Source organism: Zingiber officinale, chromosome 1A (genome assembly GCF_018446385.1).
Source record: "Zingiber officinale cultivar Zhangliang chromosome 1A, Zo_v1.1, whole genome shotgun sequence".
In the NCBI taxonomy this organism is placed as follows: Eukaryota; Viridiplantae; Streptophyta; class Magnoliopsida; order Zingiberales; family Zingiberaceae; genus Zingiber; species Zingiber officinale.
In genome coordinates, this window is record NC_055987.1 from 29,599,874 (window position 1) to 29,671,962 (window position 72,089).

Consider the following 72,089-nt stretch of genomic DNA (forward strand, 5'->3'; position numbering starts at 1 on the left):
ATAATTCATAGCGATAGAGGTGGAGAATATGGTGCACCGTTTGATGAATTCTGTTCAGAATCTGGAATTATCCATCAAACAACGGCACCTTACTCACCTCAATCGAATGATGTTACTAAACATAAAAATTGGATACTAAAGGAGATGATGAATGCTTTGTTGATAAATTCAGGCTTACCCCAGAACTTGTGGGGGGAAACCATTTTATCATCAAATCACATTCTCAACAAAATCTCTCACAAGAAAAATGATAAAATACTATATGAACTATGGAAAAGCCGCGAGCCATCGTACAAATACTTGAAAGTGTGGGGGTGCTTAGCAAAGGTCGAAGTACCTAAGCCAAAGCAAGTTAAGATCGGACCTAAAATGTTCGATGCGATATTTGTCGGATATGCCCAAAATAGTAGTGCATATCGTTTCATAGTTCATAAGTCAGACATTCCTGATATTCATGTGGGTACAACCATAGAATCTCGGAATGCAATATTCTTTGAAGATGTGTTCCCAAATAAAAAGGGAAACGTTCAAAGTAATGACAACAGAAGTTCTAACAAAGATGATGTTCCAGAACTTAGTTGTCAGAAAAGGGCTATTGACAATCAAAGCGAAGAGCCACGTCGGAACAAATGGGCTATAGTTGAGAAATCTTTCAAGCTAGATTTCATGACATTTATGTCGGAAATAGACCCAAAAATATTAAGCGAAGCTCTCTCTGGTCCCGACGCCCCACTGTGGAAGGAAGCTGCCAATAATGAAATCGAGTCCATCATGAATAACCATTGATTCGGTGGTAAGGTAGGGTCCGTCTGGCAGGAGGTCAAAGTGGTCAATGTCCTAGGCAGGTGTCCGATCGGGCGAGCTACCTTCTTGGTCAGCATGAAGGGTAGCCTGTTCGACACTCTGATAGCTTGGTCAGATATCGAGCTTCCGACGCTCATAAAGCTCAAGCAGGGAGGCACGAAGGTCGAGCAGCCGTCCTGCTCGGCTAAGTAGTGGACGCGACCTCGACCCGGCAGATAGGGCTCCCTCGCCCGACAGGGAGGAGCCGAGCGGATGATCGACTCGACCATTGTATCACCCGGACGACAGATTGGCCGAGCGGATATCCCGCTCGGCTCAATAAAGGACAAAAGGAGCAGAAGGGGCAGTTGGCGATATCTTCCTAGGGGCCAGTGTCATCAACAGGCGGCATGGTCGGCGGTATGGCCAGATAGAGGATCATACGGTGGAAGCTTCCACTGTCACATCAAGGATATGCTCGGGCTATTAAGGTATGGTGTCAGGCACGCTTTTCTGATACGTCCTTTCCAAATATGCTTCGGGAAGCGTGCATACCTTGGGAAGCATGCACGTGCCTCCTGGGAGCCCTATATAAAGACCCCCAGACTTCGACGGAGGTATGTTCACTACTATAACTACAGTTACACTACTGCTCCTTTTTCTCTACTTTATTCTTCATTCGCTTGTCGCTGGTGACTGACTTGAGTATCGGGGGGTCATCGCCAGGGAACCCCTCCCTAACTCGGCACTAACGATTTGTGGTTGCAGGCTTAGCTTGTCAGAGATCCGCGTCATCTTCAGTCGACATCCAGCCAACGTGAGCGCCAACTTCCCAGTGTCTGTCGACTCACTCTCGAACAGGATCAAATTTGGCATCGTCTGTGGGAACCCACCTGAATCCGAGCTGAGGAGATGGAAGAAGCTGGACGTCTCCACACCGTGACGCTCACTCCAGAGGAGCTCAATGCGCTCATTCAAGTGCAAGCAGCAAAGATAGCCGAACAGCAGCAGCAAAAGGCACTAGTCGATCGATTAGCGCAGCAAGCGACGTCGGCCTCGGGGGGCCTGGCGGTACATGAAGACCGGCCGGAGCAACTCTCCATATGGGGACAGAACAAGATGCTGCTTGGCACTCCAGGAGAGGTTCCACCAGCGCCAATTCTGTTTCATCGGGCGTTATTTCAGACGACCTCACATATCGCTCAGGCCAACCAGGACAGGGATTCTTCTTCGGACGAGGCACCCGTGCATGACACAAGAAAGGGCAAAGCACCCCGAGCTGATTCGTCACCCGAGCGGATCAACCGACAATTCTTCGAGGCCATTCTGCAGGATCCACTGCCGAGGCACTACACTCCCTTGGCGATCAGAGAATATAATGGGTTGACCAACTCTGATGACAATCTCGGTAAATTTGATAACGCTGCTACTCTTCATTACTACACAGATGGAGTTAAGTGCTGAGTGTTCCTCATCACTCTCTCTAGCTCGGCGCAAGGGTGGTTTCGGAGGTTGCCGGACAGGTCAATCAGAAGCTTTAAAGACTTCCAAACGGCTTTCCTTCACCATTTCACAAGCAGCAGACGCTATCAGAAAACAAGCGTCAACCTGTTCTCCATGAAGCAAGGCCAGAGGGAGACTCTCCAAGCCTACATCCAGCGCTTCAACTAGGTGGCAATGGATATCCCCTCTGTCTCGTCCGAGACCATAATGAACGCGTTCACGCAAGGGCTCGTGGATGGGGACTTCTTCCGATCGCTCATTAGGAAGCATCCCCGCGACTACGACCATATGTTGAAGAAGGCCAATGAGTACATAAATGTGGAGGAATCCCAAGCGGCCAGAAGGGAGGCTCCATCCGAACCATCGGTGTCGACCGAACGACGACCGCCGCCCAGCCATCAACCTCCAAGAGGACCATGAGCCGAAGGAGTGCATCCACACTAGGAAGCAAGGCCACACGCCGTCTAGCATGTTGCCGTCGAGCGACTGAGACCCAAGGGGAAGGTATGAACCCCTTTGTTCTGCTCGTTCCATCAATCTGCAACTCACAACACCCGTGACTGTGGCGGATTCAACCCGGTCGCCCAACCGGTGCCTAGGAGTTATCGTTGCCGATCCCCCTCTCCTGATCGGCGACACAAGTATCATCGTTCCGATCGGTGAGAAGAAGCAAGGCGATCCCCAAGGTAGCCTCATCGGAGGAGCACATAGCCGGCGAGTATAAGGCTCTTATAGCCGGCTTACAAGCTGCTCGGCACGTCAGCGCTAGCAGGATTCTTATCCAATCTGATTCTCAATTAGCCGCTCAGTAGCTGGTTGGAGCATTCGAGGTCAATAATACGTGGCTCAAGTTGTACGCTGAAGCCTTCGAAAAGTTGAAGGTAAACTTTTATGAGGTAATCATCCAGAAGATCCCCCGAGCAGAGAACCAAGCGGCGGACGAGCTGGCTAAATTAGCGAGCTCACTCTCGCCGATCGTTATTACTCAGCCGATTGAGCAAGTATCCTTGGTGGCGCACGTCGATCGGATGGAGGGGCTCACTTTTCCTAGCAATTGGAGAACGACCATAGTAGAGTTTCTACGATCAGGAGTTACGCTGTCCGATCGGGAGGAAACTCGCTTATTGAGAAGAAGAGACGGTTATTTCACCCTAGTCGGGGACCAGCTCTACAAGAAGGCCTTCTCCAGACCATTGCTTAAATGCGTCAGATCAAAAGACGCCAACTATATACTGCAAGAAGTACACCAAGACTCCTGTGGAGGGCATCCGGGCGGTTGGTCGCTAGCGAGAAAGATTCTGTTGGTCGGGTACTTCTGGCCGACTCTACAAAAAGATGTCGCTCGAACAGTAGCTAACTGTATGTCCTGCCAGAAGTACCACCACCTCTCCCACCGGCGAATGAAGAGATGAAGGCTTCCACTATGTCGTACTCTTTCGACCAATGGGGCATGGATATTGTGGGACCCTTCCCCATGGCGACCGGCTAGTGAAAGTTTTTGCTCGTCGTGGTAGACTACTTCTCCAAGTGGGTTAAAGCCGAGCCGCTGGCGAAAATAACCGAGCAGATGGTCCAGAAGTTCATTTGGCAGCATATCATCTATCGGTTCGACATTCCACATCGACTCATCTCAGACAATGGTAGACAGTTCACCGGACGGAAACTCAAAGAGTGGTGCGAGGAGTATGGCATCCAGCAGGCCTTCACCTTCGTAGCGTACCCTCAGAGCAACGGACAGGCTGAAGTCGCCAATCGAGAGATCTTGCAGATTTTATGAGTTCAGCTCAACCACATCGGGGGGAGCTGGGTGGACGAGCTCTCTGGCGTGTTATGGGCAATCCGCACGACCCCTAAGGAAGGCAAGGGGGTAACCCTGTTCCACCTGGTGTACGGCGGTGAAGCGAACGTCCCGGTTGAGATTGGAGTCGAATCCAATCGAATACAACACTACAACGAAGACAATGCCCAGCGGAGGCTTCTGGAGCTGGACTTTGTAGATAAGACACGCGACAAAGCAGTCGTTCAGCTGATGGCGTATAGGTAGAGGATGAGGCAGAACTACAATCGATGAGTGATCCCGAGGTCGTTATAGGTCAGCGACCTCGTGTGGAAGAAGGTGAAGTCGGTCGGCGACGTCACTAAACTAGAAGCTCTGTGGGCCGGACCATTCAAAGTCATGGAGAAGCTTCGCTCGGGCGCCTATTACCTAGAGGATGAGGACGGGCGACGACTACAACGTCCCTGGAGCGCAAACCATCTCCAACCGTACCGAGCTGGATGAAAGGTGTGCCAATGTAATTGAGGTTTGCTCTCCATTTTTCTTGTTTCCCTTGGATGCAGGATTAGAATGAAAAATGAAAGGTTACCAAAATTCTCGTCGAGCGACGACGTTAAACTCAAGTCTCCATCGACAGTCGAGCGGCGACCTTAAACCCCGGTCTTCACCAAATCGTCAAGCAGCGACGTTAAACTCAGGTCTCCACCGATGGTCGAGCGGCGACCTTAAATCCCAGTCTTCACTAAATCGTCGAGCGACGACCTTAAACCCAGGTCTCCACCGACGGTCGAGTGGCGACCTTAAACTCTGGTCTTCACCAAATCATCGAGCGACGACGTTAAACTCAGGTCTCCACCGATGGTCGAGCGGTAACCTTACCCCGAACAGCGACGTTAAACTCAGGTCTCCACCGACGATCGAGCGGCGACCTTAAATCTCGGTTTTCACCAAATAGTCGAACGGCGACGTTAAACTCAGGTCTCCACCGACGGTCGAGTGGCGATCTTAAATCTCGGTCTTCACCAAATCATCGAGTGGCGACGTTAAACTCAGGTCTCCACCGATGGTCAAGCGGCGACCTTAAACCTCGGTCTTCACCAAATCATCGAGCGACGACGTTAAACTCTGGTCTCCACCGACAGTCAAGCGACGACCTTAAACCCTGGTCTTCACCAAATCGTTGAGCGACGACGTTAAACTCAGGTCTCCACTGAAGGTCGAGCGGCGACGTTAAAACCAAGTCTCCACCGACGGTCGATTGGTGACCTTAAACCCCGGTCTTCACCCAATCGTCGAGCGGCGACGTTAAACTCAGGTCTCCACCGACGGTCGAGCGACGACCTTAAACCCTAGTCTTTACCAAATCGTCGAGCGACGACATTAAACCCAGGTCTCCACTGACGTTCGAGCGACGACCTTAACCCCCAGTTTTCACCAAATCATCGAGCGACGACGTTAAATCCAGGTCTCCACCGACGGTCGAGCGGCGACCTTAACCCCCAGTCTTCACCAAATCATCGAGCGACGACGTTAAATACAAGTCTCCACCGATGGTCGAGCGGTGACCTTAAATCCCGGTCTTCATCAAATCGTCGAGCGACGACGTTAAACCCTAGAGTCGAGCGGTGACTATAAACCCCCAGGTTGAGCGGCGACCTTAAACCCCGGTCTTCATCAAATCGTCGAGCGGCGACGTTAAACCCTAGAGTCGAGCAGCGACTATAAACTCTAGAGTTGAGTGGCAACCTTAAATTCAGGAGATATGATCCTAGCGAATTTATCAATAATGAAAGAACGGTCATAGCAGCCGTTTAGGACTATATTGCTAGATAATAACAAAAAGATAGCATATGAAGAAAAATCACAAAAGGACTTTATTGATAGCAAATCAAACACTGCCGAACGACAGGAGTACATTCAGGGCTTACAAAAATATTTTCTATAGACCCCTCGCTCACTCGATATAGTCGAAGGCTTCGTCAAGAATGGACTCGAGGAGCTGGACGCGGTTAACATCATTGTCAGATAGGCCTTCCGAGACGTGGTCGCTCGCCTTCAGCTGGCTGAGCGTCGCGTCGATGGCCAACTCAAACGAGCAAACAATCCGATTGATCGCCTTTTCCAAAAATTGATCTGAGCGGAGGTACTGTTGCCTCAGGACCGTGAAGCGACCCGGCTCAGCCTCCTGGTAGGCTGTCAATGCAGTGCGGGAGGCCTCCAGATCTTGTTCAAGGCGCTGCATTTGACCTTGAAGCTCAGCCTCCTTAGCCGAACGACTCTCCCGCTCGACGATCAGAAGGTTCTCCGCATTTTTGAGCTTCTCAGCCAACTGACGAGCCTCCTTGTTCTTCTGTTCCAGGTCAGCGATGGCCCGTTGTTTCCTTGTGGAAGCTAGATCAACATTTCGATCGTAAGTCTTCAATTATGCCTCAATCTAGTCCAGCCTACTGGACTGCTTGGCTGACTTCTGCTGCTCCGCCGTGAGAAGTTGTTGGGCCTTTTTCAGGTCGGCCTGCAGACGAACGGTCGGTGGCCCCTAGGAGTAGGAAGCTTCTCTGGAAATCTTGAGTAGCTCGTCCTCCGCTTGAGCCAATCGCTAGCACATGGCGATGTTCTCCACTCAGAACTGCAAGCAAGCGTTAGTGTCGATCAAAGGTAAATCATGAGTTGATAGTTGAGAATACTAACCCCGGTTGACATTTCTAGATGACTATCGGCGAGCGCAGCAGGGGGTTTCACCGCCGCTCGTGCCCTTGCTTCCTCCCAGACACGGGCGAGCCGACCACGAATATAGACTTGATGTTGAGGAGAGTTGGGTTGATCGCCTGGCGCTAAAAGGTCCTCTGTCGGAAGGTGAAGTGTGGCGGTGATGGATCGTCGCCCGGTCGACACCGATTGAGCGGAGGTTGTCAGGCCGGAAGCTTGGGCTGGGGGAACTAGAAGAATCGTAGATCATGTTATCGTCCGCCTAGATGGAGGAAAGGAAGTGATCAGCCGAACGGCGAGCGACTCTGATAGCTCAGCCAAAGATGGAGTCCAATCAGAGGAGGTAGCCTCCACAGTTACGGGAGCGGCTGGAGACGGGGTGCCTCCCCCTGCAAAAGCTTGTACGACCGAAGTGGCGGAGCGGGAAGGCGTGTCCATTTGGTGTCTCTTGCGAGTGAGAGGTACCTTATCGCTTGAGGACCCCAAACCCTCAGCAGGGATGACGGGTGGCACTTCTTGGATTGGGCTTGGGTCGGCCGCCCCTCCTACACTGGGCGTCCGTTCGGTGATCCCGTCGTCCACAGTTGGGGTCTCCCCAACTGTATCCTCCTGTGAGCCGATAGGGGGTCAAGCTGAGCCGCTCCATCTCTTTAACTACAGCTGCTTCGATCTCAGCTTGCTTGGCCTTCATTATGCCAACTGCCCGAGCGTGCATCATGATGTCGGTTGCAAAAGAAGATAAGAATTAGTTAGACTCAAGGGAAGAAGGTTGAGGAATTTCATACCTAGGCTGCTCGGGAGCTTCGTTCGGATCGGACTTAGCCCGAACACATACAACACACCCTTTGACAACAACTTATGAATGTTGAACTTCAGGCCGACCAGCATATTAGCAGCATGGAGGTAGTCCGGTCGGGTCTTATACTTCTTCAAATCAGGTTGAGTAGGAAGCCCGACCTGCCATTTGGTCTGGAAGCTTGGCCGCTCGAGGAGTCTCAAAAAGAAGAAGTACTCCTTCCAGTGTTTGTTGGAGGAGAACATTTTGTCAAACAAGACCAGACTGATGTGGGATTGGAAAAGGTAAGTGCCCAGCTCGGATTGTTTGGGGTAATAAAAATAGTGGAAGACCTGAGGGGTCAGTGGAATATTGTGCACTCGGAACAACATTACCACGTCGCACAGTAGGTCGAAGGAATTGGGGACAAGCTGGGGGAGCGGGACACGAAAGTAGTTGCAAACCTCGGTTATGAAAGGGTAGATGGGAAACTGAAGACCAGCCACGAATTGGTCTCAGAAGAAACAGACTGTGCCGACCGATGGATCATTGGGTCGGTCGGACGGGGAAGCTAGAACTATTTCATGGCCAGAAGGGATGTCAAAGGTGTTTATTAGACTCGCGGCATCACCCGCGTCGAACCGAGTCTCCATGGTAGCATACCAGAGACTGGGAGCGGGATCGGATGACTGCGAGGAGCTCGTCATTGCCGAGAAATGAAAAGGCAGAAGGTTCGAGGGGAAAGATGGCCGGAAAACACAGAAAATTGAAAAATACGGTGGCGGAAAAGGACCAGCGGGAAAGCAGCAATGGTGATGGAGAGGGAAAGCTTACGAGAGGGAGAGGACCACCGCAGGGAGCTGGGGATCGCCGCAACAAAGAGCCAAGGTTCGTCGGAGCAAGCAAACGGGCAATCGCCGGAGCAAGCAAATGCATAATTGCCGAAGCACACAGCAGACGCAGGACGATGGAACAGAAGCCGACACCTCAGCTTTATAAAGAATGGCTTGGCCGACCGGAGTCGTCCGATCTAGGGCACGAGAATCAAAGCGCACATCCAGCCGTTGAATTCGAACCACCAAACGTCACATCAGCAGTTGTCACCTCAGACGTGCAGCGGCTACGTCGACGACACGTGGCGCTTGATGTGCGTAGATTGTATGCACTTGTTTAGTATGTTTTGACGCACATTCACATATTTTACATATGCTTTATCTATGCATTTTCGTACTTCCAGATTTGCTTTTATCATATTTACTCTTTTTGTTCGAAAATCTACTTTTGTGCATTTTCTGTACGTAGGAGTCGTATTTGGAGGAGAATTTATGATCAAGGCCTAATCTGCAAGCTAACGAAAGGAGGAAGACACCATCTTGGAGTGCCACACGACCATGTCTGGGAGAGTGATCTAGGTCGTGTGGTGATGCTCACCTGTGCAGCATTGACAGAGCAGGGCAATGTCCAGGCCCTGTGGTGATGATCACCCGTGTAGTTTCTGCAGAAAAGGAGAAGGTCACGGTCGTGTGTACATCACATGGCCGTTCCAATTTGCAAGCCTTCTAGAGCCAAAGCAGTACACGACCGTGTAGCTCTACACGGCCGTGCAATTTTCCCAGAAGCCAAACAAGCCCTGGCTGTGTTCCAGACATGACCGTGCATGAGTTCCAAAACTGGAGGCAGCACGGGCCGTGTAGATCTACACGACCATGTAAGGTTGGTAGTGGCAGAACATGTCACGGTCGTGTGCATCACACAGCCGTGTGAGATGGGCAGTGAAGAGAATGACCTAGGCCGTGTTTCACACATGACCGGGTCTCGGGGTCGTGTGGCGCCCAAAATTTCTACTCTATATAAGGGTTTCTTTCATCATTCAAGGGGGAGTTCTCCCTTTTGGGAGAAAACAAGATTTGGGTGATTCCTCACCTTCTTGGAGGGATTTTCTGGCGATCTAAGGGCATATCTTTAATGAATCGACCACGAGATCGAGGATTGGATCCGAAGACCTTTCTTCATCATAGATAAGCTTTTCTTCCCTTTCTCTTCTTGGATTTTGGGATCAAGATGCTTATGATCCTCTTGTCTTTGGATTTCTTTTCTTGTTCTATGGATTAGATCTCCTTATTCTAGGATGGAGGAAGTATTTATAATATGATTTGATGTAAACTCTTGTGGATTTGCCAATTTCCTATTTCTAGGATTTTGTCTTGTTGTATCTATTTGATCTTGTGTGGATTGTTGCGATTGGACTTAATTACCATACTTGATTGAATGTTTGAGTATCTTGTGGATCTTGTAGAGGTAATTTCTCATTCAATTATTCGAGGGACGTACGTGACAGACAAGCCCGTGTAAGGATGATTGAGGGATAATCTTGAAGGTGAAATAAGGTCATTCAAGGGGGTAGGATAGATTGTATGCTTAAATCTTTTATATCTTGATATGGGTTGAGAAGTAATGAATTTTCTATGTTGATTATCTGAGGGACACACGTGATAGGCAAGCCCGTGTAAGGACATCATAGGAATCATTCTTAATTGATCACATTTAGATATAGATTTTGGTCCTAAGCCGATTGTCTATTGCAAGAGAGAATCCACAACCTTCTACAAATGATGGACAATTGAGGAATAAGATTTGGTATATCATTTACATTGAATAACATTACAAAGAAACCAAAACTCCTAGAACATCCTTTTATCATAACCCTTATTCCTGTTTCTATGCTTTTACTTCTATGCTTACTTTCCATAGTTGCACTTAGTTTTTATAAATCAATTGATTAGTTGTTTAGCTAATTTGTGTTAAGATATCTTTAGTGGTTATAACCAGTCCCTATGGATACGATATCTTTCTTTATTACTGACGACGTATCCATACACTTGCGGAACGTTAACAACGCCCTCCCACAGGGTAACATTTAATGGGCGTGGGTGCATGCTTGGCCTTAATGGGGGTGATTTACACGTATTCCAAGGAGATTTGGGTGGCGTCAGTATTGACCGCCCGACTCGCGCTCCTCCAGGAACGATGGGGAAAATATATCCAATTACAAAGGCTTAATGCGCCGACCGACAGAGAGAGATCAGTCCTACATGGAGCGATCGGGATTCAACCCACCTATTAGTTGATCGGCCAATCGGTCACAAGACTACTTGTCCAGTTAGTCGGACTTGGAGCCTCCTTCGACTAAACTTGAAGGGGAGGCACGTGATCCGGTGGTAAGGTAGAGCCTGTCTGGCAGGTGGTTAAAGTGGTCAACGTCCTAGGCAGGCGTCCAATCGCGTGAGCTACCTTCCTGGTTAGCATGAAGGGTAGCCAGACCGACACTCTGACAACTCAGTTAGATACCGGGCTTCTGACGCTCATAAAGCTCAAGCAGGGAGGCACGAAGGTCAAGCAGCCATCCTGCTCGGCTAACCAGTGGGCGCGACCTCGACCCGACAAATAGGGCTCCCTCGCCTGACAGGGAGGAGCCGAGCGGATGATCGGCCCGACCATTGTATCACCCGGACGGCAGATTAGCTGAGCGACTATCCCGCTCAGCTCAATTAAGGGCAAAAGGAGCAGAAGAGGTAATTGGCGATATCTTTCTAGGGGCCAATGTCATCGACAGGCGGCATGGTCGGTGACATGGCTAGACAGAGGATCGTACGGTGGAAGCTTCCACTGTCACGTCAGGGATATGCTCGGGTTGTTAAGGTATGACGTTAGACACACTTTTCTGATATGTCCTTTCCAGGTATGCTTCGGGAAGTGTGCACACCTTGGGAAACATACACGTGCCTCCCGGGAGCCCTATATAAGGACCCCCAGGTTTCGACGGAGGTATATTCACTATTGTAGCTACAGTTACGCTGCTGCTCCTTTTTCTCTACTTCATTCTTCATTCACTTGCCGCTGGTGACTGACTTGAGCGTCGGAGGGCCATTGTCGGGGAACCCCTCTCTGGCTCGGCACAAAGGAATTGTGGTTGCAGGCTTAGCTTATCGGAGATCTGCATCATCTTCAGTCGATATCCAGTCAACGTGAGCGCCAACTTCGCAGCGTCCGTCGACTCACTCTTGGACAGGATCAACCATACTTGGGAATTAGTAGACCTTCATTCTGGTACTAAACCATTAGGTTGTAAATGGATACTAAAACGTAAGTATAAAGCTGATGGATCGATTGACAAGTATAAGGCCAGACTTGTAGCCAAAGGGTACAAGCAAAAGGAAGGCCATGATTACTTCGATACCTACTCACCGTTGATAAGGATTACGTCCATACGAGTGCTGATAGCCATTGCAGCATTGTATGACCTTGAAATACACCAAATGGATGTTAAGACTGCATTCTTAAATGGTGAGTTGGAAGAAGAAATTTACATGGAGCAACCCGAGGGGTTCGTAGCTCATGAAAATGAGGGAAAGGTGTATCGACTTGTTAAGCCGTTGTACGGACTTAAACAAGCACCAAAACAATGGCACAAAAAATTTGACAAAATAATACTATCAAACGAATTCAGAATAAATGAATGTGACAAATGCATTTATGTCAAAATCACACTTGAAAGTTATGTAATCGTCTGTCTATACGTAGATGACATACTCATAATGGAAAATAATCATGATGTAATCATGAGTACTAAGAAAATATTGACCAATAATTTTGATATGAAAGATATGAGTCTAGCAGATGTCATATTGGGAATTAAAATTCTCAAGACATCCGATGGGATAGTTTTAACACAATCCCATTATGTAAAGTCAGTATTGAAAAGATTCAATGCATACGATCTCTCTACTGTAAAAACTCCTATTGATCTAAGTCAACACTTAACGAAAAATCATAGTGAGTCCATATCACAATTAGAATATTCTCGGATAATTGGTAGTTTGATGTATCTCACAAACTGCATACGTTTGGATATTGCCTGTGTGGTTAACAAACTGAGTCGTTTTACAAGCAATCCAAACGACACCCATTGGAAAGCACTGATGCAAGTTCTTAGATATTTAAAACATACTATGAACTACGGATTATATTACAGAAAGTATCCCACGGTCTTGGAGGGATATTATGATGTTAATTGGATATTAGATACAAAAGACTCCAAATCCACTAGTGGATATGTATTCACGATCGGTGGGGGAGCAGTATTTTGGAAATCCACTAAGCAGATGTGCATAGCTCGGTTAACAATGGAATTCGAGTTTATAGCACTTGACAAAGCAGCTGAAGAAGCTGAGTGGTTGCGAAATTTCTTGGAAGATGTTCCGAGCTGGATGAAACCTGTGCCCACCGTACTTATCCACTGTGATAGTCAATCAATAATTGGAAGGACACAGAGTAGTTTGTATAATGGTAAGTCACAACATATACATCGTCGACATAATACCATTAGGCAGTTGATCTCGAACGGAGTGATTGCAATCAACTATGTCAAATATAAGGATAATTTGGCAGATCCCCTTACAAAGGGGCTAAGTCGAGATTGTAGGACTGTTGGATCGGCTAGAATGGGGGTTGAATAGCCCTGAAAAAAATAAATAAACCCTTCCCAACTTTTCAAACTAACACTTGTAAAATAATCAAAGTAGTAAATTAAAAGCAGAAAAGAAAGAGGCACAGTTGTTTACTTAGTTACAATCGGGGAGGTTGTTACTCCAAGGAAAGGATGAAGCGCATTATCAATCTCCTTCAGGCGGAGAAGCCTCTTACAGTGTTGAAGCACAAAAAGAAAGAAGCTAATCTAAACAGTGGAAAGCGCACAAGTATTTTTACAATTTCTGAACTGATGAAAAGCTTCTGGACCAAGGCTATATTTATAGCCTTGGTCGGGGGCCTTTGGAAGGTTCCGGGCGTCCTGGGGGGATAAATTTTATCCCCCAACGTTCAGATCGAGATAAATCTCGATCTGGTCAAAAACTCTGGTCCAGGCGCCCCGGGCTGCTCCGGGCGCCCCGGACTGCTCTGGGCGCCCCGGAGCCAAAAGTCAACAGCGATTGACTTTTTCATCCGGGACCTTTGCTCCGATTCGGTTCGGCTCGGTCCGGGTCTTCTATTCCAGATCTGTTCGCTTGGGTGATCTCTGCCATCCGGAAAAGGGCTCACTCGAACCCAACTTTCGGTCTTCTCGAGCGGGCTTCCCTCCAGCTTCTCGTCCGCCGGTGTACTCATCCGCAGTCTTCGTCCCTCGGACGCACCGCGTGCCATCCTTCTCGCTAGCTGCGTCTCTTGCTCCCTGAGTAATCTTCCGCTCCAACTTTCGTCCCTCAGAATCACCGTATGCTTCATTCTCGTCCGCCGATGTACTCTTCCGCAGCACCTCGCCCCTCGGACTGTCGTCCTTCTCGCTAGCTGCGTCTTCCGCTCGACTACCTGTGCTCCTAAGCTCCTGCACACTTAGACATAAGGTTAGTAACAAACATGACCTAACTTAACTTGTTGATCACACCAAAACAACCTTGGGGTTCCAACAATCTCCCCTTTTTGGTGTGAGCAGCCCAAGTTAAGCTAGGGTAAAAAAAGACATAAAATAAACTTAACTAAATTTGCAATTTACGTGCTAAAATAAAATAAGTTAATATTTTGATCTACCTCCCCCTAGACTTATATTAATCCTTTTCCCCCTTTGATCACAAACAAAATGGGGGTTCCAGAAAAAATCTAAGGGTTAAAGACTTAGAAAATTTTGAGATCCTTAAAAATTTACAATAATTTTCACATAAAGAGTCTCTGACAAAAAAAATTTAAGTAAAATTTTCTAAGTGAAATTAAAAAAAAAATCTAACTTAGACATTTTTTTGCAAAAACATTACAAAAATTTTCAAAAAAAAAATTTAAGTAGAAATTTTCAATTTCATAACAACCTTTAACTTAAAACATATCTTCTGAGAATTTTTCTAAGTATTAAAGAAAATTTTCTAAGAGAAAAAATACAAAAAAATTTCTAAGTTAAAAAAAAAATTTGAAAAAAAATTTTCTTAAATCTTTGAAAATTTTTCTAAGTACTTAAATTTCTAAGTCAATTTCATGTAAAAGTATTTTTCTAAAAAATATTTTGAAAAAAAATGTTTGAAAAGCTTTGAAAGCATTAATTAATTCTAATTCTAATGCTTTGACAGAAGATTAATTAAACATTTATTTCAATATTTTGGCTTCTAGGTCGTGGGGAGGCACTAGACCTTCTTGGTTATTGGAGCAACAACTACTTCCTTAGACAAAGCCTCATAGAGAAATTCATTGTTTAATTTTCTCACTGAAAAGCGCTAATTTTAATTTTAAAACTTAGACTAAGCAAGATTTAGAAACCCAATAAAGGTTCCAGCCTACTGGATTAACTAAAAAGTTTTTAGGGACATATTTTCTTGAAATGTTCCTAATTTGTCCCGGGTGATATTTAAAGTACCAATTTAAATTATTAAATCTTCTAAAATTTAAATTATTTAAAGTACCAAATTTAAATTATTAAATTATTTAGATGAACATGCATAGTTTTTCAAGTTGTCTATTTGATTTTTCAAATTTTGATTTTCTAATTGTAATTTTTCGTTTTCCAATTTTAATTTATCTAATTCTTCTAAAGGGCAGGATTTAGCTAAAATTATTTTTAAATTTTTTATTTCTTTTTCTAATTTACAACAGTCTTTAGTTAATAACTTAACAAACTTAAAAAATTTATCGGGAGGAAGAGAACATATTTGACTTACCTTGTCGAGTTCGTTGTCCGTGTCTTCCCTTGAACTGCTGCTTTCTTCTGACGAAGCTCCCCCTTCATCGATGCTCATCTCGGAAGAGCTTGAATTGCAGTCGTCGTCTTGATGACTCGCTATCAGTGCGAGTCCGGGGAATGCTTCGACTTCCGATTCGGACGACGTATCGTCCCACGTCGCCTTTATGGCCTTTCGCTTTTGGATAGACTTCTTACCCTTCTCCTTGTTCTTCAGCTTGGGACAGTTGTCCTTGACGTGCCCTTCTTCGTCGTAGTGGTAGTAGCGAATCGTTCTTTTCTTCTTTCCCTGCCGATGGTTAGTAGATCTGGATTTACAAAGTTTCTTGAATCTTCTTACCATCATTACCATTTCCTCGTCGTCGAGAGAAGATTCTGACTCTGGTTCGTCTCTCGAAGCTTTGAGGGCGACGTTGTTCTTGGGCTCCTTCATTCCTGCACATCTTGACTCATGCACTTCAAATGTTGAAAATAATTCTTCTAATGAAATCTTTTCTAAATCTTTAGAAATGTAAAATGCATCTACTAATGATGCCCATTTGATATTTCTAGGAAAGGAAATTAAAACGTACCTGAGCGAATCTCGGTTACTTACATTTTCTCCGAGATTCGAAAGTCCGATAATAATTTCTTTTATTCTTGAGTGCAGGTGCGCGACTGTCTCGTCTTCCCCAAGTCGCAGGCTGGTGAGCTGATTGCGAAGCCTTCGTGCAGCTCGAGGAACTTCTCCCAAAGTTCCTTTGCCGAGTCATAGAGCCCGATCCTGTTGACTTCTTGAGGTGGAAGAACGCTTAGCAGATGGTATTCTGCTTTACCGTTCGCCATGAATTCAGCCTGCTCCTTTTTTGTCCATTGACATTTTTCCTTACCTTCTGGAGCTACAAAGCCAGATTCCATTGTTAAAGTTAATTCAAAGTCTGTTGTAAAAAATACCTGCATCAGATTCTTCCAGGTAGCAAAGTCCCCTTTGTATTTCGGCGGGTGGATGTTTGGTCCGGCCATTTCGTTGCTTCGTTCGGTTGTTAGTCCTCCTGAAACGCCTCGGCTCTGATACCACTTGTAAGACCATTGGGCCGGCTAGAAGGGGGTTGAATAGCCCTGAAAAAAATAAGTAAACCCTTCCCGACTTTTCAAACTAACACTTGTAAAATAATCAAAACAGTAAATTAAAAGCAGAAAAGAAAGAGACACAGTTGTTTACTTGGTTAAAACCGGAGAGGTTGTTAATCCAAGAAAAGGATGAAGTGCACTATCAATTTCCTTCAGGCGGAGAAGCCTCTTACAGCGTTGAAGCACAAAAAGAAATAAGCTAATCTAAACAGTGGAAAGTGCACAAGTGTTTTTACAATTTCTGAACTGATGAAAAGTTTCTGGACCAAGGCTATATTTATAGCCTTGGTCGAGGCGCATGGAAGGTTCAAGGCACCCTAGGGGGGATAAATTTTATCCCTCAACGTTCAGATCGAGATAAATCTCGATCTGGTCAAAAACTCTGGTCCGGGCACCCCGGGCTGCTCCGGAGGCCCCAGAGCCAAAAGTCAACAGCGATTGACTTTTTCGTCCGGGACCTATGCTCCGGTTCGGTTTGACTCGGTCCGGGTCTTCTATTCCAGATCCATTCGCTTGGGTGATCTCTGCCATCCGGAAAAGGGCTCACCCGAACCCAACTTTCGGTCTTCTTGAGCGGGCTTCCCTCCGGCTTCTCATCCCTCGGAATCGCCGCGTGTTTCCTTCTTATCCGCCGGCGTACTCATCCGCAGTGTTCGTCCCTCGGACGCACCGCGTGCTGTCCTTCTCGCTAGCTGCATCTCTTGCTCCCCGAGCAATCTTCCGCTCCGACTTTCGTCCCTCGGAATCACCGCACGCTTCCTTCTCGTCTGCCGGTATACTCTTCCACAGCACCTCGTCCCTCGGACTGTCGTCCTTCTCGCTAGCTATGTCTTCCGCTCGACTACCTGTGCTCCTAAGCTCCTGCACACTTAGACACAAGGTTAGTAACAAACAGGACCTAACTTAACTTGTTGATCATACCAAAACAACCTTGGGGTTCCAACAGAGATCAAGTATACTGCTCATCAAGAGGAATGAGATTAAAAATTTACAACTAAAAATGACTGTAGCGGTAACCCAATCTTATTGACTAGAGATCCCAAGATCTTGGTTCAATAGGATAACGAAGTTACAGAAGTTATGTAACAGCACAAGAGAAATGATTATCTCTACTATCCCAATCCTAGGATGATTTAGTGCTATCCTACCACATGTAGTGAGGATAAGCTTATGCTTTTAATGACTTCTATACCTTATAAAGGTGAGTATGGTGGGATACTCTTGATAGAAGTGTCACCTATGCGAGTGTGAAGACATGTCACTTCAATGAAATACTCATGAATCCAAGATGGTGTCCATGGCCGAAACGGAACCAACCATGACAACCAAAAGTGGGTGAGATAAGTCTCTGTGTGGATGTTATTGTCTTAGTATACACCAACAACTGAGCAGTTTAAGACATCACGTTCACTGCGCAGCCTAGTATGCTTGATAGCATTCCAATACGGAAGGTTCAAAGCCACAAGCTACTTTTCTCGATGCATTGACTTATCGATTGGACTCTTGTAAAGTGTCAGCATGCATGCATACACTACATGCATTAATTTTCATTTATGTGGGGGATTATTGGATACGATTTTGCAAACCAAAATCTTGGTACCATCGATAATTGAAAGTCAAGTTTGACTTCAAAATTGAAATCTATGTTTCTCGTAGATAAATCTGGACTATTAATTTGTTCAAAATCGATTACGGGTGAATGAGAAATTAATTGTTCAAAGATGTGCTTAAATTAACATTAAGGAAAAAGATGAGATTTTAGTCCCACATCGTTAACCAGCAAGAGCCAGCGTTTCCTTATATGTGTTGCTGTGTTAATATTGTTAATACAAAAGCACATGCGCTCTTTACCCTTGGGTGAGCAAGTGCTCGCACCTGCAAGCCCGCCACACACGCAATGGGTGCTTTATTGGCGCACTTTGCACTCACCGCATGTTGGGCGATGACGACAGATCGCAAGTAGATGCAATCTGAAGCGTCAAATTAAATATTGTAATCTGATGGATGAGATCAAGATGAGATCTGAAGAGTTATAACTCTTAAGATCAAGGGATGAGATCATATCAGAATCTGAAGAGTTATATCTCTTCAGATCTAATGACTGAGATTAAAGGATCTTTAAAGAGTTATACCCTTTCAAAATGAACGATCCAGATCAGTCTAAACCAAGGGTTACTTACCTCTTCACCCAATATAAATAGATCTCTCTCCTTCTTGGAAATCATTCATTCGAAAAGCATTTGCATTCAAACCATTCGTCCATCTCTTGCATAAGAAGAGTCCAAAAAGCCTACGAGAAGGTTTGTCGATCTCGAAATTTGAAGTGCTACTATTTTAAGACGTTGGCGTTGTATCTTGGGAACGAATTGCTGCTATCCGTGAGCACCGTAGCGGAGCAATATCGGTTTACATAGATAGTGTCGAACACTAGTCTCGATGACAACTCAGTTTGCTTCCTCCCGACAACAATCTCCCGGAAGTCCTAACAGTCGATTAAAATCGACTATGTGAAATACCAATGAGCAAATCCAGAGGCTTGAAGACCTCACAACCGCATCTTGGAGGATCTCAACCTTAAATCTGTTTGATTTGGGAGAGTTTTGTGTTGGGGTTGCAAGGTTGCAAACATAGTCTCACATTGAAAACACATGGGAAAGATCATGGGTTTATAAAGAGAAAAGATATCTCCATTGGAATGAGGCCTTTTGGGGAGAGCCCAAGAGTAAAATCATGAGGACTTAGGCCCAAAGTGGACAATATCATGCAATGTGGAGATATCTAAATTATTTTCGATCCAACAATTGGTATCAGAGCCCAGACTGCCAGAAGGTTTAACCGCCGACTGTGCACAAGAGCTATGGTCTAATTGAGCTATGTGGGTATAATATTGACCTCGAACAAAGAAAGTGGGGGCTCCTATGTTCGGATCAAGAGGACCAGACACCAGGCAGGAAGTCCTAGTTGCGACTAGGCAAGGAAGTCCTAGTAGGTCGGGTGGACCGAGGGGCAGGAAGACCTGATGGGTCGATGATCGGACGTGGGAAGCATGTGTTCCTTTGTTTGAGGGGGGATTGTTGGGGTTGCAAACATAGTTCCACATTGAAAACACATGGGAAAGATCATGTGTTTATAAAGAGAAAAGATATCTCCATTGGAATGAGGCCTTTTGGGGAGAGCCCAAGAGCAAAACCATGAGGGCTTAGACCCAAAGTGGACAATATCATGCAATTGTGGAGATATCTAAATTCTTTTCGATCCAACATTTTAGCCCTGAAAAAGACATTTGCTGATGGAGATTGCTAGTCCAAGACTAGGAGAAATAGTTGCAAACCACGATGTACCTTCATGTAAAGATGCAAGGATGAGTTGTAATTTATATTCAAAGTATAGAACTAAATATACTCAAACCTAATGCATAGCTTTGATGTGCCACTGTCCTGGAAATAATATCTTGATCCCTCGACTCATAAGTATATGCGAAGTCGAGAAGAGAAGAGCAATATTGATCTCGCTAAGGGAGATAATAACTCAATCCCACTGAGAAACTAGCTTGATCTCACAACTCTCGTAAAGGGGCGACGATGAGTATATTAAAATCCTCTAGGGCCACGATAAGGGTAACCAATCTTCAAGTGTTATTTATCTTAACACCTTAGTTTGGGGTCTTAACTCAGTTTTTCCACAAAGAGTGCTAATTTGATCCTACTATGAGACCTTTGACGAACAAGCCACCAGTGAGTAGTCTGGAATATTGACAAAGTCGCCATGATCCAGGGGAAGATGGGGTCGAATTGTCCTCTATATTAACCAGATCGTTGTGAGCTAGAAGGAGGTGGGGCCATCGGAGATATCTTTAGAGCTATAGAAAGGTGTCACCGTGCGCTGCAAGGAGAACCAAATCATCCTAAGAACCTGTGGGGAGTATAAGAGAGCAGGAGAGGGTTATAATAGAGGTCAAGGGTACCTCGACTCATTTACTCTGATGCTCAAGTTACTCTCGAATGGAGGAGATAAAGAATATAAACAATACTAAATGTGTGTAAGTAACTATATGTACAGATGTACGCGTACCTTAGCCAGTGGGGGCGGGACTTTTTATAACACGAAAGAGTAGGTTGGGGGTCGGAGCATCCGAATGGCGCAGTCACTCGATAATGAACTAGATCAAGATTAGTGAGGCTTAGAGGCCAGAGGATTTTAGAGGCAGAGCACAGTAGGGCTCAGGGCCCGGTTGTGACTTAGGCAGCCCAAAGGCTGGAGATGGCTCAAAGGTTGGAGGCGGCTCGAAAGCAGAAGGTTGGAGATGGCTCGGAGGGCGGAGACGACGATGGGGGCTTGAAGGTCGACTGCGGCTTAAAGACTGGAAATGACTCAAAGGCCGGAGGTGAGTCAGATCAAGATTGAGGCGGCCAAGAGGGGAACCTGATTGGCAAGGCCGAGCGGAAATGCCCTGCATCTATGAGTCGGTGGAGCTAAATAGAGATGCACAACGATTAAGACTATGAGAGTCGAAGAGCTCTGGGGGCTCGGTAATTGGATGGCAAAAGGGGCTTAGTGGTCAAAGACGACAAAGCATAGTGGAGGCAGAGAACTGGCCCAGTGGAACAGCATGCTCCGATGGCGGTGAGATATGTGCCGAAGGCTGCGATGGTGACAGGCGGTTTGCGCCGAAGGCGGTGGAGGGGTCTATGCTAGTGGTGGCGGTAGAGCATGGTTAGTCTATGGCGAGGATTGAGATCTGGCATCTAGAAAGGGGTGCCTGCAACGACATGCAGTGAGGAGGGAGAGGGACCTGTGCATTAGCGTGAGAGAGACCAGAGATCAAGGGAGAAGAGGAGGCGTGGGCAATACGACGAAGGAGGTGAGGTGATCCTCAATGAAGGTAGTGGGAGTGTGGGGCATCGGAGGTGGCACCGAAAGGCAGAGGTGACGTCGACATGGGGCGTCTATGCACGACGACCTCTCCTATGGCAGTGACGTGTAGGAGGGGAAGGAAAGGAGGAGGCTCCTGTGCCTGATTAGGGTTGAGCATTCTGTTAAAACTGAATCGAATTAACTAAACTGAATTGGACAATTTTTTTTTAATAAACTAAACTGACATATTTAAAAAAAACTGAATAAATTAAACCAATTAAATATCGATTAATTCTATTAAAAATCAAATTAACCAAATTAATTGATTTTTTAAATAAAATTTGGTTTCAGTTTTAAAAATAGGATTTAAAATTTCAATTTATCTAAAAATTCGGTTAATTCAGTCTATTCAATTTAATCAAATTTAAAATTTTAAAATCGAAATCAAACTAAATTAATAGATCTATTTTTGAAAAAAATAAATTTATGAATAAACCAAATTAAATTTAAAATTTGAAAGATTTATTTGATTTAACTGAATTTTTACTCATGGGAGCATCCCATGGTAACATCTGAAGGTCCTTACATAATGAGGGCAAAGCCTTCGTGAGAGAAAAGGTGGTCAGACATGCTAAAGGAAACAGAGAAAGGGAGATTGTGTGAGTCCCTTCCTCATATTAGTCACCATGCCCGTTCGGGAGCGCTCCGCTCTCCGCATTTGTCCTCTCTAGGAGTGTAATCAAGCCGAACCGATCTTTTGAATGTTTGAGTTTAGCTCGTTTATAATCGAGTCAATCTCAAACTTTATTTAACGAATATATTCATGACTCACGCGCTTATTCGAACTTTTATTAAGCCTAAACGAGTTTAATAAATATAAATTATAAATTTAGATATTTATTAAAAATTAAATTATATATTTATAAAAAATTATAATATTCTTATTAAAATTTATAATTTTATTATAATAAATAAATTTAATATATTTACTAGGTAAAATGTAGAATCTATAAATTCATATCAAAATTATTATTCTTTTATTTAAAAGTTAATTCGTGAACTTAAGAACTTAATGAACATATTCAGGAGTTAACGAGTCGAATATTATGAAACTTGAGATTGGATTATTTATCTTAATGAGCCTTATTAAATAAGCTCAAATAAATTTTTATTAAATCGAAATTCAAATAATTCATAATCTACTTCATTCATTTACACCCATAGTTCTCACCCTTCTGTTTTTCTCATTGATAAACAGAAATTCTCGCTTGAATGATGTATTTGTAAAAGTGTTGGAATAAAATGCCAACGATAAATTATATTTTTACAATAATCACGAAAATATGTACAATGACTTTAATAACCCAAAGAATTTAAAAGACGGGTAAATAACCAGCGAAAGCCCAACTAAAGCACGCCAGTTAGCCTACCGAAAGGCCCAATATAAAGGGTATTCAAGTAATTTAGTTGTAACTGGGGCACTATAAATTCCGGTGGCTATTAGGGTTAAGAACGTTGGTTTCATTGAGTACTTCCGCCGTCTCCTTCGCTGCTCGACCTCGCCTCAAGTTCCTCAACCATGGTACCAATCAGAATTATCACAGTATCTCTCCTCCTATTGTCGCGAGATTACAACTTATATCCATCTTCTATTTTTTACAAGTTTTTGTCGTCGTGGGAATCGCAATTGTGCTATTATAGTGGCTTTCGTTGTTTGTATCTATGATTCTGATCCTACGGATTGTGAGCCTGTTTTGTGGATCTGCAGTCCGGAAGAAAGAAGACCAGGGAACCCAAAGAGGAAAATGTGACACTGGGTCCGACTGTACGAGAAGGCGAGCAAGTTTTCGGCGTCGCACATATATTTGCGTCATTTAATGACACTTTCATTGTGAGTCTCGATCGCTTGTTTCCGAAAAAACAGATTTTGAAAGCCGCAGGATTTCTTATTCGTTGTTAATAATCCATTTCTTTGCTTCCTCAGCATGTGACCGATTTATCTGGAAGGGAGACACTTGTTAGGATTACAGGTCTTCTTTAACTCACTACCATTCTCTTTGTATTGTTAGCAGATGTGGTGTTTTATTGCACTCTCTAGAGTATGCTTATTCTCAGGATTATCTCAGGATTTGTGCTACCAGTGAATTACTTTGTATTTACTTATCTCAACTTAGTATCCAGTTAAATTAATTGTTTAATCTTAACATAAAACTGTGATATATTGGATAAGATAGTGTGTAGTGGCAGGAATCAGTGATGATAATAATAATAATTATCAGTATGAATATTTCTCAATTTTGGTGGTTGGATAAAGACATTGTCAAACAATATTGGCATTGAATTATTTGTCTAATATGCTACTAGAATTTTGTCCTTTCTCTCTAGTCTCTAGAGTTCTTGTACACTGTATTAGAATGTTATGAAATGATGATAATAGTTATCATTATGAATATTTCTTGTGTTTGGTGCTTGGGCAAAGTGATTGTCTAACAGTATAGGCATTGCATTATTTATATTAATATATTAATTATACTTTTTTCATATCCTTAATTTGACGTTTACATGTGCATATCCTTTGAACCAGTACTAGAAAATATGGATGTTGTAGTTTCAAAGTTAGCCCATAGGATTTTTTTTTACTCATATAACTGTTGGGTCAATAGTAATTGATTTGGCCATTGATATTTGGTAACCATTGCCAATTTGAATAATCAGTGGATTAGCTATTTGCAAAATCCAACTGGATTATTCTCTTATTTGGCTCATCTGAATTTTATTGACTTCTCCATGCCCCTTTAGTTAAATAGTTAGTTTTTTATTGAACAATTTTGTATGATTTTGGTATTTCTTTTATGCAGGTGGTATGAAGGTCAAGGCTGACCGGGATGAGTCATCTCCATATGCTGCCATGCTTGCAGCCCAGGATGTTGCACAGAGATGCAAGGTCTGGCATTTAGCAGTTATCTATATTGGATATGCTTATTTTACTTTTTTGCTCGATTTATTTTCTTCTCTCTTGTTGCTGTAGGAACTTGGGATTACTGCTTTGCACATTAAGTTACGTGCTACTGGAGGTAATAAGACCAAAACACCTGGTCCTGGTGCTCAATCTGCACTTAGAGCTCTTGCTCGTGCTGGGATGAAAGTTGGTCGCATTGGTGAGTTGATTATTTGTTTGTAGATTTTAGATTGCAGTAGGTAAATAGCAATATACTGTTGAATTATTTTGTGGAGAAAACTAATCCCAAAGGTGATTTGATGATAACATCTTTTAGTTTTGAGTATATATTTTGTGTATGTTTTGTCAATTTTTGGCTACATGGCTCTTAGATAAGTTAATTGGACTATGATGGTATAAGAATCCTGTATGGGTAGGATTGAGTGCCAGTAGTGGTATTTTGAATGTGATGATATGTGGACTTGTTGAGAAGGATTCAAATACAGGACATGGTATAAATTATTAATAGTTTTTTATTAATTTGATATAGCTAAATATAATTAAATAATATGTAAGTCAAGGGATTAGAGAGGTTAAGTACTAGAATTTAATTGTAATTGGAATTAATACAGCTGAATCAGAGTGTTTAGGTGTTAATTTTGAGGATTGAGATTAGATTTATGTTCAATTTGTGAGTTTCCCCTAATTGATGGTTAGATAAAATCCTGATCAAGTTGAGTTTGCCTTGTACTTAAATCTTGTGAAATCAGATTCAACTACAGGTTATAATGAAACCATTGGTCAACCAAACTAAACCAGTTTGTTTCACATGGGAAGAATGCTTTTTGGATATTTTTTTCCTTGTGTTTTTTCCTCCCATAGTAGACTCTTTTTTCTTCAGTTGAGTGATAACAACTTTAGTGAAAGAAAGAGTTTGACTCAAAGGACAGCCGTTCATGGATGGTACCCTACCCACATCAAATCACTTAACACTCCCAGGTACTCTAACCACATCAACTCACTGAACACTTCCTGGTGTAGGAACACGCCACATCCACTCACTGATGAACCCAACCTGGACATAATCGTGATGGAAGAACATGTTCATGAGGGATGAGAGACTGGCATGTTCGTGATGGATGAGAGAGGTGTGAGTTATAATCACTCCGTCACCTAAAAAGATGAGGTTATAACATTGGTCAACTGAACTAAACCAGTTTGTTTCTCTTGGGAAGAATGCTTTTTGGATATTTTTTCCCTTGGGAAGAATGTCTTTATTAGTTTACATTTTGATCCTTGATGATTAATTTGTATTTATGAACCCTTATGCTGCTATTAAACTTATGCACATTGGTTTTCCGTCAAGAATTCATAGAATTATATTCCCTTGATTTCACATTCTTGATTCCACAAGTACTTGCAGAGGATGTAACCCCCATTCCTACTGATAGCACTCGTAGAAAGGGTGGAAGACGCGGGAGGAGGCTGTAGTCTGCCTATTTTTTTCACTTCCAGCTCCATAATTCGTGCTTTGGAATTCATTTTGGATGCCTCAAAATTCCTCGTAGCTTCTTATATTGCTAAGATGTTCACTCTATTGTTTACTACTGACTGAATGTTTGTGCTTGTTCACTTTAAAGATTGACCTTATATCTTCCAAATTTTTAAGCATCTCTTTTACATTGATCTTGATCCTGTGATCTTATGATTTGTGGTATGCCCTTGCTCTATTTTGAGTGGATGTTACTGAGTGGATGACTTTTTAAGCATCTCTTTTAAGTTGCTAAAGTCGATATTTGGAATTTGTTTCTGTTACATGAATACAAGTCCTCTGGTGTCAAAATCTAAGAAAATAATATGATGAGCTTAGCAAAATTGTCCGTCTGATTTCGCTAGATCAAGGTCTTCAAACGTGTTTTGTTCAATATGGAAAATAAATATGGGGAACATTTTGTATGAGTAGATCTTTGTTAAACTTTTGCCAAAATAAAAAAAAAACAAAAAAAAAACTTAGGTGTTTCCTTCATCGATTGTTACTTTTTTTTTTAGTCTTTATTCTCTTCCTCTTTAATAAAAAAAAATCTCTTTTAATCAAGTGTCCTTCGTTTAAAAAAATTCATGTTTTTTGTTCCTTAATTTAAAAATTTGCTCCCTCCCTCGGTTTTGGTTCCTCCAATCCCTCTTTTTCCAAAGTGATTTGAATTCGAATATTGGTTTCGGTGAAAAAGCGGTTAATGATCTGTAGTCGCTGTTGGATTTCAAAACGTTGACTGGTTATTGGCGAATTACAAATCAGACCGTTGCAACGCATTACTTTACTCGAATCAATCAACAAACGACCACCGCCTGGGCACACTCCCGAGTCATTGGGCCCCATTTGCCGCCACCCAACGTTCCTGCCCGGTTGGACACTGCACACGTGTCATTCCGGTACAGACGGGTACGAAAACCAAGCGTGCCATTCCCGAACCGTTTTCATTTCGAACGCATGATTTTTTACTCGCCTATTAATTTTCAGCCTTCTGCTGGATGGCTTTGTTTCGAGTGAAGAAAGAGGGGGAAGGAAGTGGCGAAATCGGATGGGTTGCATCTCCTCTAGATTGCTTACGGCCGCCGACCTTGGCGGTGATCTCTTGTTCTCCGGCGTTGATAAGGCTGACGCTGGCGGCGTCTGCCCCAACCATTTCGTCTGTCTCACCTCCACCACTTACGGCGTCCTCAAACTTGACTATGTCGACGAGAAAGCCACTCCCGACTTTGACGGTCTGCCGGGTCCGGACGTCGGACAAGGGGAGTCGAGACCGCCGGATTCCTCTCCGCAACCTGCTGAGAAGGAGGAGGATCGCCCTTCGGAGGTCATAGACGCACGGGAACTCATGGGGGATCTCGTCGCCGAAACCCCCAGCAGGTCGCCGGCGCAGAGGAAGAAATCGCAGAAACCATCGCCCTCCGTGCGCCGTTCTCCGGAGGTTAGGAAGTGGTCCATCGGAAAGGAGAATACTCCATTGCGGTCGGAGCGCAAAAGGTCGAATATCGACGCGCACCGTGCCGCCGATCCTTTCCGTTCCCTGGACAACACGCCGTGGACCAGCTTTGTTTCGTCGATGACGAGGAAACGTACCCCCGGTAGCGGAGGAGGGAGCAAAAAATCTGACAGAGGTTCCGACAACTCTCGGTCGAGACGGAGCTTGAGCCCCCTGTTCGATCCCGAACTCGTGGCTATGTTCGAGCTGGAGCACTGCGAGGAGGGGAAGAATATTAAGAAGACAGAGCACGATAAGGTCTTTGAAGTTGCTACTTTGCTTCAGTCCTACGAGCGCAAGTGTCCCGAAGGAGGCGAGAACTCGGTTGTCCTCTACACCACCACGCTCAGGGGCATCAGAAAGACCTTTGAGGATTGCAACACTGTCAGATCGCTGATCGAGTCCTACGGCGTTGGCATTGTGGAGAGGGACATCTCCATGGACTGCGGGTACAGGGAGGAGCTGCGGATGCTGATGAGGAAGAAGGAGGTCAAGGTCCCTATGGTCTTCATCAAAGGCCGGTATATCGGTGGCCTGGAAGAGATAGCTAGATTGGAGGACGAAGCAAAATTGGAGCTTTTGCTGAAGGGGTTACCGAGTGCGGCCAAGTGGTGCGAGGGCTGCGGCGGACTGCGGTTCGTCATGTGCATGGACTGCAATGGCAGTTGCAAGGTGTTGGATTCCCAGAAGAACAAAGTGGAATGTGGAGAATGCAATGAGAATGGCTTGATCCACTGCCCCATATGCTGTTAAAAACATATGGAGAAACAAAACCCCTTTTTCTTTCTGCGATATATTTGAGGTTTGACTCACTCACCTTGTGTCGATCAAAGGATTAATTGTTTTATATTAACTCAATAGGCAGCAGGAGTTATTTATCATTTATCAACTTCTTCTATCCAAAAGCTGAGCCTAAGTTAACTCATGGTAGAAGTGATGCAAATATGCAACTTCAAGGAAAATGAGCATGATGTGTAGCTAAAAAGTACTTGGTGGTTTTCCTCAAATCCAAAAAGAAACTGAGACCGCAATATTACTCCACATTTCCCGGAGCGCATTACATATCTTGAATGACCTGTACCCAGCGTAGGGCCATTAAGTAGTTTCGAGGACTATTGAACTCAAAACTACCTGATGACATTTCTCAACTCCAAAATGTAGACTAAAATCATATTACTAGTTCCCATATTCTCAGGAGCACATTTCAAGTCATGGATTATGGATTCTTGATATGCAAACTAGTAACCATGTTACTACTCTTCACACTCCCAAAATCATATATGTGCTTTGATTCATGTAAGTTACATTTATAAAGCAAATCTTCTTGTTGGCCTTTTTACATTGTAAGTTTGTAATTGAGTAGAGAACTAAAGCTTCCTAGAAGGATATCAAACCAATCTTATAATTAAGATCTAGACTTTTGAAGTTATCAGGGACTATTTTCATAATAGTTGGGCTGACTTCATGATTTCAAGGGAGGATTACTTGCCTATGTTTATTGAAAACAAGCAGGTTACATGAACAATGAAGGTCTTTTCACTAGCCACCTTATAGGAGTAGAAACATTGCAGATTTTGACGGATGGAGACATTGAGAGTTTATGAATTGGATGAGATGAAAGGATTTGCAGGTTGATCAGTTTGGCAAGGGTAAAACAATGACTACAGCTGGTTAGGAGTTTCTTTTTGGAAATTGAAAACAGGGGTAAGAATTTGCAACTAATTAAAATGTGCATGTGAATTTGCCTTGCATGGTGCCACCGACTAGAATTTCAAACCGATGAAAATAGTCACTCATAACTTCAAAAGCCTAGATCTTTGTTATAAGGTTAGTTCGATGTCCTTCTAAGAAGCTTTAGTTCTCTACTCAGTTACAAACTTATAATATGAAAAGGCTACCAAGAAGATTTGCTTTACGCACGCAACTTCCATGACTCAAAGCACATATATGATTTTGAGAGTGTGGAGAATAATAACATGGTGCTAATTTATGGTTTGGAGTTGAGAAAGATCATCAAATAGTTTTAGATATTTGCATATCAGTCATCCATGACTTGAAAGAACATGAGAAATAGTAAAGGGCAAAATGCTCTCCATGATTTATCTGCTTATATCTTGTCTTGGGGTCGATGATACTGTACCGTTTGGTGTGAGTGATATCACTTTTTTACTCCAATTTACATGCACAACAAAGAGAAAAACAAACTCATCCAATATTTACAATTTGGAGCTTCATCAATTCTTTATACTATTTTCTTCATGTCTAATTTCGATGTTGTATCAACCTGTACAGAATTGCAAAGACAAGGTAGCAAAGTGTGACTAAAAAGAAGCAATTGAAGTTACAAAGCAAAGGAAGAGTTTCTGCATCACTTCTCTAGCCAGTGTCTAGTGGCAGAGCTATCTCCCACATGTTACTGTGATCAAGACACAACATTGTCTCTTAACTAACTATTTTTTAGAGTTCTGACCACTGAACCCAATGGCTACTGTTTTGAATACTTAACTAAGATCTTTGATTATGGTCGATTATGTAGATACACTTAAAATTTACTGTCTTTACTGTTTCTTCAACCAGCAATTCAATTGATTCCTTATGGTGTCTTGTAGTTGAGTTAATTTCCAAAACAGTGCCGAGATGAAGTTAAAACAAGGCACTCAAAAAGTCAAAATGCTAAAATCACGTCACTTTACTGATGTTGGTGGGGTTTGCACTCTTAGGAGGAATGGGCAAGTTCCAGATCCATAAAGCAAAGGAGTCAACCAATGCCAAGATTATATTCCCCTATTGCCTGCCACATCATTCAAGATCGGTATGCATAATTTTGAAATATTCCATATGCTTCTCCTCTCAATTTCTTTTCCTCCAGGCATTTGAATGCAGTGGTGTTTGTTAACTGTCCTTTAGGAGAGATTCTTCAAGAAAACGTAAGGGATAGACTTATCTTGATCTTGCTCAGTAGGGTTCTGTGATATTTTACTCCCTCTGGTAATTCCTTATTCTCAAATGATAATTTATAAGATTCATATGGTAGTATCAAATAGGCCGGGCTACCGACAACAGTATGCTAAAACTCAGATTGTATCGTGTCGTGACTAGCCAAAAGATATGATCATGTTGCGAGACGTGCAGGGCTGAGCACAACTCGTATGTCTGAGCTGAGCATAACTCAACAAAAACAGTGTCTGATTTATCAATTAAAAAGATTAGTTTGAAAGTATTTTTGCCCACTAAATATGCTAAATTAATCTTAACAAAATTTTAAAAATTGTCTATGATTATTGACTTGAGCAACATGGGTCATGACTTGAAGTATGGTTCATGTCTATTTTGGTGTGATTTGATAAAATAGCTCCTTCCATTTTGATCTATTTTGATTCAACGCCAGAAGATATTTTTGTTAATTTACAATTATCAAATTTATTCTATCTAATAACATAGATATCAAAATATTAATTGATAAATACATTGTAATTTCTTTTTATTTTACACTTTTTTTTCTATTATTATTCTTATTATTATTTTATAAAACTCATCCAGAGTTTCCATCAAGAAGAAAAGAAAAAGTAAATATGTAACTTGTATCTACAAATATAAATTAAAGATTAGTAAAATAAATTAATTCAATATTAAAATAATAAAATAATTAAATTGTTAATATACATTAAAAAACAAAGGAATTAGTACAATTAAATAACTTAATCATATATAAACATGAAAAACTTAAATTTGAATTACAATTTATTGGAGGGGGAATTTAAATCTCCTGGTCCACAATCCATGGTTTGCCCACTATAAGATTTTGATACCTTTCATCTAGTAAATTTATTTGAGAAAATTATCTAAAGTATCTCAATTTGTACATAAATTATAATTTTTTAATATTTTTTTTACCTTATCAATCTATTTAATTAATTTTTTTTCCAACTTTGATCCCCCAAAAAAAACTAAATTAAATACATTGATAAGATAAAAAAATTTTAAAAAAATTATAATTTATGTACCAAATTGAGATACTTTAGACAATTTTGTTGAATAAATTTACTAGATAAAAGTCATTGAAATCGATTTAATTGGCAAATTTAAAAAAAAACCATTAAAAAGTAGGAGACTCATATATCACATGCTAATTATATTAACATCTTCCTTTTATTAACACTCATTCATATTTATTTTAATATTAATTCTTATTATTTTTTCAAAAAAAACTGTCACTCAATGAGATATTTTTAATCAGTTAAAAATTAATCTCAAAATCTATAGAAGTAAAACACATAGAGCCGTCAATTTAGATTAGGCACGTCGGATTAACCCGTCCCGCCAAACAATTTAAGCAGGTTGGGTTAGAATTTTATCAACCCAAGTTCACCGTGGGCCGACCCGCCTAGGCCCGCGACCCGCGCGGGTCGGTCCGCTCGGGCTTGGGTTGGTCCGCGGGTTGAAAAACACATGTAAACTAAGTTTTAGGCTAATTTATTATCTTTCTTTGTTATAATTTTGAAATAAAAATAGTACTTTTCATCTAACATAAATACTAGTTTGTGTTCATTTATATTTAAAATATATGTTTATGTATACATTTAATTGTAGAAAATTTTTTCGAAGTAAAATGTTGAAGATATGAAATATTTTTTAATTTTTTTAAAAGTTTTTGATGGGCCCGCGGGTTGGCCCGCAAAATCCGCAATCCGCCTTAGAATGGGTTGGGTTGAAAATTTTCTAACCCGCCAAGTTGACAGATTGGCCCACCCCGCCCCGCCAAATGGTTAGCTTGTTATGGACTGACCCACACCATCACGAGTTGACCCGTCTGACAACTCTAAAAATACATAGCAACGGTGTTAACAAGTGGAGGCTATTAAAATTAAAATTATTACGCCACCACATTTGTCTTTTTCCCTAATTATGTGAAGAAGTAAGTTCGATTCTACTTATACAAATACTACTTAAATCCACCCAGACAGTGCCATGTGTACATCAAATATCCACTTATATATATTTTTAATAAAAAAAATTGGGTATTTTGTACCCATGGCACTAACTGAGTGGGTTCAAATTGTGTAGGTACAGATAGGATTGACTCACATGTGAAGAAGTTAAAATTAATGTACCACATCACGCAAAATTTTTGCATCGGATCGTAATTAAAATCCCAATAAAAAAATCATTAAGGCAAAGTCTCTTTCCAGACGAGCACTAGGAAAAGTTCTTCAGGCCTCGATCACTTGGAACTAGACAACTCTATCGATTCCGATCGATCACCTTGTGCAGGCACATCGTCCACAAGCGATAAGCGACAAGCTTGAGAGCCTCCTCCTCCTCCTCCTTCTTCCTCGAACACCACCCACACCGTGCTTATCGTCGTCTCCAATTTCTTCCAGAACAGGGCGCTCGACGACTCCTTCCCGCACCCATTACTTCCTCTGTTGCATTCTCCGTCGGATGACGTCGGAACTCGGAACCCGGCTCCTGTGCTCGATCGAAGCCACCTCCGCTGCTGTGATGATCCGGACGTAGGGATAGTCCAAATGGCTCTTCCCGATCACGTCAGCCGTGCTCCTCTTGCAGCTCTCGTAGAAATCATAGAGGCTTGGCGTTTGCGCGCACGCCCTGCGCAGGATCTCCGCCGCCGAACTCTTCGATCGCTCGTCGAGCTCGGGGTAGCCGGCGATCACAGCTTCCACCTCCTCGGAGAAGCTCTCGTACACCCTGATGCTCTCCCTCACCACAATGTTGAACGCCGATTGCATGGCTCGGCTCGCGGCCGACGTGTTCTCCGGCAGGCAAACCATCGCCCGGTCGAGAAAAGTTTGACTTTTGCGCAGGCTGTACAAAGCCGCTTTTTCCGGTGGTCTAGACGCAGGGAGCTTCGCCGGACGCAGACCGCCCGCCGGATCGATCGCCCAGCCGAGCCTCTCCTCTAGGAACGCCGCGTAGCCGAGGAGGAACCCATTTCTCCCCGCCGCCCACCGGGCGGCGACCAGGTCCACCTTGAGCTCGCCGCACGCCCACATCCCGCGCAGGTCCTGCTCGAAGTACCGGTCGCCTCCGCGGAGCAGCCGGTGGAGCAGCAGCAGCGTCTTGACCGCCGCCGCGTCGTCGTCCTGGCCGGCGGCCGCAAGGCGCGCCGAGAGCCGCCGGGAGAGGAAAGTGATCGACCCCGGAGCGTTAGAGACGAGGAAGAGTATCTCGTGCACCAGCTCCTCTCCGGCGCCGTGCTTGCTGCTGCCGTCGATGCACCGGGACACGGCTGCATCGATCTCCGCGAGCACGCTCCGGTCGCCAGCCATGTCTCGAGGTCCCGTAGCTTGGTCGATGAACGAGCTCAACGCTGCCAAAATCTTGCACTTCACCTTCATCTCAAGAAAGATAACCACTACACTCCTATAACCAGTAACATCTCATGCCGCTCTGCTCGCAATTGCAAGAATAAATCCTGTGATGAAGAACGAGGTCTGTGCCCAGAAAACTATTGACAGAAAAGAAAGGAAACCACATTAAGATCTTTACTAATCATATTCCCAAGTCAACTCTCGGTGGGCGGAATCCAGTTCGTGGGGAATTGGATTCTCATTCATCAAAATCTTCTCCTATTAGCATGAACAATTGAGTTTGACTCAGAGGCCTCTTTTTTCTTTTCATTTCTGATCTGGATTCCCAGAAACATATCTCAGAAAGAGAACATGGCAGGGGAATGAACAACAATAAATTCTTTGGGTTTGTCTACTCTCCCACTTGCTCAGCAATATTCCCCTATATAATTAACCTCGTATCTACTGGATCCGCACTATTTAGAACTATGAACGATAGGTCTTCGGTTGTTTAAGAGATTTGAACAGTAAGAACTCAGAGCAACACTAAGAAAACAATAACACATTGACATGTTCAGATTGGATGCATGAGAGTTTGTATGATAAGTGGCGTTAATTTAGCTTAGAGGGAATTGCAAGTTTTTTCTGTGAATCAAATTATTTCAGACAATCAATTTATAGGTGTTGATGCGGCGGAATTCTGGAAGTCCCCATGTGTTCCATGTAGTTAAAAATAGTGGTCAGCTGGTCAGTTAAAGTTAAAGTCAAAGTTAATCATACATGACCCAAAAGGAATTGGCCATAGCCTAGATGAGAGTCGGGTCTAATCAAACCAATTCAGAACACTCATCTCAAAGATTCGAGTTTGATTAAAGACAAGTTAGTTATCATATCTCTTAGATCCCGACATCATCTGAATCTTATCCTCAAATCCTAACATCACTTGAGCCTTAGTTTTAGATCACGACATCATCTGGGTCTTAGTCTCAGCCTTAGATACCGGCATCACCCGGGCCTCAGTCTCAGATCTTGACATTACCCAAGCCTCAGTCTCAATTTTAAATTTCGGCATCATCCAAACCTCAGTCTCAAATCCTAGCATCAATTTCAGTTCCAAACATCATTCAAGTCTTGACCTCAACTATTGACATCCTCTCTGTTTCAGTATCATATGTCAGCATCCTATCTCGCCTCAGGTTTAAATCCTGACATCCTATCTCGGCCTTAATCACTAACATCCCCCATACCTCAGTCTCAAATCCAAGCATTGTTCTTGCTTCGGCCTCAGTCGTCGTCTATCCTCAGGTCACTCAACCTCGATCTTATTCCCTTGTCCTTCGGTCAAACTTACACCCTACGATTAGGCGCATGTGGGAGTGGCATAATCGCCTCATTATGAACAACGATGGGGAATATTCTATAACACATCACACCGTGTGAATGGAGAAGCAGTTATACGGTTGTTAGATCTAGTTTCCTAGATGTCCTCCTTCCAATACTTGACACCGGATGAAAGGAGGAGTAGCTAACTGTAGGATCAATGCACATGAGAGAGGGGGGAGTGGTGAATCACATGTCTTTTAAAAAACTTATTTTTTTCGTCTTTTAAAAACAAAGTTCGCAGCGGAATAAAACAACACAAAACCAAAATACAAGAACACAAACTCAAGGAGTTACTTGGTTCGGAGTTTTCGGCGACTCCTACTCCAAGACCCACGATCCCTCAGACCGTATCAATGGATAATCTACTATAAACGTCTTCCAGAACTGTTGAAAGAGGGAATCGAGTATAATAGTAAACTAAGGACAAGTGTAACAATCTACACTTTCCTTTATGCAGTAATTAAACACTTAATTAAAATTTTTATTATCCAACACTTGAAGATTATCGGATCAAACTCGGTGTTGGACGACTTCTCTATAGTAGTAGGATATTGCAGCATCACAGCACAACGAGAGGATGAAGTTGGAGCAGCCAAAATCCTGAAAGATTGCATATGGAAGTTGTAAATGTGTTGTGTTGAATGGTTGGCCGAACAACTCTTTTATTGACCATTGAGGGTGCCTTCAAGCCCAATAAAGGTGCCTCCAATAGCAAAAATGATCTTGAAAACTTCGGTCTTGATAAACTTTGCAGACTGCGCTTTTTATCCTCTCTAGGGCACCTTCCGGATGCTCTAAGGTGCCTCCGCGACACGCTCCAGGGCGCCTCCAACCACATGGGAGGCGCTTTCATGCCTTTCTGCGTAAGTCTTCGGCCAAGGCAGTTGAGGCATCTCCACTCGAATAAGAGGCACCTCTACTCGAATAAGAGGCACCTCAGAACACTGTTCATCCGAGGCTTGAAGTGCTTTTTCAACCCTGCAACATGAGTCAGTACAAATAACAGACTATACCTTATAAAATAGAGTTAACATAATAAAATATACTAGATTATTAATTAGATCCTCTCTTTCCAAGACCAGGATCTTATCATGATCTCAATTTAGATTTCCATAATGAACCAAAATTGGATTGGTGTCTAAATTTCATATTTGGAACTCATCCTCACTGGAACACTCTTCTCCAGTGCTTACCTTCACTTATCTGCCAAACATCTGATCCTTTAGACCTGTTTAGGCTTGCTCTAGTTTTGCTTAGTGTCTGATCAATCTGATCTACTAAGACTTACCTATAAGACTGAGTTAACATAATAGATATAAAATAGTAAGGTAAAACAGTGTTAACAACTTTCAAGATTTGCTTGTCAGGTCAACCCGAAATCAGTTGGTCACACATGCTTGGAGTTTATTCCTCCAAGACTTCTCATTACATAGGGTTATCTCCTTCTACGGTTGCCTAACTTCACTCACCAAGATTTTCCCCACCTAGTTTCGCTTACTAGGGCTTAGCTTCACTCACTAGAACTTCCATTGCCTGACTTCACTCACTAGGACTTTCACCACCTAGCTTCACTCACTAGGGCTTAACTTCACTCATTAGGACTTCCACCACCTAACTTTACTCATTAGGGCCTGACTTCACTCACCAGGACTTTTACCATCTAACTTTACTCACTAGGACCTGACTTCACTTATCAGGACTTCTACCACCTAGCTTCACTCACTAGAGAATGACTTCACTCACCAAAACTTTCCCTTGCCTAATCTTCAATTAGGATTAGTCACTTAGTAGATTTCTTATCTGCCTAACCTTCGATTAGGATTTACCTTTGCTAGTCATCTTATCATTGTTGGTACAATTTATGTTAGATTTTGAGGGATATCCTAAGACAATTGTCTTACGATTTTTACTAAATATAGATTCATTATTTGAGTGCATATTATATGTTTGATTGTCTTAAACTCATTTACTGAATGCTCGTAATACAATTCATAGCATGAGAGAAATTATGATTGGATCACAACTAGTGATTATCTCTACATGCACAATTATGAACATATTGAAATTTCTCTAGTCGTCAAATTGATGCATTCGGGCATCATCAATTCTATTAGACTAGCATGAGTTATACTCCTTGGTTCGCCAAGCTGCTGTTTTCTCACTGGCTAAAGGTATTGGATTGTCGAAAGTTAAACGTGAATACTAGTTATGGTAACTAGTTCATTGGAGTGACTCACTGTAAGACTTTATATAGTTATCTATATATATGGATATGTCTGTAAAGCTCTTACTGCAGTTCGAGTGTAAGTTGTTGGTTGGTCCTAAGAAGATCGTACCGGTTCCACTGTACAAAAATTTTGTACAAGTGTCGAACCTTTCCTAAACAACCTATTGTGTTCTTTAGAAGTTAAATTAGGAATCGCAAACGGAACTTAACATTATTGATTCCAAATTTAACTTATCTGTTCCTAATGGTTTAGACTTGGAACACAAGCGAAACTTAACACTATTGATCCAAATCCACCTATGTTATAAATTTAATTAAATATTAATTTCTAAAATTGGCTTCCAGGTTAAACATGGCGAGGCACTAGGCCTTCTTGGATATGGGAGCAACCACCACTTCCTAGACAAAACCTTTTAAGGAAAGCTAATATTTAATTTCCTTATATAATTCTAGGTTTAACCAAAAGGAACAATCAAATCACAAATTCAAAAAATAAAAAAAAAATATAAACTCGAATAACAAATTCGAAAATCTAGAATCTAATGTATCTTGTATTTGGAATTCATACAAAGAAAAATAACTAGCATGATGCGGAAAATAATTACTAGTTATACCTTTCTTTGTATGCAATGACCTCTTGATCTTCTACCGTATTCATCTTCTTATCCCGGACGTTGTGTGGGCAATGATCTACCAAGATGAGAACCACCCAAGCCCTTCTTCTTCCTCCTTGCAAATTTCGGCCAAACCAAGACTCCTCCAAGGATGTAGAATTTCTGCCACCACCACTAAGCTCCAAGGGGTGCAAGAAACAAAGCCTCCTTTCTCTCCTTCTTCTCCTAGCTAGAACCGGCCACCATGGACTCCTCTTGTGTTGATGCTGCCGGCCACAAAGGAGGAAGAGAAGAGAAGGAGAAGAGGCTCTAGGGCCGGCCACCACCAAGGAAAAGAGAGGAAGAAATATAATAGAGTTGTTTTATATGAAGGCACCTCTACCCCCTCTTTTATAATCCTTGGTCTTGGCAAATAAGAAAATTTAAATAAAAACTTCCTTAATTCCTTTGCCATGAAAAAGAAAATATAATTAATTAAAAATCAATTTCCTTTTCTCACATAACATGGTCGCCCACCTATATTTCCTTCAAGGAAAGTTTTTATTCACAAGAATTAAAACTTCCTAATTTATTTTCGGAAATTTTAAATAAAAATTTCTCTAATAATTTTTCCCTTCAAGGTGAATTATAAAAAGAAATTTTATAAATTAAAATCTTTCTTTTTTAAACATGTGGATGATTTCCAAAAAGGAAAGTTATCTCTAAAATTAAAATCTCCTTTCAATATACAAATAAGGAAAGATATTTATTCTTTTCTTAATCTTTTGTAGAAACTTATAAAAGGAAATATTTAATTTTTAAACTCTCTTTTAAATCATGAACATGGTTATAAAAAAAGGAAAGTTTTCTTAAAATTAAAATCCACCTTTCAATCTACAAATAAGGAAAGATTTCAAATCTTTTCTTAATCTTTTGTAGAAAGCTATAAAAGGAAAGATTTAAATTTTAAACTCTCTTTTAAAACATGTTATCCGCATAAGAAAAAATTTAAATAAAATCCCTTTTATACTATATGTGGCTGGCCACACCTAACTTGGACTCCAAGCTAGGGCCGACCACTAATCTTGGCTTAATCCTTGGGTCTTGGCCGACCCTAGCTTGGGTTCCAAGCTAGCTTGGCCGGCCACCAAAGAGTGGGTAAGAAGGTGGGTATAGGTGGGTATAATTCTCTATATACAAGAGGCTACGATAGGGACCGAGAGGAGAAATTGGTTTTGGTCTCCCGATGAAATTAAGCTTCCCGTGTTCGCCCCGAACACACAACTTAACTTCATCAATAATAATTCATACCACTAAAGAATTATTATTGAACTACCGCACCAATCCCAAATTATATTTTGGGCTCCTTCTTATTATGAGTGTGTTAGTCTCCCTGTGTTTAAGATGTCTAATGCCCACTAATTAAATGAATTACCGACAACTCTCTTTAATTAATATCTTAGTCCAAGAGTAGTACCACTCAACCTTATCATCATGTCGGACTAAGTCCACCTGCAGGGTTTAACATGACAATCCTTATGAGCTCCTCTTGGGGACATTATCAACCTAGATTACTAGGACACAGTTTCCTTCTATAATCAACAAAACACACTATAAGTAATATCATTTCCCAACTTATCGGGCCTTTTGATTTATCAAGCTAAATCTCACCCTTTGATAAGTTAAAGAAATGAATACTAAATATATGTGCTTGTTATTATATTAGGATTAAGAGCACACACTTCCATAATAACTAAGGACTTACTCTTTTATTAAGTCAGTATAAAAAGAACTTTCCTTAAATGATCCTGCTTAATATACTTAGAGTGTACTAGTGTAATTTATTAGTCAAGATAAACTAAAACCTAATTACACTACGACTATTCCAATGGTTTGTTCATTTCCATCTTAGTCGTGAGCTACTGTTTATAATTTATAAAGAACCGATAACACGATCTCCTGTGTGTGACACCACACACCGTGTTATATACAATATAAATTAATTGAACGACTACACTCAGTATATATAAATGTAGATACTTGACCAATGTGATGGTGTGTGACACCACACACCATCAAGGGATGCCAAAATAAGAAATTTTTTTCTCTTCTTCTTCCTCTCCAAGCAATCGGCCACCAAGATGATGAAGCTTGAAGAACCGCCGGCCTCAAAGGAAGAAAACAAAAGAGAAGAGCATGGAAGAGATTTGACCACCAAGGAATCAAGGCTTGTGTGTCGTCGGCCCTTAAAGAAACAATAAGGGTGCCGACCACACAATGAAGACAGGAGAAAGCCTAGGTTGTATTTGTAAGACCGTTGGGCCGGCTAGGAGGGGGTTGTTGGATATCTTGCAAAATAAAAACAAAAACAACCTTCCTCGAACTCTTTAAGCTAACACTTGTATAAATAGATTAAGCAGTAAATTAAAAAGCATAAAATAAGAGGCACGAGTGTTTACTTGGTTACAACCGATGTGGTTGTTAATCCAAGGAAGATTAAGCCCAATATCAATCTCCTTCAGGCGGAGAAGCCTCTTACAGCGTTGACGTACAAAAAGAAAGAAGCTCAACTAAAACTCTAAAGCGCACAAGCGTTGGATTTACAGTTCTTAGTTCGTTAAAAAGCTTCTGGACCAAGGCTATATTTATAGCCTTGGTCGGGGCGCCCCGAAGGGGTTCCGGGTGCCCTGGGGGGGATAAACTTTATCCCCCAATGATCAAATTGAGTCAAATCTCGATCCTGGTCAAAAGGCTGGTCCGGGCGTCCGGAAGGGTTCCGGGCGCCCCGGAGGGCACCGGGCGCCCCGGAGGGCACCGGGCGCCCCGGACTGCTCCAGGCACCCCGAAGCCCAAAGTCAACAGATGTTGACTTTTTCGTCCGGGACCTCTTCTCTGGTTCAGTCCCGCCTCGGTCCGGTTCTTCTCCTCCGGATCCGCTCGTTTGGGTGATCTCTGCCATCCGGAAAAGGGCTCACCCGAACCCAAGTTTCGGTCTTCTCGAGCAGCCTTCCGCTCCGGCTTCTCGTCCCTTGGAATCGCCGCATGTTTCCGCAATCTTCGTCCCTCGGTCGCACCCTGTGCCGACCTTCTCGCTAGCTGCGTCTCTTACTCCCCGAGCAATCTTCCGCTCTAGCTTTCATCCCTCGGAACCACCGCACGCTTCCTTCTCGCCCACAGGGGTACTCTTCCGCAGCACCTCGTCCCTCGGACGCACCGCGTGTCGTCCTTCTCGCTAGCTGCGTTTTCCGCTCGAGTACCTGTGCTCCTAAGCTCCTGCACACTTAGACACAAGGTTAGAAATACCAGGACCTAACTTAACTTGTTGATCACACCAAAACAACCTTGGGGTTCCAACAATCTCCCCCTTTTTGGTGTGATCAACCCAATTTAAGTTAGGGTAAAAATAGACATTAAATAAAATTAAGTAAATTACTTAATTTACAATTTAAGTGCAAAAAGATAGAAAAGAAAAAAAAAATTAAATTTATCTACCTCCCCCTAGAGTTATACTTTCCCTTCTCCCCCTTTGATCACAAAAAAAATGGGATTTCAAGAAAAACAATCTAAGGGTTAAAAACTTAGAAAAAAAATATTTCAAAAAAAATATTTCTAAGTCAAGGAAAATTTCTAGGTAAAAAAAATTTTCAAGTCATTAAGACCTTTTTTAGTCAATTTTGAGAACTTTGAAATTTTTGCAATACTTTTCACAATAGCAATCTCAAAATATCAGAGAAAATTTCTAAGTTAAGAATAACTTTTGAAAAATTTCTAAGTTTTCACAATAAAAAAAATTTTCTAAGCCCAAAAATTTATGCAAGAAAATTTAAGAAAATTGATAATATTAAAAAAAAAATTTATGCATTTATTTATTTTATTCTAATATTTTTATCAGAAAGTTTTAAATTTCCATTTCAATATATCATAACTTCTTAAATCACACTTTTTCAGATTTAAAGTAAATAATATTAAACATGCAGAAAATTCTTTTGACGAAATATTTGGTAAAAGATCTTTCAAACATGTTTCAAGTTTGCAAGATTCGTTTGACAAAGTATTTTGTAACTTGCAAGACTCTTTTGACAATACTTTTATTCGGCAACATTCTTTCAGCAAAATAATAGGTAAAACATCTTTCGACAATTTTTTTGTTTTACAAGATTCGTTTGACAAAAGATTTTTTAATCCGAAAATTTTTTCCGACGATATAAAAAATTCTTTCGGCAATGTGCAAGATTCATTCGAAAAAATATTTTGTAGTTTGCAGGAATTTTTTAACAAAAATTCTAATTTGCAGGAGTCTATTAATAATAGATTTCTTAATCTAAAAAAACTTTTTTGAAGATTCAATTTCTGATTCGAAAAAATCTTTAGGAAATTTTTCGATTAATTGAACCAATTGATCAGAAGTTCGAGTCCATACCTAACTTACCTTTTCGATAGTTGATTCTCCCCCTGTCGAGTTGCTTTCTTCCGAAGTCTCTCCCCCTTCATCGTTGCTCATCCGGGATGGGCTTTCTGTGGCTTCGGGATGGAATTCGACCATTGAGTTTGTAAGGGTTGTCTCGATAATTTCTTCCGTCTCGGATTCTTCTGATGAGGGCTCGATGTCTATTGAGGAGACGGCTTCAACCGGTTCTTCGTAGAGCTTTAAGAACTTTTCCCAAAGTTCTTTCGCGCTTTTGTACTCTCCGACTCTGTCGAAATCTTTAGTTGGTATTGTGCTTAGAATGTGAAACTCTGCCCGAGCATTTGCCATGGACTCGTCACGTTGCTTCTCGTTCTAGAGGCGTATGTCGATTTTTTCTCCGTTCGTGTTCTTCGGTGCTTCATAACCTATTTTCATTATTAGAAAAATACTAATATCTAAGTTTAGGCATACCTCCATTCTTTGCCTCCAAGAATCAAACTCCCCCTCGAACACTGGTGGGTAGACGCTTGCTTCGGCCATCGTTGCTTCGTTCGGCAGTTAGTCCTCCTGAAGCGTCTCGACTCTGATACCACTTATAGGACCGTTGGGCCGGCTAGGAGGGGGTTGTTGGATATCCTGCAAAATAAAAACAAAAACAACCTTCCTCGAACTCTTTAAGCTAACACTTGCATAAATAGATTAAGCAGTAAATTAAAAAGCATAAAATAATAGGCACGAGTGTTTACTTGGTTACAACTGATGTGGTTGTTAATCCAAGGAAGATTAAGCCTAATATCAATCTCCTTTAGGCGGAGAAGCCTCTTACAGCGTTGACGTACAAAAAGAAAGAAGCTCAACTAAAACTCTAAAGCGCATAAGCGTTGGATTTACAGTTCTTAGTTCGTTAAAAAGCTTCTGGACCAAGACTATATTTATAGCCTTGGTCGGGGCACCCTGAAGGGGTTCCGAGCGCCCTGGGGGGGATAAACTTTATCCCCCAACGATCAGATCGAGCCAAATCTCGATCCTGGTCAAAAGTCTGGTCCGGGCGCCCGGAAGGGTTCCGGGCACCCCGAAGCCCAAAGTCAACAGATGTTGACTTTTTCGTCAGAGACCTCTTCTCTGGTTCAGTCCCGCCTCGATCCGGTTCTTCTCCTCCGGATTCGCTCGCTTGGGTGATCTCTACCATCCGGAAAAGGGCTTACCCGAACCCAAGTTCCGGTCTTCTCAAGCAACCTTCCGCTCCGGCTTCTCGTCCCTCGGAATCGCCGCGTGTTTCCTTCTCGTTCACCAGCGTACTCATCCGCAGTCTTCGTCCCTCGGTCGCACCCCATGCCGACCTTCTCGCTAGCTGCGCCTCTTGCTCCCCGAGCAATCTTCCGCTCCGGCTTTCGTCCCTCAGAACCACCGCACGCTTCCTTCTCGTCCACTGGGGTACTCTTCCGCAGCACCTCATCCCTCGGACGCACCGCGTGCCGTCCTTCTCGCTAGTTGCGTCTTCCGCTCGAGTACCTGTGCTCCTAAGCTCATGCACACTTAGACACAAGGTTAGAAATACTAGGACCTAACTTAACTTGTTGATCACACCAAAACAACCTTGGGGTTCCAACAGTATTATCTCATGAGGCACCCTCTCCATCTCTTTTATAATCATTGATCTTGGCAAAAAAGGAAAGTTTAATTAAAACTTTCTTTTCTTCTTCCTATGGCCGGCCACATCATGGAGTCTAAAAAGGAAAAAATTTTACAACAAAAAAAACTTCCTTTTAAACCATGATGTCTACAAAAAGGAAAGTTTTAAACATAATTAAAACTTCCTTATTTGTGGTCTCCCTTTAAAAAAGAAAATTTTAATAACAATTAAAATCTCTCTTTTTAAATTTCCTATTGCACATGATAATAAAAGAAAGTTTTTAAAAATCAATCTCTCTCTTTTAAAACATGTAGACAACTACAAAAAAAAAAAAAAGAGATTAATTAAAACTTCTCTTTTTAAATCATAGTTACAAAAAAGGAGAGTTTTATCAAAAATTAAAATCTTTATTTTAAACATTATAGACAACTATAAATAAGGAAATATTTTAACAAAATTAAAATCTCTTTTTAATCTTTTGTAGATAGCTATAAAAGGAAATATTTTAAAATATAAAACACTCTTTTTAAAACCTTGAAGATGACTATAAAAGGAAATTTTAAAAATAAAATTTCTCTTTTAAATCTCTTTAATGAATTGCTACAAAAAGAAAGATTTTAACAAAAATAAAATCTCCCTTTAATCCTATGTGGTCGGCCCCATGCTTAGACACCAAGCATGGTTTGGCCGGCCACTACTTGGGCTCCAAGCCTATGCTTGGCCGACCCCCTTGCTCCAAGCAAGGTTGTGTCCGACCCATTACTTGGATAAGAAGTGGACTTAGTGGATATAAGGTTTTATAGATGCTACAACAGGGACCGAGAGGATAAATTGATTTTGGTCTCTCGATGAGCTTGAGCTTCCTGTGTTCGCCCCGAACACCTAGCTCAAGTTCATCAATAATAACTCATACCACTAAAGAATTATTATTGAACTACCACACCAATCCCAAATTACATTATGGGTTTCTTCTTATTATGAGTGCATTAATCTCCCTGTGTTTAAGATATAGAATGTCCACTAATTAAATGAGTTACTAACAACTCACTTAATTAATATCTAGCTTTAAGAGTAGTACCACTCAACTTCATTGTCATGCCGGACTAGATCCACCTGCAGGGTTTACATGACAATCCTTATGAGCTCCTCAATAGGACATCATCAACCTAGTTTACTAGGACACAGTTTCATTCTATAATCAACAACACACCATATAAATGATATCATTTCTCAACTTATCGGGTCTATTGATTTAACGAGCTAAATCACACCCTTTGATAAATAAAGAAATAAATATTAAATATACGTGCTTGTTATTATATCACGATTAAGAGCACGCACTTTCATAATAATAGAGGTGTTGTTCTCTTATATAGTCAGTATAAAAAGAAACTACCTCAAATGGTCCTACTCAATACACTCATAGTGTACTAGTGTAATTTTATAGTCTAGATAAATTAATACCAAATTACACTACAACCACTCCAATGGTTTGTCCATTCCATCTTGGTTGTGAGCTACTATTTATAATTTATAAGGATCTGATAACATGATCTTTTATGTATCTCCTCACACTATGTTATCTACAATATAAACTAAATGGACAACTACACTTAGCATAAATATAGGCATTTGACCAATGTGATTCTTATTTCTAAATAAATATTTATACAAAAAGCTAGGCATTTAGTATACATTCCAACATCTACGTCTCCGATCAGCATAACTCTTCTCGTGGTCCTGTACCTCAGACATCCTCCGTCTAATAGTGCGGGCCAACTTTGCCTCCTGCTGAGATCTCTGAGGTCCTAACAGCTGGGTCTCCCCAACCTCCTCCTAGAGGGTGGGTGTCCGACAAGGTCTACCATACAACACTTCAAACAGTGCCATCTGGATAGCCGAATGATAGCTGTTGTTGTAGGCGAACTCTACCAATGGCAAGTGGTCCTTCCAACTACCTCCAAAATCCATAACACAAGACCTCAGCAAGTCCTCTAGAGTCTGAATGGTTCGCTCTGACTGTCCATCTGTCTACGGATGGAAAGTTATACTAAAACGGAGCTGAGTGCCCAAGGCCTGCTGCAGACTCTGCTAGAACCGAGACATGAACCGTGGGTCTCTATTCGATATAATACTCAATGGAACACCATGCAATCTGATGATCTCCCGACAATATAGCTCTGCCAATTGATCCAAAGAATCGATCTTCCGGATCGCTAAGAAGTGTGCGGATTTGGTTAATCAGTCAATGACTACCTAAATCACGTCATGGCCTCATCGTGCCCTAGGCAATCCCACCACAAAATCCATAGTGATGTGCTCCCATTTCCACTCTAGAATCGGAATCCTCTGAAGTAATCCAGCAGGTCTCTGGTTCTCAACCTTCACCTGCTGACAGATAAGACATTTAGCTATAAATTCCGTGATGTCTTTCTTCATGTCGTTCCACTAATAGGAACACCTCAAGTCTTGATACATGCGGGCCCCGTCTGGGTGGATACCAAATCGAGAGCGATGAGCCTCCTGAAGTAACTCCTCCCTGACTGGGTGAGATGGAGGTATGCATAATCAATCTCGGAAATATATAATACCCGCGTCATCTCAGATGAACTCTGTCTACTGCCCGAAAGCTATCTGGCTGCATCTGGCTGCTAATAGACTGTAAGTGCTAATCACCGGTCTGGGCCTCTCGGATCCTTATCCCGATCGACGACTGAGCAACCATGGTAACCAAAATACTCTGCTCTGTCCGTCCCTGCTCCTCAAGGCCCAACTCGGAGAAATCCTGAATCAAGTCCGTGACCACAACTCAGTGGCAAACTAAAGTCCCTTTGGACTTCCGGCTAAGCGCATCGGTAACCACATTAGCTTTCCCTGGGTGGTAGCTAATAGTACAGTCGTAATCCTTCAGGAACTCCATCCATCTCCTCTGTCGGAGATTAAGTTCCTTTTGAGTGAAAAGGTATTTGAGACTCTTATGATCAGTGAGAATCTTAAATGTAATACCATAAAGGTGATGCCGCAAAATCTTCAAAGTAAATATAATGATGGCTAGCTCCAAATCATGTATTGGGTAGTTCTTCTCATGCTCCTTCAACTGACGAGAAGCATAGGAGACTACCCTGCCGTGCTGCATCAAGACAGCGCTCAAACCCTGAAGAGAAGTGTTGGTGTAGAGTACGAATCCGTCCTCTCCAGAAGGTAAAACCAAAACTGATGCCGACACTAATCTCCACTTCAGCTCCTGTAAATTGGTCTCTCAAGCTTTTGACCAAGTAAATTTCACGCTTTTCCTAGTCAAGCGTATCAGCGGCATAGCGATACGCGAGAAACCCTCGACGAAACATCTGTAATATTCGACCAATCCCAAGAAACTCTGGATCTCCTGAACTGATTTTGGCTACTCCCAATTGGTGACAGCCTCGATCTTCTGAAGGTCTACTGAAATACCTCGGTTGGAAACTACGTGACCCAGACAACCAACAGAGGGTAGCCAAAAAACACACTTGCTGAACTTCGCATATAGACGATGTCGTCGAAGAGTCTCCAAAACTATGCGAAGATGTTGTGCATGTTCCTCCTCGGAATGTAAGTAGATCAAAATGTCATCGATGAAGACAACAACGAACTGATCTAGATACTTCAGAAAGATGTGGTTCATCAAATTCATAAACACCGCTGGAGCATTGGTAAGCCCAAATGACATTACCAAAAATCATAATGTTCGTATCTAGTGCGGAATGTTATCTTCTGAACATTAGATTCTTTAACTCTCAACTGATGATATCCGGATCGTAGATCAATCTTAGAATATACTGATGTACCTCTGAGCTGATCAAACAAATCTTCAATTCATGGTAAGGGGTACTTATTCCTAACGGTCACTGCATTCAGTTGTCTGTAATCGATGCACAACCTCATAGTACCATCCTTTTTCTTGATAAACAATACCGGAGAACCCCACGGAGAAACACTAGGACGAATAAATCCCCTGCCCAATAATTCCTGGAGTTGGACCTTTAGCTCGTCCAACTCTTTTGGTGTCATACGGTATGGAACTTTCGATGTCAGTGCGGTTCCCGGAATTAGCTCAATAGCAAACTCCACTTACCTTCGGGGAGGCAAGCCTGGTAGCTCATCTGGAAATACATCCGGATACTCCTGGACCACTGGAACGTCTGAGAGCTGGGAACTACTGCTGTCATCAGTATTAATTAAAGACAATAGAAATCCCTGACAACCATGCGACAACAGCTTCTGAGCCTGAATCGCAGAAATGATCGATATGTCGTCATCCCTTATGTCAGTGAAATCCCACGAGGGTTGGTTCGGAGGTCAGAATGTGACCACCCTCATCTGGCAATCAACCATGGCATGATATGCAGACAGTCAATCCATGCCAAGGATAATGTCGAACTTGACCATTTTCAGTACTAATAAATCAACCATGAGTATCATATTGTCAAAGTCTAACGGACAACCTCTGACCTTCTGAGTGATGGCCAATGTATCACTGGACGGTAGGGAGACAGACAGTCACTGCGATCTAAGAGTAGGTAGTCTACCTATGTCCCTCATGAAGGCACGGGAAATAAAGGAATGTGAGCTACCAGTATCTATCAGCATATCGGCGGATAATTCATAAAGTAAAACCATACCAAGGAAAATAGATCCGTCGGCCCGTTGCACATCCTTCCTGGTAACCACGTGAATTCATCTAGTCTCTGGCCTACCATGCTTAGTGAATTAAATATCGGTGCTGAAACTTAACTTGGTAAGGGTCTGCTACAATGCATTTCATTTGCTCCTAACCAAGATAAGTTTTCAATCCACTGTCAGAATGTGGCATTTCAAGTGTCCGAGGTGCTAGTATTGGTCCCTAGCACAACTCTAAGTGGAGGAAGCCACTGAATTTTATTGGTTCTACTAATCACCAACTCTAGACGTAGGAGGAGGAGGACTAGGAAAAGGAAGAGGAATCACATAACTCATGTAAGTGTGTTGTAGAGGAGGTAAGAAAGGGTAGGGAAAGCAAAGGAATGAATGGTGGAATCAAATACAAGAAGAAAAAGATATTTTAGGAAGTCCAACCGGTTATCCTTGTGGAATAGTACAGGTACAAGCTCGTACCAAACATACCCATATGGATGCATGGTCCATTATTCTAGATGTATATCATACTGTGGGAGGTTCAATAAGTTCATCATTTGTAAGGCCAAAACAAGATCTAATTACATAATACTAATAAGCATTAATGTAAGTCTTTGTATGGTTCCCATGGTCCTCTGTTTATAGCCTTTAAATATCTTTAGCTTCATTTTATGTACTACATATCTTTTTATGACCAATAAGGATATCTATGCTACCTAAGTATTAATACAAGTATTAAAATTATAAAATTAACATTTTACCTATTTGCCGTCTGGAGATGTTCCGTCGCTGTCCAACCCCCAATTATGACCTTTCCTTGACGAGGTCAAATAATGCCTCAGAATTTCGAACCTAAAAAATCGACAGGAATCCATATAAATCCGAAAATTGCCCAGATTGACTCGCAAAAACCTAGGCTCTGATACCAAAAGAATTGGTATCAGATTAACTCAAAAATCTGGAACACGAAAAATAGGTATCATAAACCTGCTCTAATACCAAAAGAATTGGTATCAGATTAACTCGAAAATCCAAACCACGAAACACAGGCATCTCAACCTGCTCTAATACCAAAAAATTGGTATCAGATTAATTTGAAAATCCAAAACATGAAAAACAGAACACGACAACTTGGCTCTAATACCAAAAATATTGTCACGCCCCAGGTAGTCCCTGCCAGAAGAAAATTCGACAATATCTCCCTATACGGGTGACAATATGAAACTTTACTACAAGCCCTTCGGGCCACACAAATCTCGGCCAACACGGCCGGAATAATAATAATAAACATAATTAACAATCCACACATTTATATATTTCAGCCTCTGGCTGACACAACCACGGAGTTTATATTAACTAAAACCTACTCCACTACTACGACGGAAAACACATAACACAACAGAGAAATCAACGTAACAGAAAAATAGTGTAGTAGACCAAAACTCGATAAAAATCCTCGATTACAATAACAAATATATAGATCAACAAGTAGATCATCACAAAAACAAGGAACCAAGCCCGTAAGCAGAAAATCGTCGTGACACGAAGTGGGGACTAGCGACTAGAATCACCTGACGGCCTCAACATGAAATAGATATAATCAACGGGGTGAGTCCAACACTCAGTGGATACCAAGTTGACATGCATAGTAAGAAATAACTAATAGTAATAAATATGTGTACAGTCTCCTGAAGTAATGGAAAATGTAAAACTGTAAGAAAACGAGAAGTTGTACTCACCAGGACCTCCTATCAGAATAATAAGGTCGTCAGACCGTAAATAACATGTCCCTGTATGCATGTCAATCATCCATCCAATATGCAGCAAATAAAGTGCAACAAACACAAGCAATAAATGTAATAATGCATATGATGCATATGACATGGTCACCCCTGATGCCAGTCAATCATCTCACACACGATGGTGAGACCGAGTGGGTAGGGCTATGACAACTGTGCACTCTGCTATCACTGCTCTTGATGAGTGACCGAGTGGACATGATGCTATCGGAGTACACCTATCCTCCTACCCCAAATTATAAGTGGGGGAGCTCAATGCTCTCATCTCCCTGAGACAGTCCAGAGGAGGGATCCCTGATGTGCTACCACCTTGCGTCACGCTACCCATGAGTGGACCAGCGGAGCACTGACAGAGCAAACTGTCACACACCCTGTCTAATATACCACTAACCCATGAGTGGTTGTGTATGTAGATCCATGTAACTGGTGATGAACTCAATAATAATGGGGATACTAATCGCTCAGCATGTAGTCATGCAATATGGTGCATGACACTAAACATGAAAATCTTTACCATATCTACCTCTATAAAACATGTACCAAAAATAGATGGATCAAATACGAAGATCTAGGTATATAGGTCAGATATGATAAATGTCTAGTCCGGTGTATCGTAAGGCATGGTTTGCCACTACCTCTATGAGCATATATAATCAAGCAGATATGAATGCAAAACAGGTAAGTAAAAACAAACATGCAACAGGTAACTAGTAGTGACATACCGATGCAGATATGAACATAATCATTACTATTTGTTAAAAACCACTATACATATCAAATGACAATATCTAAAGATAAGTATGTTAGAGTGTATACTAAAAGTCTAGCTTTTTGTATAAACATTTATTTTGAAATAAGAATCACATTGGTCAAATGTCTACATTTATGCTAAGTGTAGTTGTCCATTTAATTTATATTGTAGATAATATGGTGTGAGGTGACACACAGAAGATCATGTTATCAGTTCCTTATAAATTATAAATAGTAGCTCACAACCAAGATGAATGGGACAAACCATTGGAGTGGTTGTAGTGTAATTTGGTATTAGTTTATCTTGACTATAAAATTATACTAGTAATCAGAGCGAGGTCGCTCTTCACCGGAATCATCGCCGGAAGGGGCAAACAAAACAAGCAAAGCTAGAGGGTGAAGAAGTTGGAGCAAAATTCTACAAGTCGAAGACTTCATCAAGAAGCTCAACTTCAAATGGAATTCCGAGATGGACTCGGATTCGACACGAGGGTGCCTCCACCATACACATCTACAAGCTTCGATCTTTGGAAATCAAGGATCGAAAACTTCTTAATGGTGGAGATAGAGCAATGGTTTGCTCTCATGGAAGGTTTTGAAGCTCCCACAAATTCCAAGGGCAAAGTACTCAAGAGGAGCAAGTGGAGCCAAGACCAAATCCAAAGATGTGAGGCCAATGACAAAGTGACCAAGCTTTTGGTCAATTTATTGCCAAGCAACATCCTGTAGCAAATTGGAGAGTTTGAAGATGCCAAGGAGCTTTGGAGCAAATTGGCAAGGATTCATGAGATCCCCTCCACTGTACCAAATCAAGGAGAATCCAAAGAGGGTGACTCAATGGATCAAAACCAAGAAGAGGAGGACTCCGAGGTTGAGAGATGCTCAACCTCCAAAGAGGAGGACTCCGAGGTTGAGAGATGCTCAACCTCCAAAGAGGAGGTCCAAGAAGCTTCATCCTCAAAGGATAGCAATCAAAAGAGTAAGGAAGGAGTATATTCCTTGTTTCATGTACAAGAGGATGAAGATGAAGAAGAAGGTGAAGCCTCCACCTCTAGGATTGAGGGGGAGCAATCTTCATTGACACCGGAACAAGAGCAAGAAGAATCCTCCACATCCGGGTCAAGAGAAGAAGAGGATGAAGAAGCTTCCACCTCCACAAGTCAAGCAAAATCAAATGGAGGAATATCATCTTCGGATCAAGAGGAAGCTTCTACCTCCGGATCCAAAGGAGAAAGTGTCATCCCTACACAAAAAGGTATAAACATTTCAATAAATAATAAAAATCATATTATATGCTTTGAATGTAGGGAACATGGGCATTACAAGAGCAAATGCCCTAAATTGGCCAAGAAGAAGGGCCAAGTGGCATTAAAGGGCAAGGAGAAGCCCAAGGAGACCATCCCCGGAACAAAGAAGAGCAAGGAGCACATTGTGTGCTTCTCTTGCAATCAAAAGGGGCATTACCGAAGTCAATGCCCTAATGGGAAGAAGGTGGTCAAGGCTCATGGAGGAAGCTCAACTCAAGGGGGAGCCTCTAAGGTAAAAAAGAAGGTATCTTTTATTGAGCCTATTTCCTTGCAAAATGGTAAAAAGCATGCTAGGTCAAATTTATATCATTTTAATGCTATTTACCATGAAAATAGGAAGCATGATAGAGTTAAGGAAAATCATGTAGCTTATCATGCCAAAACCTCTCAATCTAGGGTTAGAAAGGTAGATAGAAACTTAGGTAAGAACCCTAAGGATTCTAGGTATGTACCTAAGAAGAAGAAAAATCATGATTTTAGTGAAAAATCTATGGTTGAGGGATTATGGAAGGAAAATCAAGTCTTGGGGTCAAGACTTGATAAATTAGAGAAGACCCTTAGAAAAATCACAAATATGACACAAGGGTCTAAGGGTAAAAATCTAGGTCTAGGAGTATCACAGTCATCCAATGGCCATAGAGGTTTGGGATACAAACCTAAGGCTAAGAAGGATGAAATTTCGTACCATAGGGTTCCATATAGTTATGGAACTAACCCTAGGTCTAGTGGTCAAGTCAAGAATACTAGGGAAGTCATCCCTAAGAGTATTTTTGCAATAAATGTGACTAAGGCTTCTAAGAAGTCTAAGAAAGTCTCAAACAAGGTCACAAGGGAGACTATCCCTAGAGTTGACCTAGAAAATGTGACCAAGGTTTCCAAGAAGCCAAACAAGGTCACTAGGAAGGTATCTAGGGAAGTTATCCCTAGTAAATACCTAGAGCATCCAAGGAGCACCAATAGGTGTTGGGTTCCTAGGAGCATTTTCTCTACCCCATAGATGGGTTAGAGAGTGTCAACTCTAAGAAGAAGGGTAGTTAACCCAACTTTGAAGAAATTGACACTCAAGAAGCATTTTCAAGGTTATTATTAACCTTTGAAAATGAAAATGATTATTGTTTTACTCTTGAGAAGAGTAAAATGTGTCACAATTTGATAAATTGGATGATATTTTAAGTGACACAAATTGGAAAAATCATAAGAACTATCAAGTTGGGATTTTGGTATGTTCTTAGGAAATTTAAGGCCAATTTAAGCCTTAATTTCAAAGTGCTACTCTTGTGGAAAAACGAAATATGCCAACATTTGAAGAATAAGCTTAATTTCAATTGGCATAAGTTAATCAAGAGAATTAGAAATGCCAAGTTAGGTTTTGGCATTTTCTTGGAGCATTTAGAGGGCAATCTAGGTTTAAGTTTTAACTTAGCTAAGGTTTAAGGACACCTAGATAGGTAATCTAGGTATTTTATTTATGCTAAACCTTGCTATGATTGTTTGCTCACTATATGCCATGACATCATATTTAGTTTTATATTTTATATTCATGACTTACTATAAAAAAAAAATACCATGTCATGTCATACATATATCATGTAATTATAGGAATCTTTCTTTTGAAAGCTAATCCATTTTGATGTATGTCATAACATTATCATGCATTATGTTTATTTCCTTAAAATTAAGGACAAAAGGCATTTATAAACAAGTGAAATCAACAAGTAACATCCTTGGTGGATGGTTACCACTCAAAATGCCTAGAAAGATATGCATGATCCCTAGATTAGGGCAAAACCAAAATTTACATCTCACAAAGACCTATAAGATGACTTGTATGTGGTTTAGTGCACATTAGATACAAGTGAGGTGTTAGGATGATGAACAAAACTTAAGATGTTGATTTAGTACATTCGTTTGAGTTTTAAGTTCATCAAAACACATAGTTATGTGTTTTTCCCATCATTGGGAAAGCTAATGTACAAGTCATGTGCATTAAGCCCAAGGAATGTGATGAGATATTGGTTTTGAAAATTATTTTAAAAGGCTTTTGGAAAACCTTGGTGAAGGCTATCTTTTGATAGTAATCACCATTGAATAGTTAGACACAAACTTGAAGAAAACGCTAAAGTTTTAGTAAGTTTTCAAGCTTGTGTCAATTTTTGAAAATATGATGTATTTTCATAGAAAACTATTTTTTTCATACTAAAGTATGCCCTAAATAATGTCTACACGAAATTTCATGATTTTTGGATTTTTGTAGAATTTTCTAGGGGTTTCTGAAGTTGGCTGAATTTGAAATTCAGCAACTATCAGAGCTCCGATCGATCCATGGATCGATTGGAGTGTCTGAATCGATCAGTGGATCGATTCAAAAGGCAATTCTAGCGAGCAGAGGCTCGCTGGATCGATCAGCCGATCGATCCAAGAAGACTGAATCGATCAGTGGATCGATTCAGCAGGGTTCAATCGATTGGAACCTAACTCCAATCGATCGAAGATGCTGATTTTGACTGGGAAAGCTTGTTTTCAGCATATTGAACCTATTTTAGTCTAGGTAACCATTCCAAACCTCTCAAAATACATTTGTATACATAAAAAGGGAGTTTTCATGTTGAAAACAAGGATGGATTGGTTAAGGAAGACTATGTTGAAGTTTAGGTTGAGGGTTGTTTCAAATTCTGAATATTTGAACCTCACAACTTCGAAATTTGGGTTTCCTAAAGGTTTAGGTTTAGGGATTCCAAGTCATTGTTGGTGCAATGGCAGAAGTTATCACCATGTCTTTAGGGAGAGGGACTCTTTAAAGACATGAAAATTATTTTTCATGAACCTTGGAAGGTGGTTAACCTTCTGTGTGAGAAAATGCTCAAGGTTGAGCATTTGGACTTTACTTGGGAGTGGATATCCTCATTTTTCAACTGGTTTCAAATGGATAATGCTCAAGGATGGGCATTTGCCTATATTGAGGAAGAATGTAGGGTTTGTTAGCTAGAGCCCTAGAGCCAATCATTTGATGATTGTATTTTAGACTTGTTGTATCATATTCTATATAAATAAAGGCATTTGGTTTTTGGTTATTATACTTACTTGTATTGGTGCCAAATAAACTAAGTATAATAACGTCCTTGAGTAGACGGTTCTCACCTATATCAATCGGTTAGTTGAACCGATAGTGAGATGATATAGGGAACACTACTCTTAATCATTCCTAGTCAAGTATTAACATTCAGGGACAATGTTAATGCAATAAGACTAGCATGTAGGTCAACTCGATGACTTGATCTCACAAGTCATGGATATAGAGATATCAAGTTGACACATGGGTATGCATTAGAGAATGTATACTGAATGACCCGCCATGAGAAAGTATCATGGATCGTTATATGAGTGTCATATACTTTCTCATGTGGCTATTAGTATGACTACTAGTCCTTAGACCTGAAGTCACCATGGTTCCCTACATAAGGAGTTATGTACTTTGGTTTCGTCAAACGTCACCCGTAATTGGGTGGACCATAAAGGTGATTACTGGGTATGTAACAAATTATGCGGAGGGATGTGAGTGATGTAGATGGGATCTATCCCTCCTATATGATGGGAGAGACATCGGTATTCTTGATAGAGTGAGACCACGAAGTGCATGGCCATGACCGAATGAGTCAATATAGGATATTGAGCTCATTTGATTGAGTGAGTCTACTTGGAGTTCAAGATTTAGATTGATTAGAGGATGACACGGTCTATGCCTCACATTGATCAATCTAGATGTCTAGGATAGAAGGACACTTGTCATATATTGTGAGGAGTCACAATTAATAGTCACAATGTGATGTTGGATCTCAACATTCTTGTAACTTGGGTAGTAATGATGTATTGCTAGATACCGCTCATTACTTATATTTCTAAATGAGTTTAGGGGCATTGCCAACGTTACAAGAACCTATTGGGTCACACACAAAGAACAAGTGGATGGAGATTAGGTTCATATGATGAACCAAGAGGATTAGATTCATTTGATGAATCAAATTGGATTAAGAGTAATCCTAATTGGGCTAATTGAGTTGAACTCAAGTTGATTCATGTGTTCAATGAGTCTAATTTAGATTATGACTCATTGAATCAATTTAATTAAATGAATTAGATTCATTATATTAAATTGGCTTGAATTAAATAGTTGGATTAGATCAACCATGAGAGAGATTAAGTCAAGTTTGACTTGACTTGAGAGGAAGATGAAGAGTCAAGTTTGACTTGACTTTATGCCACCTCATTGGTGAGTTGGCATTAAGTGGACCAATGATGATGCTCCACATCATCATGGTTACTTAAGTGAAGTGCCACCTCATGGGAGTTACCAAGAGTTGTGACTCTTGGTATTCCATGGAGGTTACAAACCACTTAATTAGATGAAAAGAGTTTCATTTTACAAGAGTAACTCTCATTCAAGTGATCTTCCTCCTCTTAAGCTCTCTTCTTGCTCCTTCTCTTCTCTTGGTCGTGGGTTTCAAGCAAGGGAGAAGAAAGGAGAGTGAATCTAATCCAAGAAGAAAGGTTAGTGAAAGTCACATAGAGATTTTAGAGAAGTGTGTTCTCTTCTTTTCCTTTCTTCTTCTTCCAATCCTACCCGAGAGCCCTAGAGAGTGCTAGCACACTTGTGGTGCTCTATTCTCCATCCTTGTGTGTTAGAGAACACATCTTGTTCGTGTGGATACTTCTAGAGGATTGTCTACGTTGACAATCACGAGATCCGGCGTACCTTGGACGAGCGGGATTCGCGAAGGGCACACATCGAAGGTATAAAATGTTTTTCCTTTGTAGATCTACTGTAGATCATAGTTTGAAACTCGTACTTGTATTTTCGAAAGTTTTCTTCACACGGATCCAATGGTTAGGGGGTTTCGGGGTTTCCGCGACGCGAAAAAGCGGTTTTCGCGGCCCGAAAAACCCAACAGTGGTATCAGAGCCACGTGCGAAGCTTGTACGAGTTTAGTTTTTGTTTTTATGACAAAAATTATATTCTGTGATATTCTGTAATTTTATGGTTTTTAGAGTTTTTATGGGTATTTTTCTCGTAGAAGCGAAGCACAAGTGTTTCGGCACTTGTAGGCTTCGACTACCGAGAAGAATTTTCCAAAACGCTAAAGTTTCGCCCCAAAATTTTTTGGGACAGCGGGCTAAGGCGCTCTTGGATCGCTTAGGAGCAACTCGCGATGGTTAGATCGCGGGTAGGGGTACTGCCCCTAACCCCGCAAGGGGATTTTCTCCGCGATTGCGCCCGAAATCGCTAATCGGGACCGCCGGGAAAAATTTACTCATAAAATCTGTAAAATTATGAAAAATTACAGAAAATTATGAAAAAATATATAATTTTGAATTATATATTATTTTTGTGATAGTCATGGCCCAAAGACTCAATTCGATTGGACAATTTGTGTTGTAATTCATAATACGGCCTGCGCGCTGTGATGTGATGTGCGTGTTGTACTTGTATTTTTATTTTTTTATTTTATTCGCGACCTGTGCGTCGTGCCTTTCTCTTATATTCTGGTTGTAAATTAGATTTAGACTCGAATGTAACTCGAGTTTCAAAATGTAATGTAAATTTTGAAGCGGTGGAAGGTCCACTCGAGACGGAGTTACGAGGAGGGCGCGAGCAACACGAGGTGGTCAAAGGAAGGAACTTGAGAAGCTGTTGACCTTAGGTTGACCATCCGATCTTCTCATTGGCTTGAGAAGATTGTAGTAGGGCCATGACATAATCACAAAATTATTTGATTAATTATTTAATTAATTGTTTTGTGTGTATGTGATGCATGCTAGTTAATTAAGTAATTAATTAGTGCCTTACGATTAGATTAGATCTAAGTCGTGCACATGATGCACCCTTCGATTAGATTAGATCTATCGAGTATATGATACGCATCATCGTTTATATTAGATCTAAATCACGTCAACTCGTAATGCCTACCATGCCGTGATACCTACCATTACCTCAATCGCATGTTGTTGTTGAATCTGCCAAAGCAGAGCAACACATACTATCTTGGTAGGGTACGGAGGGACAATCTTGGTACCGTCTATCAATGCATGGGTGAGTACAACTCAATTAGATTGAGTATTCCTAGTTAACTCGGTTGGATCGAGTATAACTATAGGCATTCTTCCAACGGTTGGAAAGATAGGTCAAAATCACATATATATTAACTCTCGGGCGTATTAGCCAAAGCTAACTCGAGTTTTAATATAAATGCGGATATTGATCCTATAAACAAGAGTTGCATAGAGATGTAATTGGTAATCGTTACCTACCGATCATACTAAGTCTTGGGCGTATTAGCCAAAGCTAACTCAAGGGTTAGTATGATGTGGATCTTGTCCCACATGAATTATAGAATCCAGTAGGAGCATCATTTAGTTAAAGGCCTAATTAAATGATTAAGAATATGATACTTATTTCTGTATTTATTTTTGTTGTAGAATTTCCATGACGTCAAACACGAACAACTTCTCTCTGCGTTCTGTCCTTAAGAAGGACAAGCTCAACGGAGCAAATTTCCTGGACTGGTACAAGAACCTGAGAATAGTTCTCACCCAAGAACGTAAACTGTACATTCTGGAGCAGCCTATTCCGGAGGCTCCTCTTGCCACTGCCACGCGAGCAGACCGAGATGCTTACAAGAAGCATCAAGATGACGTATTAGATGTGTCCTGTCTTATGCTCGCGACCATGAACTCTGAGCTTCAGAAGCAACATGAGTTGATGGGCGCTTACGATATGGTTGAACATTTTTGTCACCTATATCAAGGACAAGCAAGGCACTAGAAGAGAAACTCCAAAGAATACCTGGAAGATCTTAAGAAAAAGAGAAATAAGATTTCTACTTCAGGTATACATGTTATAGAAGTCAACATCTCTATTTCTTCATCATGGGTATTAGATACCGGATGTGCTTCGCACATTTGTACTAATGTACAAGCGCTGAGAAATAGCAGGGCATTGACGAAGGGTGAGGTAGACCTACGAGTAGGCAATGGAGCACGGGTTGCTGCTATTGTTGTAGGAACTTACCATCTATCTCTGCCCTCTGGGCTTGTACTAGAATTAGATGATTGTTGTTATGTGCATGCTTTAACTAAGAACATTATATCTGTTTCTTGTTTGGACAAGAAAGGTTTTTCGTTTATAATAAAGAGCAAATGTTGTTCCGTCTATTTAAACGAAATGTTCTATTGTAGTGCACCTCTGATAAACGGACTCTATATTCTAGACCTTGAGAGTCCTATCTATAACATTAGTACCAAGAGGTTCAAGTCAAATGACATGAACCAAACCTATCTCTGGCACTGTCGCTTAGGTCATATAAATGACAAGCGCTTATCCCAGCTCCATAAGGATGGTTTGCTGGACTCATTTGATTTTGAATTTTATGAGATATGCGAGTCATGCCTACGAGGCAAGATAACCAAGACTCCCTTTAGTGGGCACAGCAAAAGAGCAACTGATTTGTTAGAACTCATACATAGTGATGTATGTGGCCCTTTCAATGTCGCTGCTAGAGGCGGTTATAGGTACTTCATCACATTTACTGATGACTTCAGTAGATATGGTTATGTGTACTTGATGACACATAAGTCAGAATCCTTTGAAAAGTTCAAAGAATTCAAGAATGAAGTACAGAACCAGCTTGGCAAGAGTATTAAGATACTTCGATCCGATCGAGGTGGAGAATACCTTAGTCATGAGTTTCGTGACTACCTAGCTGAGTGTGGGATTCTATCCCAACTCACTCCTCCTGGAACACCACAGTGGAATGGTGTATCCGAAAGGAGGAATCGTACCATATTAGATATGGTACGATCTATGATGAGTCACACAGATCTTTCGACATACCTTTGGGGCTATGCTCTAGACACAGCAGCTTTTATACTCAACCGAGTTCCATCCAAGGCCGTGATAAAGACATCATATAGGATATGGACTGGGAGAGATGCCCAGGTGTCTTTCATGAGGATTTGGGATTGTGAGGCTTACGTTCGACGTCAAGTCTCAGACAAGTTAGGACCCAAATCCGACAAGTGCTATTTTATTGGATATCCCAAGGAAACTAAGGGATATTACTTCTACATTCCCAGTCAGAACAAGGTAGTTGTGGCAAAGACTGGGGTCTTTCTAGAAAGGGACTTTGTTTCTAGAAAGACTAGTGGGAGCATGTTCGATCTTGAAGAAGTTCAAGATGCGAATAATAGCACTGAAGTCTCGATGGAAGTTGAACTGGAACAACAAAGTGTTGTGGATGATGTTGTTCCATAAAGAGTTGAGGAACAACAACCAGTTCAAGTAGACATACCTCTTCGCAGGTCTAATAGGGTACGTCGTCAGCTTGCGAGATACTCATTTCTCTTGTCTGACCATGATGACGTTGTGCTCATAGACGATGAGCCTACCACTTATCAAGAAGCTGTGATGAGACTAGATTCTGAGAAATGGCTAGAGGCCATGAGATCCGAGATGGAATCCATGTACACCAACCAAGTATGGACTTTGGTTGATCCACCTGAAGGGGTAAAACCCATTCAGTGTAAGTGGGTCTTTAAGAGAAAGACTGACATGGATGGACTTATCTATAAGGGTCGCTTGGTAGCTAAAGGTTTCAAGCAGATTCATGGTATTGACTATGATGAAACCTTTTCTCCAATAGCGATGTTTAAGTCCATTCGGATCATGCTTGCTATTGCAGCTTACCACGATTACGAGATATGGCAGATGGACGTCAAAACCACATTTCTGAATGGAAACCTACTCGAGGATGTGTACATGACACAACTTGAGGGTTTTGTAGATCCACATCATACTAGTAGAGTATGCAAGCTGCATAGGTCCATTTATGGACTAAAGCAAGCTTCTCGGAGCTGGAATCTTCGATTCGATGATGCAATCAAACAGTTTGGTTTCATCAAGAACGAAGATGAGCCTTGTGTCTACAAGAAGGTTGTAGGGGATATAGTTGTCTTCCTCATATTGTATGTGGATGACATACTACTCATTGGGAAGGACATCCCTTTGCTTCAGTCTGTTAAGACCTGGCTAGGGAGTTGCTTCTCAATAAAGGACTTAGGTGAGACATCCCGTATTCTTGGGATACAGATCTATAGAGATAGATCTAAGAGATTGCTTGGCCTAAGTCAGAGTACATACATTGACAAGGTACTCCTTCGGTTTGCCATGCAGAACTCCAAGAAGGGATTTCTGCTGATGTCACATGGCGTGAGTCTTTCGAAGACTCAAGGTCCCTCTTCTAGAGAGGAGAGAGACCGCATGGATCAGATCCTTTATGCCTCAGCCATAGGATCGATCATGTCATGTGATGATTGTATCGATGTCTCGTATGCTTTGAGCATGACGAGCAGATACCAGTCAGATCCAGGTGAAAGTCACTGGATAGCGGTCAAGAATATTCTTAAGTACTTAAGAAGGACTAAAGAATATTTCTTGATATATAGAGGCAATGATGAGCTAGTTGTAAAGGGTTACAGTGATGCTAGCTTCCAGACCGACCAGGATGACTATAGATCGCAGTCGGGGTTCGTGTTTTGCATTAATGGTGGTGTTGTGAGCTGGAAGAGTTCGAAGCAGGACACAGTAGCTGATTCTACGACAGAGGCCGAGTATATTGCTGCATCAGAGGCAGCAAAGGAGGCAGTTTGTATTCGCAAGTTCATCACTGAACTTGGGGTGGTTCCTAGCATTGCTGACCCTATTGAGCTCTATTGTGACAACAATGGAGTTATAGCACAGGCGAAGGAACCTCGCTCACACCAGCGGACCAAACACATACTACGGCGCTTCCATCTCATTCGAGAGATCATCGAGAGAGGAGATGTGAAGATTTGCAGAGTACCTACAGAGGCTAACATCACAGATCCCTTGACCAAGGCTTTGGCACAGAAGAAGCATGATGGTCACACTAGGTCATTTGGGCTTAGAGCCTACACTGATTGGCACTAGTGCTAGTGGGAGATTGTTAGCTAGAGCCCTAGAGCCAATCATTTGATGATTGTATTTTAGACTTGTTGTATCATATTCTATATAAATAAAGGCATTTGGTTTTTGGTTATTATACTTACTTGTATTGGTGCCAAATAAACTAAGTATAATAGCGTCCTTGAGTAGACGGTTCTCACCTATATCAATCGGTTAGTTGAACCGATAGTGAGATGATATAGGGAACACTACTCTTAATCATTCCTAGTCGAGTATTAACATTCAGGGACAATGTTAATGCAATAAGACTAGCATGTAGGTCAACTCGATGACTTGATCTCACAAGTCATGGATATAGAGATATCAAGTTGACACATGGGTATGCATTAGAGAATGTATACTGAATGACCCGCCATGAGAAAGTATCATGGATCGTTATATGAGTGTCATATACTTTCTCATGTGGCTATTAGTATGACTACTAGTCCTTAGACCTGAAGTCACCATGGTTCCCTACATAAGGAGTTATGTACTTTGGTTTCGTCAAACGTCACTCGTAACTGGGTGGACCATAAAGGCGATTACTAGGTATGTAACAAATTATGCGGAGGGATGTGAGTGATGTAGATGAGATCTATCCCTCCTATATGACGGGAGAGACATCGGTATTCTTGATAGAGTGAGACCACGAAGTGCATGGCCATGCCCAAATGAGTCAATATAGGATATTGAGCTCATTTGATTGAGTGAGTCTACTTGGAGTTCAAGATTTAGATTGATTAGAGGATGACACGGTCTATGCCTCACATTGATCAATCTAGATGTCTAGGATAGAAGGACACTTGTCATATATTGTGAGGAGTCACAATTAGTAGTCACAATGTGATGTTGGATCTCAACATTCTTGTAACTTGGGTAGTAATGATGTATTGCTAGATACCGCTCATTACTTATATTTCTAAATGAGTTTAGGGGAATTGCCAACGTTACAAGAACCTATTGGGTCACACACAAAGAACAAGTGGATGGAGATTAGGTTCATATGATGAACCAAGAGGATTAGATTCATTTGATGAATCAAATTGGATTAAGAGTAATCCTAATTGGGCTAATTGAGTTGAACTCAAGTTGATTCATGTGTTCAATGAGTCTAATTTAGATTATGACTCATTGAATCAATTTAATTAAATGAATTAGATTCATTATATTAAATTGGCTTGAATTAAATAGTTGGATTAGATCAACCATGAGAGAGATTAAGTCAAGTTTGACTTGACTTGAGAGGAAGATGAAGAGTCAAGTTTGACTTGACTTTATGCCACCTCATTGGTGAGTTGGCATTAAGTGGACCAATGATGATGCTCCACATCATCATGGTTACTTAAGTGAAGTGCCACCTCATGGGAGTTACCAAGAGTTGTGACTCTTGGTATTCCATGGAGGTTACAAACCACTTAATTAGATGAAAAGAGTTTCATTTTACAAGAGTAACTCTCATTCAAGTGATCTTCCTCCTCCTAAGCTCTCTTCTTGCTCCTTCTCTTCTCTTGGTCGTGGGTTTCAAGCAAGGGAGAAGAAAGGAGACTGAATCTAATCCAAGAAGAAAGGTTAGTGAAAGTCACATAGAGATTTTAGAGGAGTGTGTTCTCTTCTTTTCCTTTCTTCTTCTTCCAATCCTACCCGAGAGCCCTAGAGAGTGCTAGCACACTTGTGGTGCTCTATTCTCCATCCTTGTGTGTTAGAGAACACATCTTGTTCGTGTGGATACTTCTAGAGGATTGTCTACGTTGACAATCACGAGATCCGGCGTACCTTGGACGAGCGGGATTCGCGAAGGGCACGCATCGAAGGTATAAAATATTTTTCCTTTGTAGATCTACTGTAGATCATAGTTTGAAACTCATACTCGTATTTTCGAAAGTTTTCTTCACACGGATCCAATGGCTAGGGGGTTTCGGGGTTTCCGCGACGCGAAAAAGCGGTTTTCACGGCCCGAAAAACCCAACAGTGTTAAGGATAAATGAAGGGTATGGGACCTTCATTTGGGTCATTGGATTTTGTTATTGCTCCAGGGCGAGCATTGTTGATAATGAAGGGAATGGGCCCTTCATTATCGTGTTGATCACAACGAGTGAAGTTGTGAACCATGATGAGCAACTCTTCAGGGGGAGAGTTTTCAATTGGGGCATGGGTTGATGTGTGCTCAAAGATGGTTTGATGTGTGCCAATAGGGGGAGAATGAAAGGACTTGTGAATGGGAGTAAGTTAGGCTTTCATTACCTAGAGGGAGTTTGCCCTCTTAAGGGGAGAATGGAGAGCTTAACTTATGTGTTCATTACCTAGTGGCATGAAGAAGAATGAGGCTATAGGATTAGCCTAACTTACATGTGGTATTGTAAGTGTTTTTGTGGTATTGTCAAACATCAAAAAGGGGGAGATTGTTGGTGCAACATCTCTAAGGTCAAGGTTGACCTGGTTGACCAAGCTTGAGTCTTGGTTTGGGTTTCGATGTTTGACAATACAAGGTTGATTGAACAAGAGTCAAGTAGGTCAAGGATTGACCGGATACTTGACTGGGAAGTCCTAACTGGGATGTTAGGCTAAATGAAAGTCCTGGTGAGTGAAGCCAGGTAGCGGAGAAATCCTAGTGAGTGAAGCTAGGTGAAAGTCCTGGTGAGTGAAGCCAGGCAGAATGGAAGTCCTAGTGAGTGAAGCTAGGCAAAAGGAAAATCCTAGTGAGTGAAGCTAGGTGAAAAGCCCTAGTGAGTGAAGCCAGGCAGAAGAGAAGTCCTAGTGAGTGAAGCTAGGCAGAATGGAAGTCCTGGTGAGTGAAGCCAGGCATGGGAGAAAAGTCCAAGGAGGTCAAGGGAGTGACCGGATACTTGGCATGATGAAGAGAAGTCCAAGTGGGTCAAAGGGATTGATCGGACACTTGGTGAGAGAGTCCTAGCAGGTCAAGGGTGACTGGATGCTAGGCATGATGAACCAACAGGTCATGGATTGACCGGATGTTGGTTTGGGGGCTTTGGGACTTGGTTTTGGGCAAAAACCAGCAGCCGGATCGATTAGCCGATCGATTGGCTGGAGCCCAATCGATCGGCCGATCGATTGGGGTGTCCCTGCGAGAAGCCTTTGTCCCAATTGATCAGTGGATCGATTGGGAGGAAGTCGCGAACGCACAGAAGCCTGTTGGATCGATCAGTGGATCGATCCAGAGGTCTCAATCGATCAGTGGATCGATTGGGAGCTGCGATTTCGCGCGATAAGCCCTAGACCGATCAGCCGATCGATCCAGGCTATTCCAGAGAGCACAGAGGCGCTCTGGATCGATCCATTGATCGATTCAAAACCTCCCCGATCGATTGGGAGCGTTCCAATTGATCGGGATCCGACCGTTGGCGTCGTATTTAGCTGCAGGCGCTCGATTCCTTCGATAGAGATCACGATTGCTTCCACGACAAAGCTCAGATCTTCACCAGCGACTCCATAGAGCTCTCCACGCCAGTTCTTGAAGTTCTTGGAGGTTCTTCCAAGTCAAGAGGCGGATCTATTGCAAGAGGAAGAAAGCTAGGGTTAGGGTTTTCTTGTACTCATTGTAAGCTTTGTGCTTGTATTTTGTATCCTTTCCCCTTCCTCTTGTAGTGTGAACTTGTAGGGCTTCTCCGCCTTCGGTAGTTACCGAAAAGGAGAGTTTTATTAGTGGAGGGTGCGTGAGTAGGTGTGGATCCTTGGACTAGTCATCTCTTGTGAGGTGGATACCAAGCAAACCAACCTTGTTAGCGTTGTGTGGTTTGTTTCTTGTATTTCCGCTGCGCATCTTTGAAGAAACAAGCAACGACGAGCACCTAGCACGCGACGAGCTATTCCCCCCCCCCCCCCCCCTCTAGCTACTTTTCGGTCCCAACAGTATGGACGATGATCTACCAAGATGAGAATCCACCCAAGCCTTCTTCTTCCTTCCAAGTTTCGGCCACCAACTTTCTCCAAGAGATGATGAAGTTCGGCCACCAACCAAACTCCAAGGGATGCTAGGAAACAATTGTAGGATCGAAAAGAATTTAGATATCTCCACAATAGCATGATATTGTCCACTTTGGGCCTAGACTCTCATGTCTTTGCTCTTGGGCTCTCCCCAAAAGGTCTCATACCAATGGAGATATCTTTTTCTCTTATAAACTCATGATCTTTCCCATGTATTTTCAATGTGGGACTATGTTTGCAACCTTGCAACCCCAACAATCCCCCCCCTCAAACAAAGGATCACAGACTTCCCATGTCCGATCCTCGACCCACCAGGTCTTCCTGCCCCTCGGTCCACCCGACCTACTAGGACTTCCTTGCCTAGTCGCAACTAGGACTTCCTGCCTAGTGTCTGGTCCTCTTGATCTGAACATAGAAGCCCTCACTTCCTTTGTTCGAGGTCAATATTGTACCCACATGGCTCAATTAGACCATAGCTCTTGTGCACAGTTGGCAGTTAAACCTTCTGGCAGTCCGGGCTCTGATACCAATTGTAGGATCGAAAAGAATTTAGATATCTCCACAATAGCATAATATTGTCCACTTTGGGCCTAGACCCTCATGGCTTTGCTCTTGGGCTCTCCCCAAAAGGCCTCATATCAATGGAGATATCTTTTTCTCTTATAAACCCATGATCTTTCCCATGTGTTTTCAATGTGGGACTATATTTGCAACCTTGCAACCCCAACAACAATGCCTCCTTCTTCTCCTTCTTCTCCAAGTATGAACTAGCCACCAATCCAACCTTCAAGTCTTGATGCTGCCGGCCACAAAGATGAAGAGAAGAGGAAGAGCAAAAGGTCGGCCGCCACCAAGGAAGAGAGGAGAGGAATAGAAGATGTGTTCTTGGGTGAGGCAGCCCCTCCTTCTCTTTTATATTCTTTGGTCTTGGCAAAAAAGGAAAGTTTTGTAACAAAAATAAAACTTCCTTTTTCTCCTATGACATGGTCGGTCATATGCTTATTCTCCAAGCAAGGAAAGATTTTAAACAAAATTAAAATCTCTCTTTTGTGGATAGTTATAAAAGGAATATTTTATAAATTAAAATCTCTCTCTTTTAAATCTTTTTATGGATATATATAAATGATAAGGTTTAAAATAAAATATGGTTACAAAAGGAAAGTTTTATCAAAAATTAAAATCTTTCTTTCATATTATAGATAGTTACAAATAAAGAAAGATTTCAAATATCTCTTTTATTCATTTGTAGAAATTTATAAAAGGAAAGATTTTAAAATTTAAAACTCTCTTTTAAAACCAACATAAAAGGAAAGTTTTAACAAAATAAAAACGCCCTTTTATTTCCTTTTATGACCGATCTAAAAAAGGAAAGTTTTATATTAAAATCATCCTTTTAAATCCTTTTACGGATCTCTATAAAAGGAAAGATTTTACAAAATAAAACTCCTTCTCTTCATGATGTGGCCGGCCACTTGCTTGGGCACCAAGCAAGGCTTGGTCGGCCCTAGCTTGGGCTCCAAGCTTAGCTTGGCCGGCCCCTTGCTTGGTCTCCAAGCAAGGCTTGGCCGGCCCTAACTTGGGTCTTAAGAAGCTAGGCTTTGGGTGGATATAAGGCTTTATATAAGAGGCTACAATAGGGACCGAGAGGAGGAATTGGTTTGGTCTCCCGATGAGCTTGAGCTTCCCGTATTTGCCCCGAACACCTAACTTAAGTTCATCAATAATATCTTATTCCACTAAAGAGTTATTATTGCACTACCGCACCAATCCCATATCACTATATGAGCTCCTTCTTATCATGAGTGTGTTAGTCTCCTTGTGTTTAAGATATTGAATGTCCACTAATTAAATGAGTTACTGACAAACTCACTTAATTAATATCTAGCTCCAAGAGTAGTACCACTCAACCTTATCGTCATGTCGGATTAAGTCCACCTGCAGGGTTTACATGACAATCCTTATGAGCTCCTCAAGGGGACATCATCAACCTATATTACTAGGACACAGTTTCATTCTATAATCAACAACACACCATATAAATAATATCATTTCTCAACTTATCAAGCCTATTGATTTAATGAGCTAAATCACACCCTTTGATAAATTAAAGAAATAAATATTTAATATACGTGCTTGTTATTATATCATGATTAAGAGTACACACTTCCATAATAACAGAGGTTTTGTTCTTTTATATAGTTAATATAAAAAGATACTACCTCAAATGGTCTTGCTCAATACACATATAGTGTACTAGTGTAATTTATTAGTCAAGATAAACTAATACCTTATTACACTATAACCACTCCAATGGTTTGTCCCATTCCATCTTGGATGTGAGCAACTGTTTATAATTTATAAGGAACGGATAACATGAACTTCTGTGTATCTCCTCACACCATGTTATCTACAATATAAATTAAATGGGCAACTACACTTAGCATAAATGTAGACATTTGACCAATGTGATTCTTATAAATGTTTATACAAAAGCTAGGTTTTTAGTATACATCCTAACAATCTCCCACTTATACTAAAAGACTATGCTGTCATATATGTTATCATACATCTGATTCTCATCCCCTCAACATAGCCATCAAAAGCTCTTGCCATAAGGGCCTTAGTGAAAAGATCCAGGTTATCTGCCGATGCAATCTAGGCGACGACAACTTTTCCTCGTTATACGATATCTCGTATTGGGTGGTACTTGCGCTCTATGTGTTTACTTGCCTTATGGGCTCGTGGTTCCTTTGAGTTTGCTACTGCACCATTATCACAATATACTGTAATAATTTTAGGTAAACCAGGAATCACATCTAAGTCCATCATGAAATTTCTAAGCCATACAACTTCTATTGTAACGACCACCCTTCTTACTACTACTACACTCTAGGATGACCGTTACTTAACTACTAACTCTACTTAACCGGTATGATTAAAAATCACATGGAAACCCTACCGAAAAATTTCGGCAGAGTCTCCCTTGTACCGGTGACCATAAACCAAGATACAAGCATAGTATACATCAGCCACAAGCGGCTGGAACATTTATCAAACAACCACGCAGTTAAATAAGTATCAAGCACGCAAATATCTACTTACTAAACTGAACTCATCCTACATGCAATCTAAACAGAATAATCTCAAATGACATGAACTTAAAATACAACTCAAATGTTTACAATAACTAAAATGCGGAAACTAAAATTAAAACTTCTTTCCTAGTCCTAAGGCTTCCATAGTCCTGGCATCACACATCCTTCGAACACCTCCTTGTCGCCTTCCTTTCTATATTTTTTCCTTTCCTGTATCTGCAGTAAGAGGAAGTGCAATCTATAAGCAAAATTTGCTTAGTAAGCGCTATCTAACTCACAAAAACTCGATATGCATGTGAATATACTGAAAACTAAAACTGAATGCTCAAAAGGAAAACTACTCATGCTCATCTACAAGTAAATAAACAAACATACTGAATTGCTAAACATGTAAAGCTACTCATGCTCTTCTAATAGCAAAGAACAGTAAACTAATCTAAATAACATGCTAGCATAAAAGAAAACTCAACTTGCTGATTTTAAAACAAAGTGAAACTTAATTCATCTATTCTAAACTTATCCTTTAATACTTTATAGTTATGTAAAACTTGCTTTACTTGTTCAAAAACTTATACTTATAATACTTCAAAATAATAATCAACTTCTTCTTGGGTCCGGCAACTATACTTGCTATGCGCGCATCCCTAACTAGACCCGAGATAGCTGGTCCCGAATCTAGTAGGGTTTACTAGGTTATCTAAACCTAGGGACCGACTATGGGAGCCCAGCCCAAGGACTACTGAGAGTCCTGCATACTAGGTTATCTAAACCTAGGGACCGACTATGGGAGCCCAGCCTAAGGACTACTGAGAGTCCAGTACAGTGCCACTGATAAAAGTAAAATATTTGTTATCCTTTAATACTTCTAATATATAATGCCTTGGCATTTTAATAAGCACCTTGTGTGCCAAAATCCCTAAAGTCTTGACTTTGGGATCTACTTAAGGCCTTGGCCTTTTTCTTTCTTTTCTTTATCTGTCTTGTACTTGTTAATATTTCTAAAAGAATTTAATAGAACTCTTATTTTTCCACTAGAACACATGGTTGTTCATGCTTGTTAAAAATAGCAAATGAAAGCTAGAGAATCTGCATATCATACAAGCTTAAACTAAATCTAAAACTTATGGGAATTAAAAATCTTAAATCTTACTATAAGTGAGATAGAAGAAAGAGAGCAAAGAATGCATGCTACTCAATAATCTCTAGCTATTCCAATGCTCTATAATGAAATCCAAAGCAAGGAAAACAAAATACACTAGCTATACGGAAAATCCAAAGCATGGAAACAAAGCACACTAGCTGTACGGAAAATCCAAAGCATGGAAACAAATCTGACTTCTTCAAGTATGCTACAACAAAATTAAATAAAGGAAACCACATCTGAATTCCTTAAGCTTGCTACGTCATAATTAGAACAAGGAAAGCAAATCTGAAATTTTTAAGCATGCTACGCCACATGAATAAAAATCTACTACTCAACTGCAGGGCTGTTCCAAATCTGCTGTTTCTGAACAATTTTGAACGATAGATGAAGACTTCTCAAAATTGTCCCCATCTCTTTACAGTAGGGTACATTAAATCCATTAGACTCCAAATTAAATGCATTCTTCTGCTACTATAGATGCCATCTCTTCTAAAATCTATACAAATTTCGGATTTAGGAACTCCCTCTCCATGAAGTATGAATCTAACAAGTAGTAAGGTAACTAAATCTGCTCGAACCATAAGCAAAGACTAAAACCAAAAGAAATCTATTCCAGGATCTCTACAAGCTGAAATGCTAAACTACATGCTCATCCGATCAATTTGTTCAACTCTAAACAAATCTGAAATTGAGATTCACGGCAGAAAGCTTAAGCAACAAATCTTACAGCTTAAATCCGAATTCTGTAAAACTCAAACTGTGTACTAACCCTTTACAACCTATTCCTTACAGCATGTTTCAAAATAAACATCAAGAAGATACAAGGATTTAAATCCTCAATTCGCGGCAGCAACTTAAGGAAGCAAACATGCTGCAAAAATCAGAAAGAAAAGGCTAACGGGAAATCCAAAACTACTCTTCTGCAGGTGAGTAAGCAACTTACCTAGCGTTCTTGGACTTACAACCGAGAAGAAGGCTTCTATTGCTTCTAGGGCTTGCGGAGAACTCAACAATCCGGCTCCTCTTCGTGCCCACAAGCTCTCCTCGACGAAAGGATCGTGAGGAGGTGGAGAACTCTCGGAAAACTCCCTCAATCGGCCGCCGGAGTGAAGCCCTAACTCGGCTTCGCTTTCCGCCCGAGAGAAGTCGCCGACGCCGCGCACGCGAGAGAAGAGAAGAAGGGATTCGGGAGAAATTAGGGCTCGGGAAATTCTCAAGCCCTAAGTTCCTTTTATAACTCTGGTATTTCTGTTAACTTAAGATAATTTCGCTGCCTTACTCTTTCACGAAATGTCCGCGGAACAGTTGGTTCGTTGGGTTTTGACCAAGCCAAAAGCCCCGGGTTCAATTCTCGGCTGCTACCTTTTTTCCTTCCTTTTATTTCTTTGTTATTAATTCCTATTACTTAAATAAATCTCTTCCTTTATTTGCTTAATTATCGATTGCTAGCCCAGTTGGTTAGCCGGGTTTTGACGGAGTCAAAGGTCGCTGGTTCGAACCTCGACTTGGACATTTTTTGTCAAAACTTCCTTCTTTTGGTAAAAATACCAAATGACCTCCAAAAATTGTATAAAAATACTCTAAAAATTTCTAAAAATCTCTAGAATATTTCTAAAGTATTTCTAAATATTTTAAAACACTTTTAGGAC

At 41.5% G+C, this 72,089-nt stretch overlaps 2 protein-coding genes and 1 pseudogene across 4 annotated transcripts; 2 read left to right on the plus strand and 1 right to left on the minus strand.

Annotated features, from left to right (window-relative positions):
- The first annotated feature begins 22,719 nt into the window (after positions 1–22,719).
- On the plus strand, positions 22,720–25,821 carry LOC122022384 (40S ribosomal protein S14-like). 3 transcript variants are annotated; one of them, XM_042580376.1, is made up of 6 exons: positions 22,720–22,804; positions 22,991–23,113; positions 23,207–23,252; positions 24,081–24,166; positions 24,251–24,380; positions 25,575–25,821. In XM_042580376.1, exons 1-6 carry the CDS (start codon positions 22,802–22,804, stop codon positions 25,649–25,651), a joined length of 465 nt encoding a protein of 154 aa, XP_042436310.1. In that variant the 5' UTR covers positions 22,720–22,801; the 3' UTR covers positions 25,652–25,821. The 3 variants fall into 3 exon arrangements, with proteins under 3 accessions (XP_042436310.1, XP_042436293.1, XP_042436301.1); XM_042580359.1 differs by having other exon boundaries at positions 22,728–22,825; XM_042580367.1 differs by having other exon boundaries at positions 22,728–22,825; positions 25,584–25,821.
- An 869-nt stretch (positions 25,822–26,690) lies between these two features.
- Positions 26,691–29,770, plus strand: LOC122022398. The gene is made up of 2 exons (XM_042580389.1): positions 26,691–27,985; positions 29,476–29,770. Exon 1 carries the CDS (start codon positions 26,740–26,742, stop codon positions 27,934–27,936), a length of 1,197 nt encoding a protein of 398 aa, XP_042436323.1. The 5' UTR covers positions 26,691–26,739; the 3' UTR covers positions 27,937–27,985; positions 29,476–29,770.
- Positions 29,771–32,222: 2,452 nt separating this feature from the next.
- LOC122001781 lies at positions 32,223–33,627 on the minus strand (annotated as a pseudogene).
- Between the last annotated feature and the right edge of the window lie 38,462 nt (positions 33,628–72,089).

Bases quoted from the DNA above. Each gene is read 5' to 3' on its own strand.
- LOC122022384 (XM_042580359.1), top strand. From the start codon at position 22,802: ATGGTACCAATCAGAATTATCACA. The intron at 22,826-22,990 runs GTATCTCTCCTC...GTGGATCTGCAG, and splicing joins TACCAATCAGAATTATCACA to TCCGGAAGAAAGAAGACCAG. The intron at 24,167-24,250 runs GTCTGGCATTTA...TTGTTGCTGTAG, and splicing joins ATGTTGCACAGAGATGCAAG to GAACTTGGGATTACTGCTTT.
- LOC122022398 (XM_042580389.1), top strand. From the start codon at position 26,740: ATGGGTTGCATCTCCTCTAGATTGCTTACGGCCGCCGACCTTGGCGGT.